Here is a 60,948-nt window from a genome sequence, read left to right as displayed (position 1 = left end):
TTAGTCATATTTTTTTTTCTAGAGATGTCAAACTTGTAATTAGAATTCAGTTACTAACATGGTGATTAAAATTCAGCAGTTGTTTTATGCATAATTTATATAAAAGAGGAAGTGTCTGTTACAGAGTGGGAAAGGAGGTAGGTGGACTAACTAGATTTTGCAATTGAAGTTGCAATTTACAATAGTCCATAATTAGTATGCTCTCCAAATTGGTTGTGCACATGCTTCGGAAATTGTGGTGAGGAACAAGAAATAGAAGCTCCTAAGAAACTGCTGTGTTGAGATTTCTTGTGAATTTGTGGAAATAACACTTTCAGATAGTTAAGTGTTCTTGTGTCTAGAGTTTGTGATGCTCATTATAAATCCTAGAAAGTTGTCTGGATACAACTTCTAATCAGTTATGGTCAAAATGTGTATGCTAGCACTTAGTTTTTGATGCTGTTACTTTAGAAATGTGTCTCTTGAGATTTATTCTTGTAATGCCCACATCACAAACAAGTGATGTGTTTGTGAGAGATAATTGCAAATATTGAAAAATTTAAAGTGCCATTGCTGTTTCATGTTTTGAATCTGCCTAGGTCCCCCAGATCAGTTTGGTTTTATGTTCCCTGTAGATTGAGAATTACAGTATTTGGGAATATTTAGGAAACAATACCTGCTCATGTACGTGATTGAAGAGCTTAATGCAGGTGTGTAATTCTCCCAGATCATTCTGCAGATAAGAAACATGCTCACAGAAGGTCTAAATGGTGTCTTCATAAAAGCTCTTCTTCTTTGCATTGACTATCTGGGTACCACATGCAGACTATTCCTGGTTGGTGTCAGAAGTGAGATGGAAACGATGGTGGCAGTTGCAGTTCTACAAAAGTGGAAGGACCTGGCAGTATGCAACAAGCTCCTGTATTGTTGCTAGCATCACTTCCAAGAACGAGAGTAATTTCCTTGTTTTGCAGGTGCAGAATTGAGGTTTGGCTCCCTCAAAGCTGTGCAGGAAACCCAGTATCTCTAGGGAACTTGTGTATCTTGTATATCTATGTCATGCAGTTAAACTGCAAAATGATCCTTCAACCTGGTTGTAAATGTGCAAGAAGGAGCTAAGGAAGAATATTATGAAAAAATATCAGTATTTCGTATCCTACTTTTAACAGATGGAGAGAATAAAACATGGATTGTTGGGCTGCATTACCATGTTATGCTGAATTGCTGCTGTTGAACTTGGAAAAATGAGTGTCAAAATTTGTCTTTTGAGATGGAGTGCTAGATCCTCCACAGGTTAAGTTCTAATAATTCAAGCAAAGATGGAGTTGAGACCTGCTTGAAAATAAACATGTAGTTAAATTCAGGGTCCCCTGGCCTTCCTGGGCCTTAGATTTCAGTCAATCTCTGCAAAGGAGTTACAGAACTATAGTAATTAAATAGCCGCATTCTTTATTGGTCTTTAATTTAAATAATGCTTACACACAGGATATAGCTTTCCCCATTAAAAAGAGAAGATGCTTTTATTGACAGCTGAAATTATAAAGTACTATAATGCTGCAGAATAGAAAATAGAAAACTTACCCAACTTAATAGATTTCCTTTATTTTAAGTTAATGTATAATGAATATTATTTAGAAAGTCTAAAAATAAAAGAAATACTTTATATAAATCAAAAAATAAGGCATTCAACTCAGCTAATGGGGTTCTTGTTGTTTTCTAATCACATAAATCACTGTATATATTACCCCAATGTATAATGCCAGACTGCATTAACCCTAACATTCATAGCAAAAATTGTGAGAGTATTTAGTATTTCACTATTTTCTTTGTAAAATTTAGTTATCACATATAATTATTACAATCATGCATTCTATGCCATGTCAGAGCTTGAAAATTATCAAGTCTTGTCATATAGAGTCTATATTTTTTATATATAACTTTTTTGTTTGTCAATTAATTAGAAGCATTTGAATTAACATAAATTAGCATAACAATTTAGGTAAAAGCATCTGCTGTAGGCATAGGTCTTAATTTGGCAATATTAGAATTAAACAGCATCATGGGTATTCTACTTGCATTGTATCAGTTTATGACTTTGACCTGATTGATACCATACAGGTTCTTTTTCTCTCTCCCAGGTTGGTGCATTTCACTGGAATCCTCCTGTGTGTCTGTTAGCAACTATGACAGTGCAATTTGAAATTTATAGATTCAATGCTTTTTGTATTGTAGCAGTGAATTTTGGCTTTCTGGGGTAAATATCAAAAGCATTTTCAATACCTCTCAAAATTAATGGAATTTCTTCTTTATGTGTTCAAAATATTTGCTGTCTCATGTGATATATATATATGTATTTATGTAGATTTTCCTTCTTTTGCCTGTATTGGTGTAACATCAGCAGGGACCATTTACTTTTTTTCTTTTTTTTGTCTAATTCCTTACTGTATTGCTTTGGATCTTTGAAAAGCTTTCTGTCAAGTAATTAGTTTTTAGATCTGTATTAGATATAAGAGCATCTTTAATAAATCACTGCTATTAAAAACATAGGTGTTAAAATCAAGCAAGGGATATTCTAGGCACTGATGTTTTTCTAAGAATAGAATGTCAGTACATTTTTGTGGTTGCCCCTGACCATTAAGACTGGAGGAAGGTTCTTGGAGAGAATTTCTAGCCAAGCCATGTACAGGTAATCAGACACTGCTCCTTTTCTTGCCACTGGGAGGCTCCTGTTTAGAAAGAGAAAAATAAAATTTGCATTATGAAGAGAAGGGTAGCTCTGATAACATGCATGTCACTAAGTATTAACTAGGAAATATCAGCTATTCATTTACACCTCTGAATGTTCATAATTAGACTACATGATTTTTTTAATCTTATAAAGCACAGAGCTACCATTAGGGTTTAATCCTGCAAGGTCTTGTTCACCTGGTTAGTGTCATTAACATGGCTGGACATGGATTGCTTGTGATTGTAACCCAAAAGTGGTAAAGAAGCATTTTTTGGGTCTTAAAACCCATGTGTAATATCATCTTTTTTTAAAAGAAAAAATACAGTACATGCACAGCGTTGCAGTCCATCAAGTTACTTTCTGATCTGTAATTACTGTGAGATGGGTGTTTTAAAGTACCGGTCAATTTATGGTGAATGTTACCTGATCACCTTTTTTGGAGACTGAATTAATAGAGCTAAAGAGGTTTATCTGTGCATCACAAATACTAATTTATTGAAACTGTGTATAAAAAAAAATGTGGCTCTAACAAAACATTGAATCTGAAAATGGCTTTGTTTTATTTTGTAATTTTATGCAATGCTCCATCCTTGTTCAGTTCTACGAAGTTCCAAGGAGAACTTGGCTAGCAACTCCATTTATTATGTGCAAACCAAAATAATCCTTTCTCTAACTTCAACTTCAAGTTGTTAATAGTTGAGGGAAAATAATGGAAAATATGTATTTTCTGCAGGTAAGTAAGCAGATGTAATCTTCACATCCAAATCTACATGTTAGGTGTTACCTTTTTGACATGAGTAGAGCTTTGTTTTAAGATATGAAGATCTACTAAAGAAAGAGTCATATTCAGTGTAGTATCAGAGAACTCTCAGTCAAAACATACTTTAAAGATTTTTTTTGCCCTCAATGAATTGACACAAGTGTTTCTGTTGCTCTAGTCCAGGATCCATTTACACATTAGATTATTCTCTAAGATAGAACCAAAATCTTACAACTCACAGGACGATGAGGTTGGCTGCCCTTGAGTGCTCTTGTAAGAGTTCATTCAGACGGACTTGGCGGTAACTCTGAAACAAAACAGGAAAAGAAGGAAAAAAAATGGTTAGGTCAGTGACCCTCAGTTCTGGCTCCTTGCGCATGGCTACAGTACCCATTGCTTTCTGCTGTGGCTTTGGCATCATTGAAAGCCAGGTCTACTCTGTGGTCCAGAGTGATAAAGATGTCAAAATACGAGGCTAAGCCATGCTTCTTGATTAGTGTAGCTATGTGGGGGGCAGAGTTGTTCACCACTGTGTAAGATTTCCTGGAAATGGGAATTATTTTTGTACTGATGCAGTACCAGAGCTGGCTCCGATGTAGTTTTTAAGTATTTCTTTGGCCATGGGGTATAGGAACTAGACAGAGACTCTTTTGTGCTATTGTTTGACAGTAGTTAATGTATTAATTCATCTGTTTTCTAAGTGTCCAACCACCATGCTGACAGAGCTGAAAGTCAGTGTGTAAATGAGCATCTTGCCAGAAATTCACCTCTTAAACAAAAGACCTGGAGTTTGGAGTAAGACTTAGCTGCTTTATGTATTGTGTATCTGTATGGACTTCTACAGATCACATAAATGACTGTTACTTTGACATTCAGCCAAGATTGCTTTATGGTCAGGCTCAGGCCCTCAGAGTTTAACTTAACACAAATCATAAGGAGCAAGCGACCAGGGCAAGTTTGTGTTCAGTGAGACTGCAGCATGGGAGATAGATGTATCTTAACTGGTCTAATAAATTGTTCTCTCTTTCCCTGGAGAAGGTAAAAAGCTGTTTTTTCTCCATGCAGACCTTAAATTTGCCTTCTGTACAGAAATTTTTCTGTTCTTTTACATGTGTTATATAGGTAAGAATCTTCGTAATTTAGCCAGTGGTTATCTCATGAGAGCCATCCTATAACATCACCCTTTATCTGTGCTTCAGGGGTTTTCTCTCTTGAATTTTAAATGTGTTCTAATGTCCTTCATGAAATTCTCAGAACTGCCTTACTTCTGAAAAAAAGGGGCACATCTTTCCAGGTGTGTAAGCTGAACTTTTTGTTGCTGTTCTTATTTTATAGAGAGATTTGACATTTTCATATTGCTGGCTGCTTTCAACCTATGGTTTTTTTCCTGGTTCCCTAGTGACCCAGAGAAGACCAGGTTTAATCATGTATTTTTCCCCCCCCGCTGTAATCCTTACTGGTTCTGCACACAAGTGTGTCTATCAGGGGTTATATTCCTTATGTCTTTTATACTGAGACGTTCTAAAGGCTCTGACTGTGAAGTTTTGATGATTTATGCTGAGAGTACTTTAAAAGCTTTCTGCCCACAGCAGAGTACCATAGCTTTATTCTGGTTATCAAATCTATGAAAAAGGTAATACAGTGAGCAGTCAGCTTCCCAGCTGCTGCAGTCAGTAGTATAGTGTGTTATCTTAAATCATCATTGATTTCAGCTTATGTTAATAAGTCAGGCTGTGACCTGTAGCGGCTCTGAGCTCAGGCTCACAATCCTTGCTCCACTGAGGAAGTTAACGAGCACCATAAAGTGGAGATAACTAAACTCTCAGTGCACTCAGGTTAATCCGACAGGAACCGTAAATAAAACTGCTAGATTAATTCTCTGTGAGTTACAGGAGAACTTGTCTCTTAAAGGTGGAAGAGAGTGGAAGAGTTTGCAGTATCCTTTTGGCATCAGCCTGATGAAGCCCCGCCATTCATTACTAAAAAGGCATGTTCCAACAAACTTAAAAGAGCAGCCCAGGCTTGAATTCACCCAGTGGGTCAGCCAAAATCAGCCTCAGAATGCCTCTGAACTGCGGGAGAGCTCCTGTGTTGAGGGCAGGTTTAGTCTTCACTCTGTCATTGAGGTAAGAATCCATGTTAAATCTCGCCTTTGAAAAAATTCCTAGAGACAGTGGTATGGTCTAGATTCAGTTCTAAATGTCACAAAGTAGTGAATGTTTGGAATTGCACTCTTTAAGACGTTCAAGCTCTAGAACAGTGGAGCCCTTTGATAAACCTCTCGGCAGATTAGCTCAGGTTCAGTACAGTATTGTATGGCTTCTGGTTCAGAGGGGAGCTTTTAGCTGGCTGGCTCTGATGTGGGCAGAGCTTCTCATCAGCCTGGAAAATACTAAACATGCCTTACTAAATACTAAATATTATAAATATTTATATAATATAAAACATATATTATATAATATATATTTATATAATATAAAACATATATTATATATATAATTATATATAATATATATTAATATATATTAATATATAAATAATATATTATAATATATATTAATAATATATTATATATAATATATAATATATAATATAAAAATATATATTATATTATATATAATATAATATAATATATATAATATATTAAAATATTATTATATATTAATAATATATTATATATATTATATATTATATATAATATATATATAATTATATATATAATATATAATATATATTATATATATAAATATATAATATAATATAAATATTATAAAAATATAAATAAATACTAAACAAGGTCTTACAGAGTGCTGAATAATGCAATCATAACACATCTCTGTAGTGTTTACAATATAAATCCAATTTGTAAATATCAAGTACAGGTTTGTACGTGTCATGTTTCTAATTCTGTGTCTGGTATTTCAGTTTTCTTACTAATCGTTTCAAACATCTGGAGTGTAAGAAAAGGTGCAGATGTAAAAAGGTAGGCAATGCTTTACCTTCTCCTTGAATGCTTCCAGCTCTGCATCTGTAATTTTCCATGGAGTCTCTCGCTTTAATTTCTCAGCAGTTGTTATATCTTTGCAGCTTTCATGAAGGCGATACGGTTCAATCATCTCTTCAAAGAATTTCCAGCTGAAACAGGAATTACAAAGGAGGCCTTGCTGCAGGGTATGAACTCACTAACTTATTTCAGACATTGTGTATGGCAGGCCTCGCTGACAATAATTATGGCAAAAATATGTGCAAAATCTTTTAACTATTCTTTGCTACATTGTGCTGTAAGTTATATCTGTGCCACTTCAGTATGTTGGGGTTATTTAAGGATAATTAAAAGGTTATTTGAAGCTAATTAAACACTGTGTTTGGCCTATTGGAGTTACAGAGATTTTTCTGCATTTTCCTCAAATTGTAGCAAAAATACTGAAATGAGTTCTACAGTAACTCCAAACTGCAGAATATTGGTACTAATGTCAACAATGTGTGTGGGTCTTCTCATAAATACTGAGCTTTTATTGTTTTAGCATTAGTTGACTGATACATATCACCTGTTTCTCCATTTCAGTAAAACTGTATCTCCTGTGGCAAGGGACTGAAGGAGATGCTGTAGGTTTTTTGCTATATGGAGGCTCAGATTTCTGTTAATTTCCACACTTCTCCACAGATTTTTCTCTCTAAATTTCTATTTGTTTCTTGAAGATTTTGACTGTCATCATCCAGAGAAGCTTATCATCCTTCTGTACTTCCCTTCTTGCCCCTTTGTTTAAAGTTTATGTCATCCCACAGAGATTTCAGGGAGTTTCTTTTATATTATTGTAAGTCTATTTCCATGTGCACTTTATGCTGACAGGTCTCACTGTGAATTGAAACAGGAGGCTGGGCACAGGCTGGGCTTTGCTGTATGGCCAGGAAGTCAAGAGATGGGTTAAAGGCTGTGACATGCAGCATTTAATGTTGCTGCTGCTAAGTTGCCAGAGACTTTGTCAACATCCTGAGTATATCTGTTTCGGTATGTAAAATAGTGATAATCCCCTTATTATGAGTGAAATAAATGGGATGCCAGCTGGGAGAGAGATACAGTGGTCTAGCAAGTGTCTGGCACGATATTTGCTTGTTCTGTTCAGATAGTGCTGATGCAGCAAATATGTTTGTTTGTTAAGGCCAGATACAGACTCTTTTTGATAGCTTTTATTTATGTAGAATCACTGCATAGTACTAGAAAAAAAGAGAAGTATTCTGCGCAGTTCTTTATATATTTAAAAATATTAACTGAGAGATGGAGGGCACTAGTAAGTGACTTTAGGTATCTAGCACCTACTTCTGTCTACATAAAGCAGAAGAAATGGGTGATTTCTATAATGACATGTTTTCTAAAACAAGGACATAAAGGTTTTATTTTTTTATTTAGCTAATATAGTTGGAGGTGGAGCTTCCTGAGCTCTGTTCTACCAACTTCCTAACCTCTGCCTGACAGCACTGATTCTGTAGGTAAGTTAATTTTTAAAAACATTGAACCTTCATTATATTTCAGTGATAGGGGAGTATTATAATAATGTCCTTATAGGAAAGGAGAAATGTGTCTTATGTTTCGCCAGAAAAATATTAAGTTTAGGAATTCATGGTAAAACCCAGAAGGCTAAGTTGGCAAAGATGGTGAGTTTACAAGAGAACTGTGACTGACTGAATGATATGGTGAAGGGAAGTCTGTTGCAACCTAAATAGATATGAAAAGCCATAATGAAATGCCTGTTATATTTTGTGGCTCATAAGTGTGGTGTTTAATTAGTCTGTATGAAAATTAAGTCTTATCAAATCATGAAGAAAAAGGCTGCCTCTAGTTTTGACCTTTTAGGTTGTGGTTCTGTTTGTTTCTCCTGCTCAAGGTACTTTAGAAAATGATTGTAATACATTGTCAGTATTGTTCTTTGTGGATTGTTTTATTTTTTTTTAAATGCTCAACATAAAAGAAACAAGCTCTTGATAAAGGCCAGCTGCTAAGTAATGGGTTTGGGTAATGTTTCTTACCTCTCTTTGCTGGGCTTTATATTGATATCACAAATGATATTAATATCAGCAAATTTTATTCTGAATTTGCTTAGAAGTGAAGCCATCCTGAAAACAAAAAAGAGAACATTTTATCTCAAAAGAGAGAACTGTATTTGAGTGTTTTGCATCAAAGAGCACTCATAAATGAGTTAAGATATCAAATACATTTGTCTCATTATCTGTAACTATATGACAAATTATTTTAAATGCCTTAGTGTTTCAGTTTCCGATTACAGAGCTGGATTGATGCAATTGCTGTAGTATAATTCATATAGCTGGCAATCGATGAAAATCACAAAAAATTGAAATGAATAGAGGGAACGGTGTTTACATTTTGGAAAAAAATGGTGCTTCAAGTGTTTGCAAAGCTTTGAATTATAAAGCAAAAATACTCAAAATGTGGGAGGACAGAATTCTCCAACACTTGCAGAGGGCTTCTGTTCTCTTATCAGGATTCTATGCATGGAGTATGTACAGTACTGGTATGTGTTGGTGAAAATTCGGTCTGGAAGGTTGATGTACAATACTTAACAAATCTTTTTCCTTTATGAATTTGTATTGATCTATTCACATGTTGTCTTTACGTATTGTCATCAAACTAAATAGTTTGCTTTTCTGCCCCAGTTGGTAGGTGGTATAGTTTATAGCTTTGTATGTATTTGTGCTGAGGATAGAGAGGTTTAGTTATGGCAGTTTTGCCTTTGGTTGAAGCACAGTAAGGAACTTGTATTCCCCCCTCTTCTTTCTTTGGGGGGGGGGACTTTTCTTGTGAGTTGGTTTGTCTGTTTGCTTCTGTATGTAAGCTTTGGAATTTGAAAAGGTCAGAAAGATCCTAGGAGCAAACCATGATAAGGTTATATGACCTGAGAATTTACTTGTTGGTTTTTTATAAAAGAACAATATACTGCTTATACAAATTTTGATGTCCCTTCGGGCAATCCTTGTTTTGAACATCAAAAAGAACAGTCTCAACTTCTATGGAAAGGTTTTAATATTTGGGGAATTCCATGTTAGCAAGAGTCCAGATAAATTTAATTTCTGAATTGGAAATACAATGGATGAAACTGTTGTTGGATGTCATTGTGTCAAATGTACCTATGGAATAAAATAGTCACCTGGCCTCCAAATTTGTCTCTTTGAAGGCTTCTGTATGTGGTGGGTAGCATATGCTGTTGAGGAAAGCTAGTATTTAGGTAGAAATGCATACACTTTAGTGTTCTTGGAGACAAACAAGGTTTTTGTCAATTGTACTGACTTCTGTTCACTCTGGCTTTTGTAGGACAAGCAGTGTATAGAGGTGCCAGAACTGCCTCTGTGAAGATCTGTCATGTTTTGACAAATCCCATTGGATGTCGAAACCTCCTAATGTCTCTCGAACTCTGGTGACTTGAGTTCTTAGATCTAGGAGCCAGTTCAGTCCTGAACAGTCGAGTGTGGGCAGGCTGTGGGCAGGGAGCAGAGAATGCTTCCCTGCAGGTGCTTGAGCAGCTGCAAGGCTTTTTTTACCCGGTGATGAGAATAGCCTGTACAAACACTTGTGAATCTCTTCTACAGAAATATGTTAACTTTAGGGTAGTCTTTGCATCTGGCAGAACAGTGGAGTAAAGTTTGCTTTAGGTGAAAGGAAAAGCTTAAGGGAGCATCCCTGTGGCAGCTGTCTTTGAGACACTGTGTCATAGTCATAGTGATCCTGGCTAAATTCTAACTCCTGTCCTTGCACCCATCGCTCTTGTTTTCCACTGGTATCTTGGTTGGATATGTTGGTTTTTAACTCACTACATGGTGCTGCTGCTTTTCATTAAGCAGTCACTGACTTCCATCCCAAACTGGCCTGCTTCCACCAGTGGTGAAGTGGCTTTATCTCTAGTGTGCAAAGTGCTTTGGAAGGAAAGGTCATCATACAGTGATGATGAAAATAAATTTATATTAGTACCTTTCATTTGCTTGGATATGAATGATGATGATGAAATCTAGGCTTTCTTTAAAAAGCTAAGTCAAATCAACTTGGTCTTAAAGTTCATTAGCTTGCTCTTTAACTTCTTTACGTTTTACCACAGTTAATCACATTTATGTGAGCTATCTGTCTATGGTATTTGCATATGAGAAACTTCATGTGCAATTTCACTTATTATTAACTGGACAATCTCATGTAAATCCCATAAAACTAATTATATTCTCATTATAGAGTGCAGACCACTGCTCTAGAGAAGGCAATATGAGCTATTAATGGGAAAAATTGCTGGATGTGAGTTTCCTTTGGTAATTACCATTTACATGGAGCCTTGAGGGCTGTGCCATAAGCTCAGCACCTTTCTATCAAGTACATAATTTTTTTTCATGCTATGCACAGCACAACAAACCAGTTGTGCTGAGAAATTCCCAGCTTACTGCTGTATATGCATTATATTCATCATCAATTCAAACTCTCTAAATGATAAAATATAGTTATATTTACACTAGTTTTTCTTCTTCAATCCTATTGACTTTTCCTCCAGTGAAGATCCTTAGTTTGCAATTTCTCCACTTCTTCCTTATGGTTAGAATGTAAGGAATTAGGATTGTTAGACCTGGAAGAACATAGGAGATTGCAGGAAAATCGTATTAGTGCACTGTGTGGTAAAAATTCCATCCTCTACTTTGGCAGTGTTGGACATAGGTTATTCATAAAACATTTAAGGCAGATAGAAAATTGACTGTGTAATCTTAAAACAGTTTTGTGCAAGTTGCCAAGTCTGTTTTTGTATTTGGTAACAAAAATCTCTCTCCCTGCAGTTCTTACTCCAGTTCCTTACCTCCATCATCGAACAGCCACCAAATGTCAATTGAACCTTTTCCTTGCTTCTTTTTAAATTGAGTGCTGGCTTCTAGCAGCTTCTGATTGAATTCACCCACATGCATTGACTGCATTGTGTTAATGGTGCTGTCTGTAATGACAAAGAAAATACATGGAAGGATTTCTGACAAGTGAGGCAACAAGTACCTTTAGGGAGCCAAGTGGAGAGAAAGCTTTAGGAAAATGAACTGTTTCTGGGAATTTCTATACTTTAAATCTGAAAAGAAATTACAGTGCAAGTGCTGTGGACTTCTAATACACCAACACACACAGAAACCAAAGTTTGTGTAACACGTTCTTGCTAGATTGTAACATCTTGAGAAGGGTTACCTGATTATTTGTTTTCTGGATCTTTTTAGTTAACCCAAAGTTCACAGGGACCTTAAAAAACAATTGGGAAATATCTGAGAAACTTTTAGAAGGAAATGGCATCGTTTTGCACCACTTACAAGCTCAGCTGTCTTGTAAAATACAGAGCTCCCTGAAACGCACAATAACGGTGAGGAAAGAGAGCTAATGGGGTACAGCAAGAGCACAGGTGAAGCTAAGACTGAAAGACAGAAAACGTAAGTATATATATGGCAACTTCCCTGTGCTTGAGAGGATTGTTGTTAATTGAAAATAAACTTGGTTCTTGCTGTTTGCTTGGCGGGCTTTAAAAGGTGCAGTCTTGCCTATGTGCTAATAATATCTTCTCTCATTCCATCTTTTGAAGACTGCGGCTTTATTACTGCTTCTCTTTCGATGATTTCAAAGAGGCTGTGTTAGAGCAGTATTTTAAATGGAGCAGACAGGCTTCCTTAGAGGTTTTACTCTGATCTGCTTGTTTGGGTTTCCTGTATTTCTAGAGTGTGGACAGGATAGTTCTAAAGCAGCTGTTGGTTTTCTAGCATCTGGGCTAGAAGATGCAACAACTCTGGGTAAGATGAATGTATAAGTAAAATGGAGAGGCAGAGATATTTATTAACATCATCTATCTCATATATAGAGCCAAAGTGTGTAATATGTGTTTCCTTTATGCCTTTCTGAACTAAATTGAAAAGGGTAGTTGAAACAGGGGTGCATATTCTTGTGGTATTGTTATAAAAATATATTCTACTGAAGTCTGCAAAATGAACTGGAGTCTGCCAAGTAAAGAATAATGACATTTTATGTTTTCAGTCTGTAGATCTTTTTGATACCCATGGGAGCTGTGTGCACAGCCAGATGTAATAGTCTCTGCAGGTGAAAATTCTGAAAACACTTGCCTGCATGCAGGCATGGCTTCAGGTGGGTCATTATCATTGCAGCCCAGCAGCTGTGAAATGAGACCTTTAATTCTGGCTGTATTTCTGTATCATTTTCCTTTATCTGAAGTGTAATTTTGATTTCATCGCCTATACATTTATGTGTTAATTAGTTATTTCACAGCATGTTGTATATGTGCTTTCAGTCCTTTTGCCACCTTCATTTGTGCATTTTTAGGAAATTATGCTCAGGATATAGAGCAGTAGTGCTATTTTTACCTGTTTTTCAGCTGGGTACTGGGTTTGTGTGTGTGTGTGTGTGTGTGTGTGTGTGTGTGTACGCTGAGGAAAGTGAGATTGCTTGTTCCCTGAATATTGTGCATATGTTCTTGTTTCCTTTAAAAAGGAGGAAAAAAGGCTTTTGTTTAAAAACTGAAAACTTGCTATTAAAAAATCCCAACAAAACAAACCCCAACCTGTTCTATATTCCTCAAACTTTAATAACCATGTGCTAATTTTGACAAATGGAGTTTAACATAAGCTGAGCTGAGAAGCTCATATAGCAAATGAGGGGGAAAATATAGTTGTCTTGTATGAGGTACCATGTCCCACCAGCAGAGGACTCACTCTGTTCTGCATTACATTGTTGTGGCCACCAAGTCAGATTTGCACAGAGTAGGTCCTGTTCCAGGGGCTTATATGTTGCTCAGGAGTTTTTGCCTTGGAGTCAAAGTCCCATTTGCATATTGGTGACAATCTGATGCACTGAAGGGTCAGGAAGAAGTTGTCGTTTTGGAACTTACCCTTTTTTGTTTCATGTTTTGAGATATTGAGTGTCCTGGCTTTTCTGAAGAATCCACAGATGCCACTTTTCCCTTCTTCAAAATCATTTTCTTTAATGGTAGCTTCCAGTGCCAGTCTCTCCTGCTCCAACTTCTCCAACTCCTCTGTATAGTGGGAAAAGTAAGGGAACTGATAACAAATAATTTTCTGTTTTAAATTAAATCACTGAAATAATGGTGGTGATGTAATTGTTGTGGTACTTTGCACATAACATAAAGCTGCTGGGAGGAAAAACTATTTTAAAATGCTTTTTCCTTGCAAAGCAATAGGGAGGAGGAAGCTGAATTCATCTCTGGAAGCCCTTACTTAGGGTGCCCCCACCTACAGCAGTGTTGTGTACTGAAGTGCTATTCAGCTGCTCTCAGATTTCCTCTTTCAAATCAAGTTCAATATTACCCTATTTCATCTTTACGGCAGATACTATTTATTGAGTCATGTTTGTGGATTTGGTTGGTTAGTTTCTTTCCCCAAGAATTTGAAAACACAGGAGGAAAGCTGTTTTTCTAAAGTGAGAAAGCTGAGGTATTGACTTCTATTGAACTTTGAGACTCGGAAATATGTAAGGATGCAATCAGTTTCTATGTTGAAATGTTTCTAATGTTTTAGGGTTGTCTTTTTTTGTGTTTGGTTTTTTTTTGGCATTTGCTGCAAAGATGGAAGATTTAGCTAACCAAATCTGTAAATTCAGTAACATAAAAGAACAGTTTAATCTTAGCAATATTAGACTTCTGTTGAGCAAAACATATCACGTGTTACCATGGAATATATGCATGTGAGACATTAATTAGTATGATCCAGGCATTTGCCTGCAGAAAGCTTTTTTTTCATAAGGAAAGCTTCTATTTGAGTAATACATGAACTAAGAGTGAGGTTAGCTCATTTGAGACATTGTGAAACTAAGCCTTTGCTAAACTAGGCACTGTTAGCTCTGTTGGCAATCAAATTTCTTTTACTTTAGCATCCATGACAGCCATGTGCTTCTGATTATTAGACATGATGATGGTTACTCAAAACTAAAATTACAGTTTCTCTATGAAACAGAATACGTATAATAGAATACTGTCCCGCCCCCCATAATCCTAATTCTTTCTAATTCATTTTGTCTTAATGCTTGGAGAACATTTGTTAATTTGCAAAGTTGGTATTCTGATGTCTGTGTCTTCTGAGAAGTCAGTTTCTCAAATCAAGCAAAGAGACAGGCAGATCTCTTTCAGGTATCAACAAGGAGGAGAAAAAAAACCATGGTTAGTTTGGATTTTTTTCCGTAAGTCCCTGTAGTTTTGCATCATAGCTCTGCGCACACAGCAAGCTGCCAGTCTGCTGGGTAAGTGTTCATTTACCCTTGCTTCTTAAAGTAGTCTCTGGCGCCTTTTAATTCTAAGGGGTGATCTGCTTTTGAGAGTTACCTCCTCCTGGAATCTGTCCTCTTTAATGGGGAGATAATTTTCCTTATAATTAGCAAAGGCACGTCCTTTCTGCGTGTTCTCCCCAGCAGGTATGAGCGTGGTCTGTGCCTCTGGGAAACGGGATAAACTGGAGGCAGGTTTGCAGCAGGCGGCAGCAAAGAGTCGCCAGTCTTCTTACACTCGCCTATGTTCCTTGTCTGCAGATTTTATCTAATTCATTTATAACACAAAACATTTATCTGCTGTGGAGGACAAAGGATGCTAGGAATAATGTGCAGGTTTAGGCGGTATCTGTCTGCTCAAGTGGCCAAACTTTTGAGAAGTGGGAAAATTATTGTACTGAAAACCTAGAGAATTGTTCTGATGGGTTTTTTACTCTGAAGTCATGCTCTCCCCAGGGTACCTGAGGAACCAGTTACCAGTAACAATAACTCTGTATCCTGAAAAAGAAAATCGAAGGCCACCATTGTATGTCACTCTTGGAAGCCCTTCATTTAGGTGCAGCTTCCTGCATGCTGTCTTTGTCCATGCAGATGGCATGTCTCCCTGACTGGCTATGGTGTGGAGGGAGGTTTTCCCTTTCCCCCTCAGATACGCACCACTAACCTAAGGAAGGATGAACAAAAAGGTGAAAAATAGAACTGATGTTTTCTGTGGATTCCAAATTTTTGCATGGGTGGGAATTTTCTGGATCTCAGCATTCCACAGATGTGGTACCAAAAGTGCAGCTTCCTGATTCCCACTATTCCCAGAGATCTCTGGTAGGCAGAGGGAGGCGGATGTGCCAGGAGCAGGAAGGAAACATGCCAGAGTGACTGGTTGCTGTGGCACAGCATGATTTTACTGCTTTAGTCTCTGCCTGTGCAGGAACTGCTTTGGGAATTGATTTCTCTGGTGTGCAGAGCCCCTTAATGTGTGAGGCTTGGCCACCTTCTGTCACTGCCAGTGATTCTGTAAGGATTTCGGGCAGGATTGAAACTGTAGAAGCAGTAACTTGGAAGTTATGGATGTAGGAACTAGTCTAGAAACCAGGCAGTGACTCTCAGAGTTTCGGTCAGATTCCTTCTTACGCATGTAATCTGCATAGATATTCAGCTGCTGAGTTACCACATACCTTGAACCTGGAGGACATGGGATATATCAAATCCTTGGCTAATTCTGACAATAATCATTCCGAGCTCGAAATCAAAGGCATCACTGAAAAGGAAGAAAAAGAAGAGTAAATATTCTTTAGCATTATGCATGTCAGTGAGGAAAGCTACTTTGAGCAGATCAGTCCCAGGGAGGTGTTACTGCCATGTATTAGGCTGCTGTAGGTAAAATTGCAGAAGGAACTGCCTAAGCTTAAGTACTATCAACTTTCTTCCCTTACTTAGAAGAAGGGTATCACTGGGCATGGGAACAGGTAGGCTGAAATGGGTCTTTCTGACAATGATTTTTTAGGATCTAGGTTGCCATTGGATAAGTTTTTTTTTCCTTTCTCAGAGGACATAACAAAGCTGGGCTGGGTTTAGTTATTCTTTCACTCAATGTAGCTTTACAGCTGAATTTTGAAGAAGAATCCATGAGAAGCCGGTTTATAAATGACTGTTTCCTAGCTAAATCCCAACCCACAAAGCCTGCTGAGCCATAGGCACACGTGAGATTTGAAGCAAGGCTCTTCCTCTGTCTCCTAGGCTTTAAAGAAGAATTCCACGATGTTCTCTTATTCCCTAAGAGAATGTCTGTACATTATGGGTTGTTTTTCTCCAAGCTCCTGCTGACTAAAAATGAGAAAATGCAGTTCTGCAAAAGCACTGCTGACAGCAGTGCAGCTTCTTTATGTAGCATTGTCAAACCGCATCATCTTTGACAGTGCCAGGTGTTTGGTAAGCAAGTCTCACTAGGTGTGTGAAGCCTTTTTTAATGGGCAGAAACCTCTGTTACAGAGCTAACATGTGAACTCAGATTTGTAGGTATTTGTTTACATTGTTTCTACAGATCAAATTCTGTATGTGAATGCTATATTAATCTAGTCTAAGAGGAGTAAAAAAGGGACTTACTGTATAACACCCACATAGTTTTCAACTTCAGTAGCAGTGGCATTTCTCCAGTCCTTCTTAAATCCAATCACCAAGGTATTTGGTTTCATTCTACCCAACCCTGAGGCCTAGCAATATTAAAACACTGCTTGAGAAGGTATACACACATGCATTTACTGTAAATGAAAAGTAATGGCAAAAGATAACTGAAGCAATGTTCTGGAGACACTTACAATGAGATTGCATTTCATGAACGTCCTTCATGCTCATACCCATGCAGAAAGCAGAAAGATTAGCTCTAAATCATTCCAACTATAAATGATTTTAGATGACAGAAATGTAGTTTTGCTAAATTAGCCTTCATTTGCATTTCTTCTGACATGCTCTCATTAAAATGGTTCAATAACTTGGAATCAAGAGAGAGTTCAAGCACTGTTTGTATGCTCATTCTAACATAATAGCATAAAGCTCTTATCAGATTTGGAATACTCAATAGATGAACTGGGTCTGAAATCCCTTAAAACACTTCAGATATGCAGAGAAGGCATATCCTTTTAAACATATAATGTTGGGGGTTTTTTGCCTTGAACTTAGGAAGTGTTGCTGTTCTATTTGCTGTATTCTTTCCAAAAGATTATTCAAAATTAGCTGAGCATGCTTTACAGGTGAAGTTCATAATCAGGAAGAGCAAATGATTTGTCAAGACATGAGATTGCCTCCAAAACTGGGCCTGGATGCTAAAATCTGAACAAGTAAGGGTTGTCAGATTTAGATTCAGCTAACCTAATTCTTACAAAAATCTAAACACTCAACATATTGGGAACCTTCAGGAGGAGACCCACAAATACACCAGCTTGTCAAGTTGTTACACTTGCCAATTTTTACTACTAGCAAAAAGAAAATAGGTAAAAACTGTTGGAACTTTGGTGGTTTTGGGGTTATTTTGAGTAGCACTAATACTTCTGCACTATTTACATTGAAATGAATAATTGGTTGGCAGAGCAGTGCAGATGTCCTAAGTTATAATAATTATGATGTGGCTTTCCTCTGCTGGAAGGGAATTATCTGTGGTCCAGTAGTTCACTTCGGCAATAGTGTTCAAGTAGTAATGGAAAGGAAGGATCATCAGACTGTAACAGTTCTCAAAAACATCAGAAAGATCTCCTACTGAGAGAATGTATAAACCCAAGATGAAGTGTCCTTGTGAGGCTTTGATAGAACAAAGGGATCTTTATTAATGATATTGCATCTTGCTCAATTGTACTGTTCATTCAGCAAGTGTACAAAGAACCCTGGTAGGCTACCAGTGGGTGACCGTTGCCCAGAGTATTTTAGTCAATTCCCTACTGTCTCAGTTTGCACTGGTGTCTTTTCAGCAGTGTATTTTGTGCAAAGGATAGGAATTTTCTCTACACTTTGCCTCAGTACCTGTATATTTAAATATTCATATGTGTGAGAGAGGGAGATGGGAAATATGAAAACAGCGTCTCTGTGCCTTCATTAAGGCCATTTTAAATGGACTGTTGGAAATGATCTGCTGTGTTCTTAGAGTAATAGAAAAATGTTGCAGAGTCTTTTATTTAGATGGCCTTTTCTCTGTTTGCAGAAAACGTATATTACATATTTTCAGTCTTCAATTAATGCAAAAATATTCTCAGACATTTAATATGCTGCATAATACCAAACAATCGACTTGATTTGAAGTGTATCAAGTGTTGGCTGCATAGGCAGTCAAATGTTGCCTGTAGCTGCGTCTCTTTTTCTTTTTTTTTTTTTTTTTTTATAATAATGTTTTGTTCATTTAGGAGAGAATCAGTCTGCCTTGTCTCATACTTCCATAGCCTAGAATGAGACATCTTTATGAAATAACCTGTAATATAATATACGTGTACCCCAGAATGCCCTTTCTGTTTATAACATTATTCACATACACACAGGGCTTCTTAACAAGTAAACAGTAGTGCTTTACATGAAGGGATGCTTTGATGTAACACTCATCTGTGTGTTCTGTAAACAAAAAGCTTACTTGAAGTAGACTTTTGACTCCATCTCTGAAGCTGTCAGCTGCCACTGCTGTATAAAAGGCTTTTCTTTTGTTCTTTGTGAGCCAAGCCTGCTTTTTTGCCATGCCACTGTTCATCTCCTTAACACACAGCTTGCGTGGTCCCTGCATGATACAATAAAATACTATTAAGAAGGCTTTGTATTATACATCACACAGTGATTTTGAAGGAGTTACCTAGTCTGCTATGGGAGCAAATGAAGAGAGTCAGAAAAATACATTTCCAAAAAGGGTCTGCAGAGATTTGGCCCTTTGAATAGAACTGTGCAGCTACCATAATTCACATTCTGTTCAAGAGGGCTGAGGCTGCTAATGCTACTTAAATATAGTGATTTTGACAGAAAGAAGGACTACTATGCATTGTAACATCTTAGAAAAATATCTAAGGTACAATGAAGCATCCTGGTGTGAATAAGGTCCTTCCCTGACTTGACTATGTAAACAAGTCTCAGCAGATCTAAATGTACATGGTTATACTCCTTTCTACTGATAGTTAGAGAAAAGGGATGTTGCCATACAATTAAACATGCAAATGCCTTTGTCACCAGGGCCTTCCAGTGGTCGTCTGATAATTTAATGAGACAAAAATCCAACGCGTTCAGCTCTGGGGCCTCCAGGGTAAGGATGTGGACCTGTTGGAGTGCGTCCAGAGAAGGGCTATGAATATGATCAAAGGGCTGGAGCACCTCTCCTATGAACAGGGGCTGAGAGAGCTGGGGTTGTTCAGTCTGGAGAAGAGAAGGCTCCAGGGAGACTTATTGTGGCCTTTCAATACCTTAAGCATGGCTACAAGAAATCTGGAGAAGGACTTTTTACAAGGGCGTGTAAGGATAAGACAAGGGGTGATGGCTTTAAACTAAAAGAGGGAGATTTATATTAGCTTATGAAGAAATTCTCTTCTGCGAGGATAGTGGGACACTGGCACAGGGTGCCCAGAGAAGCTGTGGCAGCCCCATCCCTGGCAGTGTTCAAGGCCAGGTTGGATGGGGTTTGGAGCAACCTGGTCTAGAGCAAGATGCCCCTGTCCATGGCAGACGGTTGGAACTGAATGAGCTTTAAAGTCACTTCCAACCCAAACCATTCTGTGATCCTATACTTTCCAAAACCCACTGCCGCAAAGCAGTGACAAAGCTGAAAATAAGAGCTTGGGTAAACGGATTCTTGCACTATAATCCTTTAAGTTGTTATTGTGTTTTGGGGTTTCTCTGTTGTTTTTTTGTTTGTTTGTGTGTTTTGGTTTTTTTTTTTTTTTTTTTTTTTTGTAGTTGTTTTTGTTGGGTTGGGTTTTTAAAGCCTTGCTGTGTCCACTTAAAAAACTCAAACCAATCTTTCCTTATAATGCTTTATTTTTTTTCAAATGGGTTTTGGTCCATCTACTATGAACTCTGAAATACATCTCAATGAGGCATTTGCCAGCAGGCTGTGTATCAGCCGATGGCTTTCTTGTCAAGACTTATGACAAAATTAATTCTTAATGCAAATCTCTTTCCTGGTCTGCACTGCCGCCCGTCAGCACCAGTGAGAACATTGTGTGCCGAGTGAGAGTGGAATGTGTAATGGAGATCTGCAGCACCCACTGGTGCTGGATATTCAGTTTTATATGAGTTGACCTTACCGTGTACACTTCACAACAGATGCACAGCCCGTTGTTCTTTGTGAAAGTATGTGTGATGTCTAGCAGAGCAGGCCTGATCATAGGAGCTCCTGTTAGTGCTATGCACTGGGGTCTGTTAGGAGGAAAAAAAGAGGTTGTTATTTACTTGGGTGATGTACTCATTCAGAATAAGCCATTCTACTGTTCACTGGAAATCTTACCTGAAGTTTTTCACATGATCTTCCACTGTAGTTAATGCCAGAGCGCTGTCTAAGGCATTAACATAGTAAAGAGCCTGTGTAGAAGAGCCCCAGTTTACATCTGCATACAGTAAAGATAAAGAATACGTATTAAACCATGGGCTTTTTCCCTATGTTCTATTGCAAAGATCAGTAATCACATTACATGTGAGCCAAAGCAGGGTATGTTCTCTCGTGCTTCACACAGAGCTATCATTTTTTGCTTCATAATAGAATAGGCTTTGCTTGTGTGATGCAAAACCAAACACGCAAATAAATAATTTCATGCTTTATGTAAAAATAGGAGGGAATGTTCTTCCTCTACTTAAAAACTGTTTCCTTCTCTGTTCCAGTAATTTTGCACCCTTTTCCCATGTATGAAATCATGTATTTGGTGTGGGATTTCAGGAAGGTCAAATTAAACCAGTAGGATGAACACTGCTATGTCAAATCAGCTCTGTTCTGTTAAGGTCTAAAATTGTTATTGAAAACCTATTTTGACATATACATATTTTCTTATTATTGTGCAGTTGTTTGGTGGATGGAGACAGATAAGAAACAGCTTTCCATGCTTCGAGATCTACATGAATGCAGCTCAAGTCCCATTATGCTATGATACAAAGCTAATATTTAGTGCAAGTGGAGGTTTGTGTACAGGTCATCTTATCTAAGGGATATTAGTCTTTTCTGAACCCTTTGGTTGTTGGTAAATAAGTGCTGAGCAGAAGTCACTCTCTTAGAAAGCAGGAGATAGATAGCTTTTGCACAGTGTCTTTAGTGAATTTAACCAAGCTTTAAGCTGCTACTTTGCAGCAAGGACACTGGTAATATAGTAGGAAAGGGTAGATATCCTCAAATGCTTTTGACAACTATCTTGTCACAGGTGCATTCTCCTACAGCTGATGATATTTACAGCAAGAGAGTCATAGACCATCCCAGTGGGTGAGAGCACAGGTAGTGCAGCAATATACACAGAAAAGAATAACACAAGCTCAGACCAGGTGTTGCTGTCCCAGGCTAGGTGCAGTGAAAGTGTATCTTTTGCTGGGAAACTTGCCTCTTTTATTTGTATTATTATTTTTTCTATTGTAGAAGTAATTCAGACGGTTAGCACTGAAATCTGGACCTGGGTTAGTCTTGTCCTAGCTATGGATAACCACTCTGTCTAATCTTGTACTAGTGTTGCATTGGCACACAGATTTCTGAGGACAGCTCCTGTGATCTGCTGAGCTACTAAGCAGTTTTTTTCCGATAGTAAACTGTGCTCATCTTTCTTGATTTACTGAGGAATAGTAAGGAGGTGCTGGAAGATGGTCAGTTCATGAATAGTTCAGCTTGCATTTTTGTTGTAGAATGGGCAGCAGGTTTACATTTTGAGTGAGGGCCCCAGATAAGTCAGCTAAGAACACAGCAAAATTCAGGTGTGTGGATGGAAAAATATTATGAGTGATACTCAAGTAAAAGCCCAAATGTAGTGAAGACATGGTAGGAATAAACCTGTATCCTGCAATGTTTACACAACCCCCTGAACTGTACTCAAAGTGTCTGTTAAACAGGCAAAATTCACCATGATATCATCTTAATCTGTACTATATACAGTGGGATTTAATGGGATATAAAGAAAGTATCAGAGAAAAAGTAATGTCTTACTCTGTAAGCAGAATTAATTCCTGTAAAATTCAGTCTGGCTGTATAACACATACACAAAACAATAGTGATCTGTGCCCTTACCTGGTTTCTTATATGTTACATAAATATATAGAAAGAGCTCAATGGCATAAGTGATGAGAGCTGCCCACCAGTTGATGACAAACATGACACCACAGCACAGCAGGGCTCCAAAGAGTGACACCCACATGTTATAATATCTGAATGCAGGTCTCCAGCCTGTTTAAAGAGAATTGAAGAAATTGGAAGAGCATAAAATACATAGATCAAATGGTGATCCATTGATTCTTTTGTATATACAAACCCACGTGCAATTTGTTTCAGGCTCTGTCAGAAGGGGTGGGAGTGATATGTACAAGTTCTTGGGCAGTGTATCAACAGATACTCTCAGGTGTTTGCTGATGTAGATTTCTAGACATATGAAGTACTGGGTCTTACAAGCTTTTTACTACGAACCTTTTCCAACTGCATTGTCCAGCCTGGCTTTGAGTAGCCATTCTGGTTTTATGTATTTTTTTGCCAAATTAAAACTCACTGGTTCAGAACTGAAAATAGATTTTCCTGTAACTCCAGTTAATTGGCTACTGTGTCCTTTTGATGCATATACATAAAACTTCTTAATGGGAGTTAACACTTGCTGAGAGGAGAGTTTTATCCCAATACCATAAGTGCACCTGCCTTAAACATGGAAATTGCCTGGCCTCACTGCAGAAAAATAAAATCATTTGCAATTGACTTTAAAAAGACATTATTCCTGCTGCTCTTCAGCTGCAGTACTGAATCCATCCCCAGCTAGCAATTAAAATGATGAGGCAAGCAGTGAGCCTCCATGGGTTGCAGGTCTCTGCCAGGTGTTCTATAGAGCAGACTCTGGAGAAGGGAAAAAACACAGAAGAGAGAAGAAGAGGCTAAGCAACCCTATCTTGGATCATCTTTGTAATGAGCGAATGGGAGGGTCCTGCTGTGAAGAAATTTGCTGTCCTGCAGCCTTGCAATTATGATAATCTATCACTGTGAATTGACAGAAAATAACTGGAGGAAATGAGAAAAGAAAAATGGCTGCACTTTTGTCTGAAATGTTAAGTAGTGGCAGACTAGAGTCTGATGCAGTCAGATGAAGTCTACAGAGGTAATTTTTTTTACTCGGCTCCAAGGCTGTCTGCAGCAGATCTGCATTTGTTCAGCTGTGCAGGTAATTAGTAGAAGTGCTCATCTTTTCTGCCCTGTGAACAAATGGCACTGTGCAGATCTATAGAAAGGAAGCTGATGGAGGTGTTAATGTCACTACTGCAGTTTCTTCACACTAGAAGTCAAAAATGTATCGCTCCTTGAATTGAATAATTGATTCACAATGGCAGGAAATTGTCTTTATTGTGTGCTAAAACCAGTGTTGCTCAGATGATTGACTTTAGTCCTTAAGGTGTCACCCCTTCATTCATGAAGATGATGAGAATTATTCTGCTGTGGTGATGCACAAGCCTGAAAGCCAGTATGTTCCCTTGCTGCACAAGTGTGCTAGCCTTGAACAGGACCTCATTGCACCTCACCTTACAATTCTGCTACTAGCAACTGCAGAGCTCTGCTGATGCTTTTTGGTGGACCTGGTCTTGTTCTACATGTTCCCTTCCAGATGGTCTTACTTCTAATGCAATTACTGTTCTTATGAACCTTCCTGTAAATTTCACTGTAGATTTGGAGAAGGGCATAACAGGTCCCCACTATACCTTGCTTGCTTTATGTGGCTAGAGTTGGCATAGGTTTTTATCCACCCACGTTGTGTGATAGTGAGGAGGTAAAAACACCCTGAGGAGGAACTTTGCTGCTGCAGTGGAATCCACCAAAGTCTTTTTCATCCTGTACAACTGTAAGGAATGTAAGGACTAGAGCCATTATTTTTTATCTTTTGGACATAAATAAAGTCTCATCATATTCCATGAGAGCAGTAAAACCTCAGATCACATAGCTTAGGTATTTTACAGGGACTGCAGCTTTCTCTGACATACAGTCAAAACCTTGCAGAGAGCAGGCTATGAAGCTGACATCTAAATCACTGGTGAATGCAGACTCACTCACCTGGAGATTTTGCGTATGAGGCATGAAAGCAGGAGAAATTAATCAAAGCATATGAAGCCAGGAAGAAATTGGAGATGATGGGAGCAATGGTATTCAGTTCAGCTGCAAGACAGACACAAGTCAGACATAGGCACCAGTTCCCTAGACTGTGGATAGCTTTTTCCTGATGATGTATTAAATCTGTCAGATTTTTGGGCACTGTCAGAATTTGTCTTCCAGGAATAGCTTGGGTATTTTCCTGTGGTACTAATTTAAGGCCACCTTGATATATCTTCATTCATATTGAGTAGTGTTTGCTGATGCTGATTTTAATAACATGATGTGCTATGCAAAGTTATACTTGATACTCTGATTCTACAGACTGGTTCTTAATGATGTAGAGTTGGTGTAAATTTCAGAATTAATTCATTTTTAATTGAGAGGACAGATGCATTTTACCAAAGACACAGAGTTAAAACTTACTGTTTTGCCTTTTACATGGTAATCTGAATTTTCTATACTAAACTTCCTATTTGCTTAGTGTCACACAGTTTGCATTTCAAATATTGGAAAAGCTAATCTTAAAAATCACCTAAATATGATAGCAGGGATTTTCTACCACCACTGCTGGCAAACTGGCATTTGCTTTGAGGCTGACTGTGTGGAAGGCTTGGCAGAGTAGGCTTCCTAATTAGCTCAGAATTACCTTTGAGCTTTGTGCAACACAAACTGGAAAACTGTTTTCAAAGTTGGTGACTTTGCCTTATGTGATACAGTTCTAAGCACTGCCCTCGTCCAGCGAGTGAATAGGAATTGCACCTATTCTGCACCTTTGAAGATGAGGCTTGGTGGCATTACCAAAGATGTTAGTAGACTCTGCTGCTTTGGGTTTTTTTTTTTTGTCCTATTTAAGAATAATGGAATTGCTACCAAGGCTTTGAGTGCGCTTGGGCTTATGTCAGAGCTTACCTGACTGGTAATTTTTCCAACCATAGCTAATAATTGAATTAAATTATCAGTTCATACCATTTCAGAACATGAGATCATAGTGGTTGTGTAACAATATACAGACCAATCAAAATGAATGCCATAGCGATCACGAAAGTGAGAACATATCCTCTGATGGGCTCGTTGTTTTTTCCATATCCTTTGGCAAAGAAGTGAAGCCCTGTGTACACATTGTCCTTGCAAAGAGCCTGGTAGACAAACCAGAACTTAATTCTGTTAGGCAGTGCTTTCTTGCTTCAGAAGTTGTTTGCTGTCTGTGAGTGACAGTTTGCTAAGCTTTTGCTAAACAAAAATTAAGACTATCTTTGTGCTTCAAGTGCATCTACTGCTATGGCATGTAAACATTCAAATAAGGTGATATCCTGCTATATTATTATATAGTGGGAAAACAGGATCACAGCCATTCCATATTTATTCAGTGCTTTAAAGAAATGATCAACTGAATAGCTAAATAGAATCTAAATTGGGGGAAACTGAAGCACAAATCAGTGATTTGGTGTAAGTTGTGCAGGTTATCTTTCTGTCCCATGCCCTCTGTTCCCATTCTGTCTGCACTGCTGCTGCCCACACAGCTTCTGGATAGCCTGTTTGAGCGTATCTGCCAGCACCTGAATTTTATGGGCCTGAGGGCTCCTGCATATTGCTGGCACTCCTGTGCTTACAGGATGGTTTTCTGTAAGAAGATAGGAGTGGTCCTGAAAGTATCCTTGAAACTATCTATAACAAGCACACATATATCCTGTAGCAAAGCTGAGCTCTGACCAAAGGAACATTATCACTATGAGGATAAGACTTGCCTATTTCTGTAGAAGAACATTCTACATACTGTTTTCCCTGCCTCTTCCTCCCAAGTCTGTCAGTGTTGTTTAAACATATATCACATTTGGCACATAGACTTCAACTTAATTGTATGTATTTGAAGCAAAACAGAATAAAATAAAATGGATAATTTAATTTTACCTGGAAAACTTTGGGTGCACTGACAAGAGATGCTAGAGCTGATGACAGAGTAGCAGAAAAGATGCCAGCTGTGATGAGAGGACCAAAACCAGACACCATGCTCATCACCTTTAAGCAAAAAAAAGAGAAGATAATAGTCAGGCTTGCATTTGGATACACCTTTTGACCACAGACCCATTTAAGTACTCAGTTTCTACATGTCTCTGCTTTTCACAGTTCTAAATTCAATATGCTACAAATCAGCTGTGAAGTAGGGAAATACTATTATTCCTGTTTTAGTGAAAAGCAATGGAGGCATAGACAAATTTTTGTACAAGTATACAGCTGTCTGCTGGGGCAGATGAGTACTCTCTGAGATTTTCTCACCTCCTTTACTAACTGGTTGCTGTAAATAACAGCCTCTACTTGATGGTAAACAGTCAGCTTGTAGCAAGAAGTGTAAATGGAAATGGCAGGGGAAAGCACCAAAGTATAAAATGTGGTTGGAGGCTCTTGCTTTGGTTTGGTGGGGTTTTTTTTCTTGATTATTTAACATGGCTAAAATAGAGAGAAAATGCCTGAATGTATTGGCTTAGCAGTAGTGCTGGATACAGTAATGAGGCCTTCCTCAGGCCTCCCAGAGGGGCTGCACTGGTGTCTGCAACTACTGAAGCAAAAGAGTTGTTGAGAAACACCAGACAAGAAAGCTAAAAGATGAAGTGGACAGATGTGATTGCCAAATGCTTTTTGGTGCGTAGGAAGTACTCCAGGAAAGAAACCAGTTTTTCCTGCAGATGTGTCAGATGGAGACATAATTGTTTTTTGGCTTTAGTCGGCAAAGGTAAATGCACAAAGTTAAAACTGTTTGGCTGTAGGGAGGTCACCTATTTTAAGGATCACTCTCGGCCTAAGCAGCTGAACTGAGGTGAGAGTGGGCACAACAAATGATAAAGAAAGGAAGGAAAAGCAGTCTATGACAGGGGCAGCATATCCCTTTTAAGGTGGTTACCCAGCCCTGTCATTTAGCAGAGCCAGCTGGGAAAAAAGCAAGTGGCTTTAAACACTAAAAATGACTACTTGAAAAGCAAGAGCAGGTGGGTGGTGAGCTCCCCTTGCAGGCCCTGAAGCGCAGGGGCTGAACAGACATCTGGGGTTGTCAGGCTGCAGAAGAGCTGCTTTACTTTGATGCTTTGCCTAAGCTTTATTTTGAAGAATAAAAATGGCAGATAGTCTCTCTCTGGCCTAGGAGAAAGACCCCTTTACTTCTCACTTGATTTTTCACTCCACTATTTTTGGATACTTTTTTTTTTTGAAGAAGTCAGAACTCTATTTTTTGCGCTGTGGCACAGACCTTTAACAGTGACCGTAGCACCCCTGAGGTAAAATCCCATCCATGTATAAAGAGCAGTGGGATGAGTTGCTCATCTAACAGGAGCTCTGAGGTCTCTGTTAAGTCTAGATTTTGAGTCTGAAGATGTTACAACATACACTGCAGGATAGCACTTGTTGAAAGAGGAGGTAAAGATCTTACCACAGTGCTGGTAAGGCTAGTGATGGGCAGTATGGAGGTAATGTGGAATGCAGGGGACTTTTCCCTTTGATTATTCCTATAGATTTTTACTTTTTTTTTAGATGGAAGGGGATGTCCTGTTGCACTTAGTTGTCAGCAAACAATGGTTTTGCATGTTTGTATTTATAATCATAAGCAATATATGAATATATGTGTATTATCTCTTTAAAACCTGAAAATTATTCATCAGCCCATAATCACATGGCTGACTTGTACATCTGGAAAAATCATAGCCTAGGCCACAGGCAGATGATCCATTGCAGCTCATTCCAAGTACAACTGTATCATTGATGTTCCCAGTAGCATCTCGTACAACGCAGGAGGCTGTGGAAACAATGATATATTATTAGTTTCCTTCCTTGTGACATCAGATGAACGTTCTTGGCGCATTTTGACTTCTAGTCTGCACACATTTTGTACAACTGCTGCCATAGTCTCATCCCAAAGACCCAACGTTTCATGTTGGGTAGAGATTACTTCCTCTAGTGTGGCTTAATTTCTCAAGTTATCTGTAAGCAAATATTTACTTCTGTTACTTTCAAAATAAACAGCCAGTTGACTAATGAGAACTAGTAGATATCTGAGACTAGAGAACCAGACAGAGATCAATAATAAATTAACTGACTCAGAAGTATATCGTCTGCTTGTGACCACTTTTACAAGTGCCAGTATTCAGAGGAAACAGGTCAGTGAGAGCCTTAGGTATAGACATACATTTATTTGTTTAACAAGGACACACAGTTGCTTTAGAGACCCAGATCCTCAGCTGTTCAAGTTGTCATAGCCCTACTGACATCAGAATGGTTAAAAAAACTTTAAGCAGGAGGAACTACCTATATTCTTTTTGGTTTTATTAATATTTATGTTGTCTTTTTCTGCTTGCCACCAGAAGAATCATACGGAGTTAACTTACAGCGTTAATCTTAACATCTGTAGTGGCCAAAACATAAATTTATATGGTATCTTCAAATGTGACAAAAATGTTGCTATTGAGTTCCCAAAGTAATCATTACCTGTTTAGCAAACCAATATGCAAACAGAAACAAAAACCATCAAACTATTGCACTGAAAAATGGACGGTTCTGAAGCTGAAATACAGCTATTGCCTGTGAGAACAGAACAATGCATTAACACAGATTTATAATAGAAAATGAAGAATGGCTACTTCAACTTTAATTGCAGGCAAAATTTAGATCCAAATAATGCAACAACCTGAGTTGCAGCTTGACTCGAGTACAAGAACCACAAAAGTCGGGAAGACTTGAGATTCATCTCCCAGAAAAGGGAGCTCCCCGCAGGGCTTTCATGCAGCATTGAGGTATTTGCTCATAAGGAAGAGTGTCATTTACAACACTGTTTCTTACTGAACTACTAAAATAGGAAAAAACCCCAACTTTTTCTTGAACAGAGATTTATTGTACCCTTGTAATGAGAATTTAATTGCATGTTCCTCCAACACAGTTCATGGCTTCAGTACAGGTCTCCATTTTACTTTTGTGTCCATTCTGTTACACCACATTCTAACGTTGTAAAGCACCTAATAATATAGTGCCTCTTCTTTAAGACAGGCAGTTGATTTCTGTCTTTGACATGTAACATATGAACTATGTGTTGCCCTGTTAGTCATGAGTGCTCATTAAGACAAGTGAGAGCAAAGTAGAAGCCATGTGAATTTTCAGTGTGAATGAGGAACAAAAGATCAGCAGATTGATCAGAGGGTTCCTTTAATCTTTACTATGTTCATGGATACTGTATGCTAGTGGCGTTTGTCACTGAATCTTTTGCACTGAATGCAAAAGTAGCAATACAAGTTATACAAAAGTCCAGCTGCCAAACAGGAACTTGTGTTTCTGCTGCTTGCCCCCTAGTGTTTTTGTGTACAGTAAAATGAAAACAACTATCTCTCTAAATAATAAATCCACAAGATGAAAAAGCAGAGAGGTTAATCATTCATTTGCTTACCAGGCTTTCAAACTTTAACTGTATAAATTAAGCCATGAAGCAGAGATTCTGTACTTACCTACACATATTGCAACGCCAATGTAAGCAACTGTTGTAATAACAATGGCCAGCATTGTTCCTTTGGGTATTGCACTTTGAGGATCCTGAAAACAAAGTAGTGATCCAGAAAACACTGTGAGTCTGTATAATTCAGTCTGATTGCATTTGCATGCTAGGGAGTCCTGCAACACTATGAGTTGAAGATACCTTTATATGATTTTTAAATAAGTAAGGATTTATTGAGCTGAAAAATAATTGCAAAGTCACTTACTTCAGCTGCATAAGACCTTTCACCCTCAGATCATGGTAACATTAATTTACACAGTTCTGATGTGCATGTCTTAGGTCATTGTTTTTGTGGAGTCTCATGCTGCAATCTTAAACACTGCAACATTAAATCTTAACTTCTTGCAGATTAACAACTTTTAAATTTTATCAATAATTAAACACATATTTAATATGCTGTTAGCACTTTAAGGCCTGCTCCAAAACCCACTGAAGTCACTAGGAAGACTAGCTGTGTCTGTAAGCAGGCTTTGGACCAGGCCACTGCTTGAATGTGTAGTGGCTACAGAAGTGTGTACATAGTTGTTCACAACAAATTCTAGAGACAGTTTGATTGGTAAATATTACACTTTTTAAATACTTCTTAGCTTGTCTTTTAGATTTCTGGAAAGGCTGGTTAATTTAATTAGATCTGTCTACTGCATCTAAACATGCTCAGTGGGGAATCTGCAGCCTGGAGGACTTGGTAATAGAAATCCACTTATTGCCAGACTGAAACAACTGCGGACAGCCAACGGGAGAACTGCTTCCCTTGGTCTGCTCAGCCTCTTTCAAATAGCTTATGAAGGAAGTGCTGCTGGTTTGGGAGCTTGCTATGTGTAGAGAGCACTGTACATAGCAAAAGAATTATTTTTGTTTGATGAAAGGGTGGAGATTGTGTGAGGCTGATTCAGTCTCACTGGGCAGAAGTACAATGTTTTGGGTTTTTTAATTAAAAATGGAATCTCATAGATGCTCTTAGTAGCTCAGTTTCTACACATTTCTTTCTGCTGTGTTTCCAAAGCAGTCCTCTGGAAACAAAGGAGATAAGGCATGCAACTCAGTGTGAGAAGAGAAACGGAACTGGCTGTCAGGGTTGTTAGGATCTGGTGAACTTGATTACTGTGCCACTACAGAAATAAAAGACCTTTGGTTGAATCCCCAACTTCTACAAGACAATGTGTCTGTATGATAAATCCAAATAACTTCATTTGACATGCTGGGGTTATCTAGGTGTAAGCTACAACTTTTTGGTGACTTTATTTTTCTTTGTTCTTGCTTCTTTGGCTTTTGTTGTTGTTTATTTTTTTTTAATATTAGATTGCAAGACTTGAATTATGGATACCCCTGATGCCTTTCTGAATTTCTTGTAATAGTATGAAGTATTGCCTAATATTTACTGGGGTATTTTTCCCAATGTTTTACTGAACTTTGAATTACTTCAGCTTTGCATTTAGCTTTAAACACTCTTTGCATTAAATACACTGTGGAAAGTCATGAAAACTAGAGGGCACTTAAAGGTAAAACTAAATTGCTGTCTCTAATTTAGCAGTATGTTTAGATATTGGAAATACTATCTTACCACTGCTTTACAGCAAGAGGAGAGTGGGCACCTGGCAGAATGGCCACAGCAAGAGAATTGGGCACCTCTGGACCTCCTTTCCCTTCCTCTTTGACTCCTTTCTTTTGTCACATCTGCAAACCTGCAGCTTTTCCTTTGAGCAGCGGTAGTGACATGGGATTGGGACATACTTGCTTTCATTACATGCTCTGTTTGCTCTGCCCTTGCTATGACCCTGACTAGAAAAAGCCAGTCTCTGCTGATTCTTGTGAGTGCAAATGTGGGCTTTACAGGTATGCTTTTTTGGATGATGCTATAAGATATTTTGCAACAGTGCCAAGAGATACACATGTAATTTTTTTTATGTAGTGTGCTGCTAATGGACCATTAATAATATATTATTACAGGTTATTGAAACATGTTTTTAAATGATATAGCAACCCAAATCTAAATGCAGTAATTTCTGTAAATAGCCGTAAGGCATTAGGAGAGAAAATGTGAACTGATTTTTTTAAATAATAAACCAGGTACTTTTAAAGAGAGAGTTTTGCTTCCCAGAATAAGACATGATTTAAAATTGAATATAGTGTTGATTCATAATTTGTTTTCTTGTTCTTTATTCAGCCTACAGCTAGTATTATGAAGATAATGAAATACATACTTTCAGATCTCCTGAGATATTGGCTCCTGCAAGAATGCCAGTGGCAGCTGGGAAAAAGATGGCAAACACCGAGAAAAATCCTTCTCCACTTCTGAAACCTGGTCCAAAGTTTTCTGCAAATATTGATGCTGCAAATATAGGTGAAAATGAAACATATCACCATGATTTGATTCTGAAGTTCCTTAACGAAGGAGGTGAATAAGCTAGTCTTTCATATCTGGACGACTGGGTTTGAAACTGTCTCTTATCATAAGCCAAGTGAATTTGATTTCCTTAGTCTGGTCCCCAGTAGGATGTGCTTGTCTGCATCTCAGAGCTACAGATCTGTATTGAAGTGACAGGAGTGTCACTACATCACTTGCACTTAGCTCTGTGGAAAGGTTTGTCTGTGTTCTGCTGATATATAAATGACTCAAGCTGCAGCTAACTATGCTGTCAGCTTCAGCAGCAGAGAGACAGACTCAAAATTAAAGATGAAATAAAGTCCCTTGGTTTGCAAGCTTACTTAAACTCTGGTAGAAGGTGCTGATCTTGTGACCTTTTTCAATGGAATCCTTAACTTGGTATGAAGCCAAAAAGAATGCAGACTTACTATTTTATGATAGACAGTGAGGTTACTTGCCTTGGTAATTGAAAAAGCCTCTTGCCTTCTTTTCATTGTTGGTAGGAATGATTGTTCCAATAAAGAAGTTTGCAATGGCAACAAGGAGAACAATTAGAAGAATAACTTGAGCCTATTAATAGAAACAAAAACATGTTCCTTATTATTTTAATTTGCATTGACTATGGAGATGGCTCTATAGAAACTTATCTGCATGTGTTCCCCATGGCAGATTACTAATTTCTGTAGTTTTTTTAAATACCAGGCATCAAGATAGCTGAATCAGCTAATGAAAACAGCAGATTTTACTAGGGGGCTATATAACTATATGAAATAAATAGTTATAATTTAATTTTATGTTAGTTTCCTTACAAGAAAATGCATTGCTATCAAGTGTAAGACATTTTTATATTGTTATAAAATTTGTTTGGTTTGCAGTGGGTTGTCACTTTAAGGATTATAATATCTAATTATTTTTCTGATCTCTTTTACAAATAGTTCTAGTCTTCATCACAGCAGAACGTAAAAATAAGGGTGCTATTCTGTACCTGATTTCGATAGCTGTATTTCACCCTCTAAAGTATTTCCATTTTGAACTTTTGTTTTTACAGGTGAAGGAATAACAGAAATCATTAGCGGTTAAGGAATGGATACCAAATAGTGCTCTTCTGCTGAGTAGAGTGAGTACAGTTGAGTGAGTACAGTGATAAAACCATATATTGTTTTTACTACTGTTTATTCTGTCAAGCTGCATCAAAAATAAGGGCAAAAGGGGCACTTACCCAAGACACTAAATGATGCCATGAATTATAAAAATCAATATAATCAAGCTGTCAGCAGAACACAGACTTTCTCTTCCTTTCTAAATGTATGTACAGTGAAGAGCATGGAGTAATTGTGCTTTCATTGAAAGCAGTAATTAAACTACTATTGCTTCTAGAAAGGTTAAGCATAAACTGAAACAGTGTTTTTGAAAATTCCACCTGTTGTATACTATTCCTCACACACAAATTCTTTACAGTATTCCAATATACTGCTTGCTTTTATGTACTTTTAAAGGTTTACCTTTGCTTCCCATTCCATGCCAGCAACAGAGATGCCGAGAAGACAGACAACAGTTATGGTACCTATAATTCGGATGTCATTGGACTCATCTACCATCAGTGTATCACTCTCCTGAAAGCAGTAATAAATGTTATTAGAACCAGTCTTTCTCTGCCCTACTGGTGGGATCAGGTAATAAGGTGAAATAGAAAGCAGTGAGCTGTCAAAGTTTCTGAGATCTGTGAAACCAAGTGTTTGGATTTTGTGTTCTGACTGGCTCTTCGCAGCTGGGGTTATTTGGCTGCCTAATTAGGTGTCTGTTCCTTTTCCGATTTTGAGGTTCTTGTTGAGAAATGTGTGAAATATATTCGTAAGGTAGAAATAATGGAGAAGCACTCTATGGCATGTTTAGACAGACTAGCTTCTTGCTAAAGATGTCCCTCAAGCCTCAGCTGAAAAGTACCACCACTTTATTATATAAACCAAAAAACAAGCAAAACCCAAACAAAACCCTAGAAATCATAGACTCATAGAATCATAGAATAGTTAGGGTTGGAAAGGACCTTAAGATCATCTAGTTCCAACCCCCGTGCCATGGGCAGGGAAATAAAGCCCCCCTCAAAAAAAACCCAACCCCAACCCCTCTGAAACCCAAAAAATCTCAAGCAACAAAAAAACCCTCCACAAAAAAAACCACCCCAATTTAGTCATATACATGAAACATTTACATTTACCTTAAGAAGTTCTACAACTGTTTCAGCAAATCCAACTACATACATAGCAACTGCCACTGCATTCGCAAACGCAAAGATAAGTCCTATAGATCCACCAAACTCTGGGCCTAGACTTCTGGAGATCAAATAGTATGCTCCACCTGCAGACAGAAATGATTGCTATTTCAGCACAATTGAATGTTCAGGTTCTACTCATTTTTCTCACATAAATAATACCCCAAGAATCTCTGCTTTTAGCCTAACAAACATAACCATTATTTGCCCTATAGTAATAGAGAACACTGATTAAAAAAAGGAATTTGCTTTGTACTGGTTCTGCCTCCAGACCTTTCTGTATGCCTTTCTATTGCAAAAATCTTTTATTAGCATGCAAAACCAGACCTTCAAATAATTTTTTCATGATACATAATATAGTAACAGCAGAAAGAACCTTACTTTCAGACGGATTCTAACTTACTTGGATCTATCCCAATGTTAGCATGAAAGATCATATTCTGTTATTCTGTGGCACATTGTTAAAGCTCCTGCATAGTGATACAGTGAATCTTTTTTGCATAACACCATAAATGGAGCATATTACTTTGTCATTTAATTATTTCATCTTATCTCACTGATACTTTATTATCCAGAAGTGTTTAAGATTATATACATTTTAATTTACTGTTAAAGCATTGAAAGAGATCATTCCAAAGATATTTATTTATTATTGCTTTGCTTATAACAGTTATCTCATTTTCTTTTTTCTTTTCCTAATCTAAATTTGCAGATTTTTTTTTTTTCATGAGCTCATATTACTTACCTCCTCTTACTACTCCATTAGTGCAAATGGCAGACATGGAGATACCTGTTAAAGTTGTTACTACTACACTCAGACCAATAACTATGATTCCAAGACCTGAAAGATCCGAAAAAAAAAGTGTATTCAAGTATATTCAAATACCTGTTTTCCTTAAACGACGTAGTAAGAACTTGCCTTTTCCCAGAGAGACTAGAGCAGACCAGTTATAACTTTAAGGATCTGAAATGCACTAGAACTTTGTTTCATAAAATACCTGACATGCACTTTCCCAGCAAAATTATTTGCTCATCTTCCAAGGAGTGGCTGAAATGTAAGGAGTTTTATAAAGAAGGCATTCAATAGAAGTTATCCACTGATCTGCATCAGTCTTTAAAATGAGAGGAAGAGATGCCTCAGGCTCAGTTTGTCCAAGGATGTCCAACCTGAAATACTCTGAATAAGAAAGACCTGCTGAAAGGTAAGAAAAAAACTTGAAAAGCCAGAAGCTATCTCTCACTCAGCAGTAGGCAGGAACATCTGAAACGTACTTCACAGACTGAACTGAAATCTGGAGTGATTAAAAGTGACAACTCAGACATGCCATAAATTGTGATTAGAGGAAGCTAGAATCGTTACCTTCTGGTTCCTTTAGTTGTACCATTTGGTTTCTCATCCTTCTGGTTCGCCCCATGTGAAAATAATACATAAAGACCTTTTTGGGCTTGAAAGCATTAGTAACCCTAAGATTTTTACCTCCACGGATAAACCCATTAGTTGCTATTGCAGAAGTTGACAACCCAGTAATTGAGGTTACCATCGTAGCGAGAAGAATTATGATTACTCCAAGACCTGTCAGTAATAAGAAGATAAAATATTTTACTCATGTTCCATGAGTCCTACAAATCACTCTCTTTAAATTGAATTTTCAGGCCAAAATTAGAGCAATAAACTGACAAGATGGTTTGTTGACCACTTGCAGTTTCAGAACATTTCCAAGGAGTTCATGTCACAGTAGTAAATTATTCCCATCAGTGTTGAAGCAGTGATTCTTTCTGAGAGGAATACCCTAGCCAAAGGGTCTCATGATTTTTGAAGGCTGGAAGAAATGAGCAAACAAGTGTCCCTTGGCATGGATGCTTCTATCTCCCTTTAATATACTTCTGGGCTGTTTAAGTGTAGAGATCGACACATTAACCTCAGCTCTTGTAAGACTGCTATTGTCTTTCATCAGTTAATTAAATATTGAATCAGAGAAAGACTGACTGTATAGTTTCATAGTGCATGAGGACAAAGAGTCTATCAGGTAGAGAGGCTAGACCTGAGTGCAAGCCTTCTATACCCTTACATGCCAAGCTATCAAGTGCTGTGCTTCCCTACTCTCTCATCTCCCAGCTTCCTTGCAAAAAGTGATTTTACTCTTAACACAAGATAAACATAAATGAAGATGCCAATATTGCTTTAACAGGTGACTTGTAATATATAATCTTACAGTCTTATTTTTATTCTTTTTTTTTTTTTTTTTAGCTAATATCACAAAATTGTATCATTAAACAGAAATAACCAAACACCTGGAGATCAGTGATTAATTACAGGTGAGCTGGCTTTCAGTTTGAGTAGCATCTGAAATCTGAGTGTTTCCAGTCTTTGGCTATATAGTCAGGTTTCTGTTAACTTTATGAAACTGTGCTAGAAATGCATGGAAGGTGCCTAGTATGATTTAGAATCATAGAAACATTGGTTAGAAGTGACTTCTGAAGATCTGTAACAGCCTCCCAGTCATAGCAGAGCTATTGCCAACAAAGAGTTAAATCAGTGATGACTTTGGCTAGCTGGATCTTGAAAACCTCAGTGGACGAAGATCCCACAGCTTCTTTGGATTACTTGCTCCAGGGCTGTACTACCTGCTCAGTGAAAAATATTTCTTTGTGGACAAACTGGACATTGCAAGCTACAATTGCAGCCATTGCTTCTGTTACATTTTCTGGCACTACCAAGAAGGGTTTTGGAACTACATAGCCAAATACTTTCTTGTTCCAGGCCAGATAAAGATAATATGACTTTTTCCTCTCAACTTTATTTCTTCTATTCACATTTCTATCTATGAGAGGAGAAAGAAAAAGAAAAAAAAGAAACAATTACAGTTTGATGTCAAATATGGAATTGGTTCTTACTTTTATCTAAACTTATTAACAGTTATGCAACAGCTCTCTTTGTTTCCATAAGTATATAGGTCTTCAGTGTGGAACTGAAGATCATACACTGCTTGTAGCAATATTTATTGACCAGAGCTTGTCCAGATTCAAACTTTGCTCCTGCAACTACAAACATATTGCTTTATCTGCTCTATTTCTACCTTCTGGCTTCCAGATCAGATTCCTTACTTTGATTCATACTGGATGTTGCATCCTAAGGAGTATTTTTCCAGGATTTTCTATTGCATTTCACAGTTCATGTTGTTTGTATATATATGCTATATAGGGTCAGATATTCTGCTAATTTGATGAGTTACAGCTGCTCGGAAAGGATTTAATGTTAATTTAAAAAATATTTAATGTTTATGAAGAAAAGTGCATAAAATAAAGTGACTTGACCAAAACGTCATTGTAATATAACGTAATGTAACAGAATTGTAATATTCAGGGCCAGATTTTCAGTTAACAGAAACTTGATGGTTTTCCTGCCTTTGGCTAACCATTCCATGAACAGGTACAAATAGACTTTGGAGATTCCCCAGATTAGGTGGACCTACCTAACTAGTTTTGGACCTGAAACCTTGTAAGGACCATACTGTGTCTCTTTTCCCAGATGATGATAGGTGGAGAACCTTGTTGCAATGTTACGTTTTTTTTCCCCCTGTAAGAGCTTTCACCCAAGACAGCCCATCAGGATATGGAAATAATCAGGTTTTCTCTCTTTGGCCCTCAAATGATGGGGATATAAATGGTGTCCAGATGGTAGTTTAACTGACTCGTTTAATTTCCATGTTAGTAGCATTACCTAGTGAAATCCCTGAGCCTTTGTGATGATGAGCTTCCATCACTTTTCTCCTTAAGCAGCTTGACTAGGGACTTAAAGCTCATTGGTTAGAAGACATTCAGAAAATGCATTGAGAAATTATTCAAATGGAATTTGATGTCTCATTTTCGGAAGTAAAGTTAACCTCCTTACATAAGGCATGCAATTTTAAAAAGCAGCAGCAGGGCAATAAACCATAAGAAAGGAGAGCCTGCTTATCAGTGAATTAAAATGGTAAAATTAAATGTGAAAGCAGAAAGGCTGTAACTGATGTTGGTGCAAATTAATGTTAAAATCTGATTAAAGTTTAGGTTGAAAACCAGGCATATGGCTGCTAAGTAAGTTGTTTGAAAATGAATTACTCTTGCCTATAGCTATTCTCACACCTCAAAACAAAGTAATACTTCTTGATGATCTCAATAAGTTACTAAACTGCCCTTAAAAACTAATTTTGCATGAAACCCCAGAGCAAAATCTTGGCAATATTAAGATGCAGAATTTTCATGGCAAGGCATATACTTATGAGTGCCCTGGGCTATACGCTCTCATTTGGTATGCATCATAAAATCAGCAAGCCCCCCTTTGTCAGGCACAGTGCTAGAGCCATGCATGGAGCACTGCAGAAGTAGTAAAGTTCCCGCTTAGTTTTGGATCTTTTATTGGTTTGGTTTTTGCTTTGGTGTTGAGGTTTTTTATTGGGTTTTTTTTTAAACATATGGATGTCTCTGTAAGTTTGTAGATGGATTATTTTTCTTAATAAGTGTTTTATTTGTTTCTCTTTTTAAAAGTTCAGTCTTTCTCAAGTGAAACTTCATGTAAAGTTGCTGTGTTTTGTTGGAAATGAGACTTCAACCGTGCAGAATTCTGGAGATGTTTTGATTCAGTGTTTCATTTCATTTCCATTAACTATCACTTTCACTAACATTAACTTTCACTTCCATATATATATTTATATACAATCTGAATTTGAGCACTGAGTTTGATACAAGACCTGGCAAGACCAAGGAATGTTAATGCCCTGAGGCCAGAGTTTGGACTTCAGCTCGCGTCTACTTCATATTTCCATTCTGTGAGAATCCAAAGTGGAATACTTGCCATCCACCCTTTGGATTGCTGGTTTTTATGACATTTGGGTGCTAGTCAAAGATTAGGGCCCATTATTCTAGACTGTATTATCATGCAACACAGAGTGACACTGCTACCGCAGCAAGGATACAGCACACAATGAAGTGTACATAGTTATGTGAAAACTGTAGCAGAGCTTTTAAAACTTAGTGTTTCATAATACAGTAGTATCTAGTGCTGTGCTAGAGTTAAAAATAACAAAATCCTGATGAGATGAGACCTCCTTCCAGTTCTGTTTTCATCTTTGCTGAGAGGTGTGAAGAAGTGTTGTTTTTAATATGTAGATGACAAGGTTTGGGATTCGCAGATAAGCAAAGTGTGAACTCTTAAAGGTTACTTTTGTACGTACATATTAGAAATTGGCCCTAGTCATGAGGTTTACATCTGTTACAGACTCTAAATACAAATTTCACTGAAGCTTAGAAATACTCAAATGTGATGATCATATGCATAGTTTACAGATCCGTGCCTCTAAGCAGTAATTTGGCTGTGAGTCTGGAAAATTCCAATAGTTTGGAGGATTAACATCTTTTACCCTGGCAAGCATTTGAAAACATTATTTAGTTCAATATGCAAATGCACATCTTGGATTATATATTAATCATGATCATGTATAGTTTATCCTTTTTATCCCTTTCACTGTTGAAAATTATATTAAATAAGATACATACCAATTCCTGCTTGACCTACAATCCAGGAAAGTCGAATAAAAAGCATCACACCCCAAATGTTAAGCATACATCTTACCTAGGTTTTAAACAAAAAAGTACTTCATTAGTGCAATGTTAAAAGTAGTGTTAACAACCAGAAGGGTAGTAGCTTCCTTTGCAGGCTTTTAAAAAGCACCCCAACATCCCTGAAGTCTGTCTCCCTCCCACTTCGTAAAAGACCTTGGTGTTGCAAAACAAATCTTGATGTTTTTCTTCTATTTCTTTTAATATTTCTTCTATTTCTTTTAAGTTTCTCACCAGCACACCCTTCACCCATCCAAACTTGACAAATCCTGTTTTGTTTTCTTCTTCCTTGCTGACTGCTGTCTCATCTCCAGCGGTGCTTTCTCCATTGGCCACTCTCTCGACCGAGCCAGTGCTCACAGCTATGTTCTGAAGAATCACACAGAAAACAAATAGAGTTTTGTGCCAAGCAGAGGACACCTGACTGCATAAGAGAGACATAGAATAAAGGAATTTCAATGAAGATCAGATTTTACTGTCTGTGGAGAAGAGCGCTAAATTCTGCTCACACCAGGCATCAGCAGGTGGGCTTGCTAAGAGCAAAAAAATATTAAAGAATCCCTTAAGCAGAGTAAATACATTATTATCTGATACTAAATTGTTTTTATTGTAAACTGTATTCAACATATATGTCATGTTGATATGTTAGTACAGCATCTAGCATAATGAGGGTCTTGTGGTTGGCCTTTATATGCCGCTGCAACAATTTATGAATTATGCTAAGTATAGAGATAGAGATAATTGCTCACTAGCGAAGAGGGACCTGGCTGTATGGCAAAGTTATGTAATGAACTGTGATGCTTTCTGTTGAATGAAGTACAAACATAATTGCAGCAGCAAATAGTAACATAGTCTTGAAAACGGTCAGAGAAATGACAGCGAAATGAGTAAATAATGCAGTAAATCAAAAATTCTTTTTGTGTTTTATCCAATTCTGGTATAACCATAGTAGATAGGTTTAAGAATTGCCACATCTGTGGTGTAACCAGAATAAATAGCCCAGAATTTTAGATTGTTCACATGCAGTTACAGACATAAATCTATTTTCTCTTCATATCTACTGCCCCAGAATCTTTGAGGCAATTTAGCATCATGATATGGTTCTTGTGGCTTGAACAGGAATCAGTCACGGGTCTGCAGTTGATATGTGTTATCATTGTTGCTTTATGGAGGAGGTTTGGGTTGGTGTTTTGTTTTGGTTTTGTTTTTTCTTTTTTTAATACAAAGTTCTGACTGGTTTTGCAAGGAGTTAGCACTAGGTTAACAACTGCAGATATTGTTTGGGTCCTCTACAAAGACCTTCAGGAATGACCACATACTTTGCTACAGTCTGCCAGGCAGTCAGGAGCATGTGTCACTTCTGGAAAGGAATCAAGGTGCTTTTAGGGTTTCGAAGGGGATGAAGATGTCTCCAGGTTAACTAAACAGGTGAAGGAAGGGAAATATCTGTGATTCTGTGAAAAATACGAGATTTTTTTCCTCTTGTTTAAGCTTCAAGGCTGTTTCTATATTTTGTCCATGGACTTAAAAGTCAACAAACAAAAGCAAAACCAGATGTAAAGACCAACTGTATATGATGCTTCTGCTAATATTTGGCATTCCCCCTCATGGAGCAGGCTCTAGTCACTATGATGCAAGGTTGTAGAATGCCTTTGACACAGTAAATCCAGGATTGTGCTCACAAATGAGAAGTAAGTGACTGGATAATACATTTTGACATGGATCAAACTTGGCGCCTATGTCCCTTTTGGCTCTAAGGGAAATGGGAATACGAGATCTATTGAAAGCTGTGACTTTGAGCGCCTCAATTACTCAAATAATTTTGACAATTCTTACCCTAAAATAATACTGGTTGTGTTTGCTTAAATAGAGTAAATTATTAAGTGAGTTAAGGAAGATAAGCAGAATAATGTGAGGGTTTTTTGCTACAGTGTTTAAAATTCTAAAGACAAAAAAAAAGGGGGGGCGGGGTCTTCGTACTTGAAACAAGTAGTTTCCTATGTACTTTGAATTAATTTGTGCTCTCTATGCCATTATCATAAATTATGGCCTTAAACCTTCCATAAATGCATTTTAAATTGGTGTGCTTTAGTGAATGATTGGTTATTTACCAGGCAGCTCTACCTGTGCTACTCATGCATTAAGGATGTGGAATAAAAGCGACAGAACATTTTGAAAAGCTACCAAAATAAAAAGTTAACTGCTGTCTTTAAAAAAAAAAAAAATCCCTTCCTTGTTTCAGAACAATTTAGTCTTCCTCTCTCCTGGGGTTAAAGATGGTGAGCTCATCAAGTCCTCATTACAAGTGTGGAGAATAGCCAGAATGAAGAAAGGTTAGAGTATTTCTTATGTAGGATAAATATTAAGCCCACATAATTATCACCAGCCATCAGCTGTGAAATAGCACTTAGACAATTTTTTAGGGATTTAATTGGTGATTTGTGGCTTAATATGTGTAAAAAAATAACACATCTTGCTAAAAGATGACACAAATTTGACTCCAGCAGTGTGAGAACTGGGTATTTGAAGTACTTTTCAGCCTGCTTTATGTTCTGACATTTGAAAAATTACATATTAGCAAAGTGTATTAAATATTAATATTTATCTTCTGATGTTAAGACCAGCATCAAAGCACAATGGGAATGCTTATGTGATGTTTAGCAATCCAAAGTCAAACATATGTCGCTTCTTATCAGAATCTAGTAATGGGCTTTGTCAGGACAGTTGTCAAAGTTTTGATTTTCAGAAAAGCTTGGGGTGAAGGGGGTGGGATTGCCTTGAAGTATGGTGTAATAAGCCCAGATTTTAGTGTTAAGTAAAAAGAAATAAAGCATCTTCTCCAGAACTGCATCTTGGGTTATTAGTCTAGCCCCCATACACACCCAGGGTGGCATTTCATCCTCTCCTTAGTGATGGCTAGAGAGCTTGCTGCATATTGGGGCTGATGAATAGGCATCTCATCCAGCTGCACGTAATGCTTTTGCCTCTTGATAGAAGCTCAAGCTTTTCATACCGTCTTAATTCCCTTCCTTACAAATCTACTGTTTAGTGACCACATGTTTGTTTATTCTTCAGAACAAGCTCTGTATCCCAAAGTGATTTGTCCAAGGTCATGAAGTGAGTCCATGGGACATCCAGGAATAAACTCCAGCCATGGTAATGGTGGGTCATTTGTTCCAGTGCTGTGGTTAGCGGCCTTTTAGACCAGGGCCACAACTCACTTAAGAACACAGTGGGTTGCCAGTGTAGCAAAAATCCCATTACCTCTGACATTCACCTTCCTATTTTGTGAGGCATAAGATTATCCTTCTTTAAGCTGGATACTGGGAAAAGTCAGAATGACCAAGCTAGATGATGCTCTTTTCCCTAACAATCCCAACCTGTGAAGCAATTTTTCATTCATTTTCTTGATGGAATCTGCCTTCTTTTTAATCTTCTCTAAGTGAAAGCTGTAAAAAAAACTAAACAAATTTATCTAATCTTTTTAGAAATAAACCACTGAGAGATGCAACAGCAAAACCCCTTAATTTTCTAATAGTAGTTAAAACTGAAAATCCCTTAATATGCTAACGTTCAGTACATGTTCATTCAGCATTACGTTCAATGGCAATACACTATTTTTCTCCTCTCTGGCCACTAGTAAAGTAAACTGTTTCTATGAGAGGAAGTTTCTTCTGGGCATGGAGATGTGTTTAGTCCCTTGAGTAGCAGCTTATATATCTGCAAATGAGTAGGGATATCGAATTTGTATTCCTTCCTTTTCACATCCACTTTGCATTCGTTTTTGGAAATAAATGATGACCCAGGTAACCTGTTTCTCCTTTCTATGTAAGCCATTTTAGGCAGGTCTGTGGAGACCTTCATTTAAACAAGTCAGGCCCAAACTAGGAATCTGTCCTAATAAGATCATAAAGAATCAGGTCCTACTTTCTTAATAGCTATTTTTTGCTTGATTTCATTACTTTATATTAAACCTCCTTAGGACAGGTGAATCTCCGGGGAACTGGAGTTTGAACAAGATCTGGACCAGCATCCAAAGATCAGATGCTTGTCCAAATTATTCCGACCTCAGAAGTATGAGTGGAATGGAGATGAGAGTGTATTTTCTCTGGAGATTTCTTATTTCACTCTTACCCAACACAGAAAAAGTATAGGGATTTTTGCTGCATATTGACACTTCCAGTCTGAGGTGATCTCTCTCTTTCCAGCCCTGCCCTGACAAATGCACAATTAAGAACCTCAGGAAAGGTTTGATATTAATTATGTAAGTGTACCCTGTGTCTCTCTTCTGCTTTTTACAGAAAACTTGGTCCTGTGGCTTAAGGGGGAAGAGTCTAATTTTACCAAAATCAGTAGAGGATCATGTTATTCCACTGTTTTGCAGTAAGTTTTTTAATAGTTTAACTGTTTCAAAGTGCTTAATCTAGTTCTTCTTGTCCCCACAATTTCTTATTATGGGGTGACAAAAGTGAGGATTATCAAGATAAAGGACATGTTTTGGTATTTCATTATTCATTTACTGTCTTGTGTGTTTGTGGAAAAAAAAAGTCGAGCAAACAGGAGGAGTCTGCTAAGGGGAAGTTTTTTCCATAAAATCCATTGATCATATGCATCAATAGTAAACTCCTACATTGTATTAATCAAAAGTAGGTCCACTCAGAAGGGGAGAGGAGAAACAGCTCTAGAAAATCTTTCAAAGGCAGGTTAGCCAGTTGTATCCTGTTCAGCAGTTCTCTCTGTGAGTATATTTTACTTGGATATTGTCTCATCTATTACATGAGCAAAGTCTAAACAGCTCTTCTATGTAATAGATGAGGAGGAATTTAGCCAAATTATTCCTACATAAATGCTTTCTATGTAGTCATTCAAGAGGCTCCTCAGATTTTGTCCAAATTCATTGGTATAATGAACATGAAGGCCTAAATTCATTCACTGAATCAGTACTTGGAAAATGTTGCCTGCTATCCCTTTTCTGAGCAAACACTTCAACCTCAGCACCCTTGTTCTGGGTTCTTTCTTGCTGTTTGAAGGGTTCATTACAGCAATAAGCAGGTAGTGCTCTGGATTTCTGATTAGTTTAAATTGCATTTATTGCACATTTTTTTTTATAATATTCAAATACATATATAAAAAGAATAAAACTGAGGAATCTATGAAACATTATGCATTGATGTTAAAGTCAAGTTCAGGGTAAGTGTGAATTGTGTAACTTGGTTAGATTATGTATTGATATTCATCATCTGCCACCGTAACTATGTGAAACAGAAGAAATTCAGTAGTTCTATACATTTAGGCAAGATGAAGCTATGATTTCCTGTTAATCAAGTACATTACTATCACCTTGTAGTAACAGTCTTTGCTTTGAGCAGGGTACAGGGCAGAAAACATACTGCAGCTACCAAAGGAAATATGGTAAGTGATTACCTGTAATTTTTCTCTTGGGCACGGTCCATGAAGTTAAGGACTTTTTCATATTAATAAACAGAATTAACAGCCTGGAAATTGAGTAGAGAAAATTTGTATCTTTCCTTTCCACTTACCTTTGCCAGTTGTTCATGAATTTCTAATAAGCTTGGTCTGCTGAGCTTATTCCCACTGACGCTGCCGGTGTTTCTATAATAATCAATTCTGGGAACTGGGTCCATTGTGTTATGGCCAAAAGTTTGTAGATAATACATTTTATTGTGAGTATCATAGGGATGTAAACTAGCTTCTGTTTTCTCCTCATTTTGAAGAAAGTTGTCATATAATTCTCTTTTTCCTGGTCTGTAACTGATTCTCAGTCTGTTATGTGCTTCGTCAGTAAAAGATGTTTCTTCATAATGTGGTGGATCAGAGCCCACATCCTCTTGGGATGTTTCATTGTTGTCATGGCTTTCATTAATTATGTTAACTTGAAACCGATTTGCATTTGGATCCAAAAAGACATTTGGCGAATTATTCACCGACATCTTGAGGGATGCTGTGGTTTTAGGTCAGTGATCTGTTTACTTTTCCGTGGCTGCAGCTAGTTAGTTGCAGCTACAGCAAAGGGTTTAGTGCTGTTGTATATGGAATCTGTGTTCTTCAAGCAATGAAGTCCTGAGATATTTTTCTTTAAACCTCTAAGCAATCTTCCTAATGTTGTCCGCTGTGTTTCTGCCATAAAAAATATAAATAAAACATTTCTATTAACTTGCACAGTTAGATATGTTTTCCACCATAAGTTCTTCCCCGCCTCATCAAATATCCATGAGGCTGTAATCCTATCACTTGTTGAGTAAAAAACTAGTTGAGTTAGAAACTGAGTTTGTGGGGCTGTTTCCATCTACGATGGATGTGCTCAACCCCTTAATCAAACTAGCAGTAGTTTGGTACAGGCTGCAAAGGAGGTAGAGGCCTAAGTTGTAAATAGGCCAAGAACAACTCTAGGTTCAACGTGTTCTCTGAAAACCCACAAAGGAGCAGAGCAACACAGTGAACATTGATGCAGATGGGCTTGTAATAGCCTTTATGCAATTAACACATGAATTGCAGGTGGTTTTTCCAAGAGTTATTTATCAAGGGACAAAGAAAGTTGTGGGTACAAGGAGTCTCATGCATACCTTTTCCATCACATGTAATTCAACTACAAGTCAACCACTGTATTCCATAAACATGACAGCCTAAATAAGCCTTCTTTGAGCAATTCCTGCTAGGCAGTGTGACTGCATGGTGGTGACCTCTGCTTCAGCTGGGTTGCCTCCTTGAGGCAGAGGAACCTTTTACCAATGATAGATCAGTAGTAAGTGACCAATACCTTGCATAACCTTGTAGTATGGTAACTTTTACAACACCATATTAAAATCATGTTTGCTAATACCTTTGAAAGTGATTCTTTAAGCAATCTAAATCACCCATTTGCAACAAATTGGCATAGTTGGCAGGATCCTAAATCAGGACTCATCATGACATTTACATAAAATGGGCTTTGGATCAGATTTAAGTGCATAAAATTGATTTCCAAATGTAGCATTTCTTTTAATAATGCAATATTTAATTGAAGCCAGAGAAAATGTATGTTTAGTAAGCCAGAGAATAGGATATAAGATTCCATGAAGTCCATTTACTGTTTATGTTCCACTTAAGTATTATGATACCATGTATATTTCTCTCATAATCTTGAATTAAATTTGCATGAAAAGCTTGAATCAAATATATCTGTAAAAAAATAACTACAAAAGCTCAACTAAGTTTCAGTAGTTAGAGAATGGTGACAGTTTATGAGCAAGCAATTAAGATATAGCAAATTGTTCATCTTTCATGTAAATGAAATTGATGAAATATGAAATAATAAACAGAGAGCTGAAACAGATCCAAAAATAGCATTGGGCTTCCTAAATTATAATGGAGGAAATAAATGACTAAAATGCTAAAGTAGTAATTATTGAGAAATGCTAACAATAGTCCTGGGCAAAGTTCATAGAATTTTACAGTCAATTTCACATTTGTACACTCAAAAAGATGATTTGAAAGAAATCATAGCAAGTCATAGAATCACGAAGGTTGGGAGCTTATCTTGTTGTCCTGGGTTCAGCTGTAACAGTTATTTTTCTCCTTCTTAGTTGGTGCAGTGCTGTTTTGACTTTAGTCTGAGAACAGTGGTGGTAAGACACTGATGTTTTAGTTGTTGCTAAGTGATGCTTACCCTGATCAAGGACTTTTTCAGTCTCATGCTCTGCCAGTGAAGAGGGGCACAGAAAGCCAGGAGGAAGCAAAGACAGGACACCTGACCCAAACTAGCCAAAGGGGTATTCCATACCACAGCACCTCATGCCCAGTATAGAAACTGGGGGGAGTCACACTGAAGGCCCAGATTACTGCTCAGGTCGGTTGCTGGGTATTGATCAGCAGGTGGTGAGCAATTGTATTGTGCAGCATTTGTGTTTATTGGGGTTTTTTTTCCTTCCCTTTTTAGCTTTATATTCTCTTCCTTTGTTATTTTTTATCATTATTATTATTGCTCGTAGCAGCAGTGGTTTGTGTTATACCTTAGTCACTGGACTGTTCTTATCTCAACCCATGGGAGTTACATTCTTTCAATTCTCCTCCCCGTCCCTCCAGGAGCAAGGGGAGGGAGAAGTGGGGGAGTGAGTGACCGACTGGGCTTAAACCACAACAGTCCCTTGTGGTGCCCAATGTGGGGCATGAAGGGTTGAGATAACGGCAATATGATAAGCATTCATTGTTTTGGATTAATAGTCACTCATCACGATATTGATTTATTTGCTCTTGGGGTTGTTGTGCTTGGTCTCAGAGTTCCATTATATTATAACTTACTTGCAGTAAGTATTTGCTGGTTTAGTGTTTATTGGCTTTGGGGCCTGGGCTAAGGTTCTCATTTTGCTGTGCTTTATGATAATGGCTTTTAATACAATAGAATTATTGATCATAAAACTGGTCTGGCATCCATTCTTGGCATGGCCATCACCTCTATGCTATGGGAAGCATATAATAGGAATTGTTAACGATTACACCTCTTTTTTTCTCCCCCTCGGAGGGTCAACCTGTGGAGGAGACGGCCTCTCACACCCTTTGCTCCCCACCAGGCTATTTACAGCAGCATTTGAGAATGTTAAAGATTTTGGATATTCTTTTAATGCCCTTGAAACCAGCCTGCTCCTTTTGCTGGGAACTAGCATGTTGCTGCATATGCTGCATATGTTTTACCTACGGCCATACCACTTCAAGAACACCTGATCGTGTCTGATCTCAGAAGCTAAGCAGTGTCGGGCTTGGGTCTTGTCTAAGGTTAAACAACTATCTAAGAATACCACCAAGAGATCTTCCCTGAGGCTGGACAGTCAGGAGTGGCAGGGTGTGTGAGATTATATGGGCAAGCATCTGGGCTGGTGGGCCCCTCCAGTGCTTTGGAACTTCACCCCTGAACAAGTGCGAAATCCAGAAAAACTAGTAAAACGCTTAGACAAGGTGTCCTGTTGTCCTGGCAATACCAGAGAGGGAGAACTCACTGCAGTGTGCTGGGGCTTGGCCTACACCTAACAGAGCCCTGTTCTGTAAGAAGCATGTAAAAGATGTCTCTGGATCTGATGGTAAAACAATAGACAATACGGCTGCTCCATCCCAAGCAACAAGCACAGTGGCTGGGCTTAAACCACACTGGTCTAACCTCCCACTCAAAGCAGGGGGAACACTGAATATAAATCAGCTTTTAGCAACCAGGTCTTGACGTCCTCCAAGGACAGATTCCACAACCTGCCTTGTCAGCCTATTATAATACTTAATTGTCCTCAAAGTGGATTTGGTTTTGTTTTTTTTTAATGTATATCCAGTCAGAACCTTCTGCGTGTCACTCTATGATCATCATTCTCTCACTCTCCTTCTGTGTACTTCAGTAAAGACCAAGGTTCTGCCTTTCCAGTAACCTCCTCATAAGTACTGGGAGGCTGCTTAGGTTCCCTTAATGCCTTTTCTTGTGCTTAAACAAGCCCCATTTCCTATAGGGCAAATACTCCTACCCCTGACAGTCTTGGTGGCCCTCCATCAGACACACACAAGTTTATCAATATCTTGGAAGTAAAGGCAGGGAAGGGCAGGATAGGTAGACAAACTTAGGGTTTCTAGAGGGGAATGATTGCTTTTCTTGATCTACTGGCTATGGTCCTGTTAAAGCACCTTCATTGCTCCCAGGGCATGGTGCTGACTCCTCTGTAGCTTGCTGGTCACCACTTCCCTTCAGAGAGAGTTGCTCCCTCCCAGTGAGACCCCAGCCTGTACAGTGCAGGGGTTGAGTCTGATTTGCATTTGTCCTTGGGGAATGTCATGAGATTGCTGTTGGCCTGTTCTTCCAGCCTCTCTAGGTCCCTCTGAGTGGCAGCCCATAGAAAGGTGAACATACAATATCTGTGCAATCTGCTTCTCACCTTCGCTTGCCCACACAGCCCCCTCAAAAACACAAGCAAACAAAACCCCCAAAAGCAAAAGGGGTTTTAAGGCCTTTAGTAGGTTAAGTACCTTTGCAGCAACTTACAAGGATGGCCTAGGTGGGTTTGAAATAAGCTATTGAAACAATAGAAATCCATACGTCTTGAAAAATGCTTCTAAGGAGGATAAGGGAGTGTGATTGTATAGACCTGTATGACTCAGTAGGAGTCCAGGTCTGTTCAAACTGACTAAAACAGAGCATGCTTAGACACTGAAACTCTGCAACTGTATGTAAAACCAGAAAGTTTTAGAAACAAGAGTTATCTATATAAAGGAATATATGAACTCAAAATCTGGTTAAATAAGTCCATTAGAGGCATTTGTTTCTTCACAAGAGGTTGGACTAGATGACCCCCTAGAGATTTTTTCCAATCTAAATTTCTCAATAATTTAGTGAAATGCATTTGGCCATTTGGCACTGGACGATAAAACACTGCATCAATAGTTACACCTCAGCAATGTACATGTTCTCTAAAATCACATCTCAAAATAAATTTCAACAGCTGGTAATCGAATGTCCTCCATCTTCAGTATGAGATATAGCTAAAGCATATTTTCTGGCTACTTCCATCAGCTACAGATAGTAATCTGCTGCCACCTCTCTGCTATGATACTACTTTATACCCCCCTCATATTTATGTTGGTTTTCTTGTTAAATATTTCGTAAGCCTCACAGCAACATGTTACATTTATTTAGTTTATTTTATTTCCATTGGATTTGGATAATCAATATTATTATTACTACTACTACACATTTTTGATCATAGACAGCAATCTGCTTCCTTCAGCCTTTTAAATTTGCAAGGAAGTGTTTCATCTTCAAGCATGAAGGAGCAAAAACATATCTGTTGTCATTAGGGTCAGTGAAAGTAGGTTTGTTTCCATCTCCGTGACTGAATGAAATCCTGATTCTTTGATGATAATGAGCTTTTTGCTACCAAGTAAAATGATTCTGTAATTTCAGTATTTTATTTCCATAATATTACTATTCTGTTAAGAAAAGAAAAGTCTCTTACCTTTCTGTGGTTCTTGAAAATAATACTCTGATTTTCACACTGTATTTCCAGAGGTGTCTCAACTGTTATTTGCCATTAATTTTGTGTTTAGCATTCTAGTGTTATGCATAATAATCAAGTTTACCTTATTCAGGCTAATTTAACTTACCATCAATCCTGTGTTTTTAGGGAAGGACAATCTGCCTCTTTTATTCATGCGTATAGCGTGTCCCTCTATTTGAGGTATTACAGACTCTGCCTTATTGGCCAGATTTTTCTCCTGCTTAATATACTGAATAGACCAACCAATCCCTCTTGTTCAAAACATTTCTGGATGGTGATTTAGAGAGCCATTCTAGTTTGTTAACTGTTAACCAGCAAATGTTCCTATCCATTACAATTACTGGGTTTATGGTATTGCAAAATTTCTAAGGGGGACTGAAAATACTTTTGTTATCTCCATTTCCCTCCCAGCTATGCCTCATCCGTGCACAGATAATGATCTCTCTATTTTTCAGTTCTGCGTATATAATAATGGAGATAATAAGAGTTCAGGCTTCTGCTCAAAGAATTTTATGCAGAAGAGATTCCAGAGAATTCAGTGGATCAGTCATTGGTGGGTCACCTTGTCCTACATGCGGTTTTAAACCATTTGCGCATAACCCTGTTCGAAGTTTTACTCTGTAGATTTAAGGGAAACCTTTGAAAAAGTATGTTTTGTGTATTCCTACTAGGAAGGCTGACTCCCTTGTCTTTTGGGGGTGCAGAGAAGGATAGGCAGGAAATGATAAAGCTTTCTAATCATAAGAGAATTTGATAGTTGCTTCCAGCAACAGACTGGGTTAAGAACAAAAGTAGTACAGCAGTATTGGGGTTCTTTGGGTATGTTTGCTGTGTAGTTTAGAGATAACCAAACTATATTTAACCCAGATAACATAAATACCTTCGGGACTCTAACGTGACAGCACAGAGCTCAGCTGTGCTGATTAGGTGCATGGAAAAAGAATGGCAGTGTCAGGTCTCTGTAGTGGATGATCCTATCCAGCATTAACAGGTCACATGAATCACTGTACTGATACCTACCTTTGATGTTGCAGTTAGATTAACTAAGATAAATGTAACATACTGAATCTCTGAAGATCTGGCATTTTTTCTTACGCAGAATCTGAAGCAGGTTAAAAGCTCTTACATCCACAAAATTGTTTTATAATTCAAATGGACCAGTGTATATTAGTGTTGGCTGTTCCTCTCTCATATTCTTCAGACAGGAGATTCATGTCCTTCCCTGTACAATCAAGTATTTCATGTTCCAAATGGCAATTGAGGTCTTCTATTCCACTGTCTGCCTCTGCCTAGTATATAGGTCAAAAGGGACAATATGTATTTTTCAGAATGCAAAAGAAACCGATTTCTTTAACTGATCTCCTTGTCTTTGCTCCTCATTGCAAACAGAGCTGTTTAGCAAAAGTGACTGCTTAAAATTCTAATGACACCCTTCTTAAAATCTGAATTGAATTCATGTCAAGTACTGTCACACTTGCTAAACAGCTGTGTATGTGAGGGTGACCTTGAATACCCAGATTTGAGTCTCTGCTTTCACTGTTAGTTCTTCTGCCTTGATAGAAACTCCTACGACTGATTCTTCAGTCTGACAATCCAGGTCATACCCTGTGCACAGTTATACGAGCATGAATAGAAGAACCAACTGTGGTGAGAGGCTGGAGAGTACAGAGATCTTCAGTCAGCTCTAGACTCCTGCCCTTCTTGGGGCTACAGATGGGTGTTCAGCATGAATCTCTCTGCTTTGGCCTTGCCAAGCTAGTGTAATTACTGCTGGGAGCTGTAAACCAGACAGGTTACGTTCGAGTTTCAACTGAATCTTCTTCCATAACCAGGTGGGGTAAAAGAGTGCCATGCTTTGACCAATTCAGACTGTAAGAATTTACCTAACATTCACTTTTTCTCTTTCACCACTGTAGTGGTGTTGGTTCAGAATGGAGGTCTAAGCAGGTAATATATTTTGCATTGCAGAGTATTTGTAAAATCAAAAACTTCCTTGATGATGTTTGTTTCCCTTCCACTAATTCTGCTTGACTTCCTGTTGCTGTAGAGTAGGAGAAGGGAGACCTATCAAAAAATACTCTCATATGAGTTACTCACTGTTTGCAGAGGACCACATCAAGTTTCATACAGGAGAAGCAATGTACATTTTCCTTATAAACAGTCACTAGTACAGCGCCTGCTCTTGGAAGGTGAGAGGTGAGTTAGTTGATGTGATCTTGAGCTTTCCCATTAGTTCCTTGTTGTTTGTAGTGCATAGAACCGCCCTTGTTCCTTTCATCTCAGCAACATGGACGCACATCTCTTGCAAGCACCTCCTCTGAGCCACAGCTGGTTGTTGTCTTCCACTTCTATATTTTCAGTACACAAGCACAGCCTGTGAACTTCAGAAAATTGTTTCAGCTGAGATGGGGAAGGAATTACACTTAAGCATTCACCATTCGTGAACGTCTTTTATCCTTCACCTTTCACAGCTCATCACGAGACTCAGTAGAAGAGATCCTCCTCTGAAGAGGCAGGTATCATTTGATTCTGAAAATACTTTTTGACCATGGTAACTTTCTAGTGAATTGTTTATTGTAGTATTTATTTGCTGTTAACCATTTCTTATCTATCCGTTAACTGTTACTCAAACAAAAGCAACATGCAGTGCCTTTTTTGAGTCTGCAACAAATATTTATTTAACAAAATGGATGGCACCAACATATCTCCAAAACGCAGGTATGTATAACAAATGTAACAACAGTTGGTTTCCAAAATGAAATCAACATTAAATATAAGGCAGGATATTCTGTGAGTTTTCATGCAAGCGCATAATCAAATGTTCCTTTATCCAACCCCTCAACTTCATCTTCCCATGTAGATGAAGGCATACTACTGTAAGGGTCCAACAGAATTTTGAAGCATCTGATAATTAGAAGTCCCAAGAAAACACACAAAATCCCCACAAAGGCAAAGCCAGTTTTTTGTTCTAAAGTCAGAGAGAAGGCAGACATTTCGTTGACACTCATGCTGGCTGAACTGTTGCTGCAGTAATTACTGCTCATCGTTGGGCATCACATCCTGGTGACTCTCTGGGATTTTCACCTCTATTGCTTCTTTGCCTGCATAGAGAAGTAGAATAATTTTGGTTAGATTTGAATGGGGTGTGTGTATCTGATCTGTAGCGTATGAACATTTGAAAAGCAGTTTGGATTTTGCTAATGTCCTGTTGCTTTTTCACATTTAAATTAATGTGATAAAGTTGCAACTTTCAGCCTGTACACACCATCCACTTACTGGCCTCTGTTGAGACAGCAAACTCACAGCTTTCTGGCTCTCTGTCTCCTCAAAACAGAGCCATTTCAGTACATGGCTGTTTCAAACAGCATTCTGTCAGATTTGGGCACAAACCTACAAATTCTGATTTGGCAATACTCACCAAGGTCTCCACCTGGAGAAACTCTGAAATGGCTTTACACCTCAGTCCTTAAACTAGTTAAACTTGCATTGACTCAGAGGGAATTTCAGCCAAATAGTGTGGTCCTTGCTTATGTAATTTAGCTTATAAAGCTAAATAAATAAATCCAACTTGTAAAACAAAACACTGTGTGTGCAATTTTAGTGAAGTCTTGGGATCCATTTTCAGAAAAATGCTGTGTGCATTTTGAGCTTGTAAGAAAGTGAGCATATTGGTAAAATTGCTCCTTCACCTTCCTCTATGTATGTCCGCTTTCGTGTATGAGGAAAACTTGGTGAGAAAAGAGATAATAGAAGGGATTTCCCTTCCCCTAAATCTTGTTCTCATTTGTTTCTTCTGCTTGGTCTTCCCCGTTAAACGCATCCATATCTTGCCATTTTTACAGGCATAGTAACCACATGCTCCTCATGAACCTCTGAAGACTGACTGTGTGTATTATGGAGGCAAGATGTCCACCCTGCCGCTGTCACCAGGAGAGCTGTGTATATTTCCAGCCAGGAGACTTTTATTTTTGTCTTTTTAAGGAGATCTTACATATAGATTTTAGTTGGGGTGGAATAATTTTGATTTCAGGTTTTCTATCAGATATTGAAATCACATGTTTATTTTGTCTCTATAGATAGGAGGAGAATTGGAAGGACTGGGACATCAGAAGTGCCAAAGGACAAAGGCATTTTTATTCTAAGGCTGGAGCTTGAGGTTTTTTGGCTGTTAACACCTATTTAACAAATGTGCCTCAGGGGGAAATACTTTCTGTTAACAATTCAACCGTCTTTCCCTCAGGGAATTCCCAGTATCCGTTTATTTCTTGGCAGAGTAATTAGGCCAGTCAGAGCTCTGTGCTGCCATAGCTACACTGCTTCAGGTAGCTGCACTGCCAGCCAGTTTAAAGGGAGTTCCAGTATCTCTACTCTGTACTGCAGTCATAGCTGAAAGTAGCCATATCCTGAGACAGCCTACAATTAAGAGCAACAGAAAAAGTAAGAATAGGATTTGGTATTCCTAAGAAGACAGGAATGGACAAGAACTTTTATCTCATTGGGTGTCTCTTTTCTCACTTCAGAATTTGTGGGATTTCTGAATTTTATCCTAACTAATGAAAATTTTAAAACAAGTATTAACAGGGCAAGACAAGTTTCTTCCTGCAATAACCCTCATTATATAAGGTATTAAATAATATGGTTTCTTATCACATTCTTTACACATTTATTACAGTATAAAACCCAATGTTCTATTTATTCTATAGAGCTGTGTATGAGATCCTTTGTTTTTCTCTTGCTGTTGTAAGTGCTGTTAAGTTGGAGAAAAGTCACAGATATGGCCTATGGGAATTAGAAGTAATGTCAAAACCAATCAGTATTTACATTTTGAAAACATATCACAGATCAAACCCACCTGCTGTACAGGTTTGTATTGGGCATACTTCCAGAATTTCTTTTAAGTTTGACCTTCTGTAGGAAACAAAAGAAATCACAGAAGGTTCAATAGCACAAATTTATGTCACAAATCAGTTGATTTGAACAAGAGCCAGTTAAGGGGAAAAAATACTTTCCAAAAGTCCTGGACACTGGGTTGTAAAAATTACATTAAAGGCTTATAAGGGAAAATAATACTTAGACACTACCTGGGGAAGCCAGACCCCAAAAAACCACAATTGCTATCTTGAAAGACAGAGAAATCTTAGGGACAGGCTGGCCATGGAGAGCCCCACATTTGAGCTGAGTCCAGAGAAATATGTATGTGTTTGAGGTGACATTTCTTCACCATCATATTTCAAGAATATGATTTCCAGTCTTACTACTCTTGCAGGTTACACACTGGGATTAGTGGGATTTGCTTGCACATGATGTGCTTGTCAGGAGATGTTATGGGACAGATCTCTGAGCAAAGCTTGACTGATGCTGAAACATGGACTGGTAAGAAATAGATATGTTAGTCTTATTTGGCAAGAGTTTGGTTAAAACAGCTGCATCAGAAACCGGTGGCCACTTTGCTGGTGGTGGACGGGATTGGTTCTGGGAAACTGATATACAGCTTTGTGTTCTTCTCTTCCTTGTCCTGAATTTCAGAAATTGTAATTCAAGCCTTAAAGTTTACAACACTTTTTGCTCTAATTACTGTTGTACCAGGACTGACCTTGAGTGCCTTTTTAGTTTTCACATTTCAGTACTGCATACAGGTTTGATGTCCTCTCCCAGTTAGTCAGATATCCTTTCATTTGCTGCAATGTACATGTCAAGTTGTGAGTCAGAAGACTCTGAATACTAACTAACATGGCCTGGATCCAGAAATCCTTGAGGATAACCTTTAGGGCAGTATGATGAGGACAGGCATTATATCAGTTAGAATCTGCAGAGTCATTTTGTAGGTGCTAGCCTCAGACTAATCTCTCTTGATGTTTTTTATAGGTCAGTCTCTAGTCATCCTTTGATTCATTGCCCATATAAAAACACTGGCATAAAGAAAGGCTCCTTAACATCCTGCTGTGAAATAAAAGGCCTTTGGAGACCCTTGTGAGGCCAGAAGTAACAATCTGAGTCCTAGGGAAAGCAGGAATGACGAAAATATCTTAGCACACAGACCACTGAGGTAAGGAGAATGGAGGGATGAGCTAGGGGTGGTGGCTGCACCTATGGAGGGTGAAGGGGAGCACCATGGCCACTAAATATTGTAAGGCAGATAGAAGAAAAATGATGAAATTCTTATTTTAGCAGCATCACCAGCCCAACTCTGCCAATGTTTGGTGCGGACTGAAGATCGCAGCCCCAGCTCTTTGGTGGTTTGGGTGTCACTTTTTTCAGACCTAGCTTTCACTCTTATGTTTTCAAAGATACTGAGATTAAGGAAGTGTCCAGCAAGTGTTAAAGAATTACTTCCTCAGTGATCTTTCTTGTATTTTGGGTTTCCTTCCCTCACAGAACCCACCATGGAGGTTTTTTGTAATGGCTGAGTACTGGAAATGAGTACCTTGAATGTCTGCTCCACGTGGGAGCATTCATCCTCTTGGCATGATTAAGCCTCAGGTGCCTGAAAGCTCACTTCATAAACGATAGCGTGAAACAAAATGGACCGAATCAGTTGCCATCTGTTCTCCCCTTGGATGTCTGTGGCCCAGCTGCTGGTGCATGGTCATTCTGAAGGTATTTTGAAATAGCTTCAGTCCCAGGCTTGTGTGTGAGTGACAGCAAACCTGACTTAAAAGGTGTTGGTGTGGTTAGGCACATAAACAGGCATCCTCTGAGAGTTTCAGAAGCACCTGGTTTGTCCTTAACAATCTGGTCAAGGAAAGTGAACTGTATTCCAGGACTGCTGTTACAGGAATTGGACAGAGGAGGTGAAAGGATTAGACAATGGAGAAGACGTAATGAAATAAAAGTCAGCATGAATTTGGAATTCTCCCTAAGGGTCTGAGCTGAGTTAATAAGACATGGCTAGAAGTCCTGCAAAGCCAGCTCTGTTACCACACAGCCAACCTGTCATGCTCAGGTTTACACTGCTTGCTGTATTCTCTAAATTGCTAGTGAGAAGACCATTTCTTCAGGGTAAGATTTCTAAGAAAAGATACGGGGAGGTATGAGATAGGAAGGCCAGGGCATGGATGTCTGGCAAATGAAGGCACGGTGAACTGTTCTGCAAGGAGAGCAAATCCCCAGAGAAACAGGCAGTGTTTGTGTGGCATGGGAGCTCAGGGTGCAAGCAACACTTTTTCTCATAAATGGCATTCCCCTGCAACGCAGCAGCCAGACAGTGACAGTTCCAGCCTTCAGACAAGCAATGGATTGCAGAAATGAGACTGTATCCTCTGTAAAAGCACAAGCCCGGGGTCTCCAGCTACAAGAGCTCCTGTGCTGTGAATTCATGTTTGTGGTCTAGGTTTAGATAACACAGAGAGGCAGGAGAATGAAACGGTCGTTCACTCGCATCATGCTTAACTTGTGAACGTGGACCAGTGGTGCCTGCTTCCCCGGGGATGGAGCCTGCGAGAGGCTGAGCTCCTGCAAAGCAATTGTTGCTGTGGGCTCGCACGCACCGCCTCGCTCCCACCGGCCTGGCTCCCCGGGGAGGGCACATTCCCGCGTTCACCCACTTCGGCCCCCCCCAGCGCTGCCCCCGCGGGTGCGGGCCGGGCGGTGCCGCAAGGTCAGACCCGCCGCCTCCCACCCCGCGCCGCCCGCGCTACCAACCCGTGTCCTCCGCTCCCGCGCTGCTGCCCATGGTGGCGGAGCGCGGAGCTCCCCGAGGCTCCGGGCTCGGTTCGCCGGCGGTCGGGAGCCCAGGCTGGAGCCCCGATGGCCCGCCCGGGCTCCCCTCGCTGCGACCCCGCCGGGAGATGCTCAGGCAGCCCTAAAACATTCGACACGGCCGCTCCTGCTGCCGCCTGCTCCTCCCCGCCCGCCCCCTTCCACCGCTATTCAGCCGCGCTCCTCTCCAACCCGCCTGTGCACGGATTAAACCGGGGAGCGTGGAAACTTCCTACAAAACACTACGTGCGGCGCATCGGTAAGGGCCCGGCCGGCCGCGGGAGCAGCCCTCCTCCTCCCCCCGGGTCGGGCAGCGCGGGTTCGGAGGCTGCGTGGTGCCCGCAGGAGGAGGGCTCCCGGCCGCCCAGAGCCCCAAGCCCGCGGCCGGTGCGGAGCGGGACCTGTAGAGCCTCGCTGGGTGCGTGTCGCCCTGTAGCGGTCACCGCGCCATCAGCGAGCGGGGTCTGCACGGCGGAGCTGGACTATTTTGCGGTAGTCTCCGAGCCTGCACCTGCAGCGTGGCCTCGGGTCCTCCCAGGAGCTTGAACACTACTAATGTTGGAGCATCGAGCTCCATGAGCGTGGTGACGTGCGGCTGGGAGCCGACCGGTGCGGAATTCAGACCTCGCTTTATACCTTTCATTAGCTATGCTTAGCTGACGCTGGTTGTATACTAGCGAGGCTTCCATTTGCTACAATTGCAGGTGTTTAAGGTGGATAAGGAAAAGGGATTTCTTTTCCCAAAGCAAGATCTGTATGTCACACTAATATACAGCAAATCTGTTTTAAATTATAGTGATTCCATATTTGTATGCCACCCTGGTGAATACACCCCTGCAGGGATGCACATGGGGCAGTGGAAGAGGACAGTATCCTTGTGCCAGCATCATGAGGTTTTTGGGGCAACTGTAGAGCTACTAGCAGAATTTGTTCTGTAGAAAATAATTTAAAAGCTCCACATGTTTCTTGATAAATGCAATAACACTGGGGTAGGTTAAAGTTTTTTCTTCCTAATATGAACTGGGAAATGGGGTTTGCATTGCCTGCCATTTTAATGCCCGATTCTTCTGCTGCCTGCAGTGGGCTTCTCAGCACTGGGTAGTCTCAATAAAAAGCTTTCTCCTGCTAGCAGAAATAATGGTTGAACTGATGGTTAACTATGCACTCACTAGAGGTTATTAGTTTGATCTTCTAATTTTGCAGCATCAGTCATGTCATAAACAATGTCTGGTGCTGAAATTATAAGTCAAGCTAATTTTGAAGTGCCTCTCATATTTAAAGATCTATGAAGACTTTATAAATAGCTTGTTTTAAATAGTGTGAGATTGTGCTTTCAGAATATGTATATAAGGAGCCTCTCCTAAGAAGCTCAGGTTTTCTCTTTTTTAGCCCTGACCCTGATTCACTTGGGGACCACATGAAGGTCTCTCGGTGGAGGGAAACAGCTATGGTTTGGGATGTGGGGATTAACAAACACATCAAGGCTCAGAATTTCACGATACCCCCTCAACCTAGCACAACTGTTTGGGAGAGTGACATAAATCCAGGCTTTTTGGATAAGTACTGAGCATTGCTGTACTTGGAAAACCTTACTGAAAGTGGGTCTTGGGAGTAGCCAGGACCACTATGTTTGCTCTGACTAGGAATGAGGGGCAGTATTGACACTAGAAATACATAACCTCTGAGTGGATGCATCTTGCATCTTCTGTCAGATTTTGGGTATGGACAGTGGGTCTTTCATTATAATTTTTCCTGGAAAAGGTTTGGGGATCTTCCTCCCCATAGATATATTATCCTTTCCTCTTGTTATTCCTGTAGGATTGAATGTTAAGAGATTCCTCTTTTTAGCTGTGAAATAATTGCCTCTCTTGTACCATGGCATAGCAGAGGTTGGTGAAATCTTGATTATTCCTAGGAATCTGACACTCATGTGCCTTGTTAAAGACTTTCTTTTTC

The 60,948-nt window shown here is 38.7% G+C and overlaps 2 protein-coding genes across 3 annotated transcripts; both read right to left on the bottom strand.

The window, feature by feature from the left end:
• Positions 1-2,120: 2,120 nt before the first annotated feature.
• Positions 2,121-46,224, bottom strand: SLC12A1 (solute carrier family 12 member 1; the record flags this gene model as incomplete). 2 transcript variants are annotated; one of them, XM_080625978.1, is made up of 26 exons in its annotated part: positions 2,121-2,705; positions 3,707-3,774; positions 6,467-6,602; positions 8,493-8,579; positions 10,969-11,080; positions 11,306-11,437; positions 13,376-13,519; positions 15,936-16,018; positions 16,864-16,970; positions 18,869-19,009; positions 20,520-20,631; positions 20,720-20,819; positions 22,469-22,624; positions 24,479-24,580; positions 25,530-25,653; positions 26,426-26,533; positions 28,147-28,298; positions 29,995-30,079; positions 32,243-32,370; positions 32,865-32,976; positions 33,909-34,019; positions 34,622-34,761; positions 36,153-36,248; positions 40,211-40,286; positions 40,508-40,642; positions 45,814-46,224. In XM_080625978.1, 26 exons carry the CDS (start codon positions 46,222-46,224, stop codon positions 2,570-2,572), a joined length of 3,294 nt encoding a protein of 1,097 aa, XP_080482104.1. In that variant the 3' UTR covers positions 2,121-2,569. The 2 variants fall into 2 exon arrangements, with proteins under 2 accessions (XP_080482104.1, XP_080482105.1); XM_080625979.1 differs by lacking the exon at positions 36,153-36,248 and adding an exon at positions 35,421-35,516.
• A 7,868-nt stretch (positions 46,225-54,092) lies between these two features.
• CTXN2 (cortexin 2) lies at positions 54,093-54,338 on the bottom strand (the record flags this gene model as incomplete). The annotated part of the gene is made up of 1 exon (XM_080626639.1): positions 54,093-54,338. The coding sequence occupies one exon, from the start codon at positions 54,336-54,338 to the stop codon at positions 54,093-54,095; it is 246 nt and encodes an 81-aa protein (XP_080482765.1).
• Positions 54,339-60,948: the final 6,610 nt, after the last annotated feature.

Source organism: Psittacula echo (genome assembly GCF_963264785.1).
Source record: "Psittacula echo genome assembly, chromosome: 10".
Lineage (NCBI taxonomy): Eukaryota > Metazoa > Chordata > Aves > Psittaciformes > Psittacidae > Psittacula > Psittacula echo.
Note: the sequence above shows the minus strand (reverse complement) of the source record. Positions and strands in the feature narration are given on the sequence as shown.